The sequence below is a fragment of the Capsicum annuum genome, chromosome 3 (assembly GCF_002878395.1).
Source record: "Capsicum annuum cultivar UCD-10X-F1 chromosome 3, UCD10Xv1.1, whole genome shotgun sequence".
NCBI classification, from domain to species: Eukaryota; Viridiplantae; Streptophyta; class Magnoliopsida; order Solanales; family Solanaceae; genus Capsicum; species Capsicum annuum.
The window spans coordinates 216,463,714-216,535,802 of record NC_061113.1 but is presented as its reverse complement, the minus strand read 5'-3'; the positions used below and the strand labels follow the sequence as shown (position 1 = coordinate 216,535,802).

Sequence of the window (72,089 nt, the reverse complement as noted above, 5' to 3'; positions counted from 1 at the left end):
CGTCACCTACCTTGAACCAAGCTTGCACAACTCCATTATGATGGAACCTTGCCTTTCTATGCAATTTTTTCTTGATCTCAGTCTAAATATACATATAAACACATAATTAATGAAAAGATCTACTACGATGGGGATTATAACTCACCCCAACCCTTAAGGCCAAGTTCATGTTCATTTTCTCTTTGTTCTAGGAATTTTTTATCTTAATTCATAGAAACTACTAATTTCAAGGATAATTTAGTGAATTAATGACATGCAAATGTAATTTAACAATCCTTAACTAAAATTCATTAATTTTATACCTCAATTACTCCCTTACACTAGAAAACCAACTAAAATAAGCCCTTAATCCTCTCTAAACTAAGTAAACTAGAAATTCTAAAGCTAGATTATCAATTTATGGGGATGGAATTCTTACCTTAATGAAGCAAAATGATAGTTAGCTAATGATTTTTGCCTTAAATTTTCTCTCCCTTGCCCCAAAATATGTTTTAGAAATATAAACTGCTCTGAGAGATTTTTAAAATAAAACAATAGTTTTTTCTTTTGCTATAGCAGGTGTTGGCCGCATTGGCTAGGCACTATAGTAAGATTTTATACGCTTTTACCTATAGCAACTGTTGGCCGCATTGGCTAGGCGCTATAGTGAGATTTTTTATGCTTTTGTGCATGTCGCTAAAGTGACATGCACGTCACTATAGAGACATGGGCGAGGTAGAATGCCTTGTTTTTCCCAAAAATCCCATTTTTCATAACATACCTTAATTCTAAGGAATCCTAAATAATACGCTTTACACTAAGATCAATTTTGGGAGTTCTACTTACCCAAATTTGATTCCAAAAGTCTTATAACCTTTTTATCGTCTTATCTAACTATAAATCCAGTCAAACACCACCATACTTATCAAATTCATTCCCAGATTTATATAGACCATAACTCTCTTAGAATTCATGGAAAACTAGCCTAGCCTGAAATTTATAACCTCAAATCTGAAAAGAATTTTAGCATGAAATTTTAAATGAGAGACTTATACGTAACAACACAAAGGTTCGTTATAGTATTATACCAATGGCAAGCCTATGGTATATTTTATATGGTAGATGGACATTGTTTCTAAGGGAGCGTAAATTTTTTCAATCTTGCGTCCCTAATTATCTTAAATTTTATGTGTTTGGGACAATTCCATGTCATTTGTGTGAGGGGAACATGATTTCCAAAAGGTATGATATATTTCTTGTTCCTTTTATGGAGTAAATGAGTGAGGTGGTTAAAAGGGCTTTTGAGTTGAATCATGAGACTAGGTGATTATGGTCAGGTGCTTTAATTGTTTTAAATATTCTTAGTGTGACAAGTAGGAAGAGTTTCCTGAAGGTCTTCTATTTCTTTAGAGTGTAGTTTGATAGCTCAAGGACAAGCAATGGTTTAAGTGTGGGGTGTTGATGATAGGCTATATACACGAGATTTTAGCTATTCTTCGCCTATTATTTACTACACTTTAACTGAGTATGAGCTAATATATGATGAATTTATACTCATTAATCATGTTTTATTATATAGGGCGTGTTTCTGAGATAACGAATGAATTTGAAGCTAAAATAAGTGATTTGGGACTTCGAAATCTGAACAGAAGTCCATGTAAATTAATCAAGATTGAGTTTGGGGTTCAGGGAACAATTAAACATGAATAAAGTGGTGTAAAAATAAACAGATTTGGTTCAAAATGAACTAAATCAGCAGAGAAAAGAAGAAAAGGCAAAATTATTGTGCCTTGGAGCGCACAACTAAATCTCGAAGGCACACAGAGGAAGCCAACATTGATGCCTTTGTGCTCGCCTGTACGTCCAAGTCCCAGGTACGTGCTAGCACACGAAGCTTTACTGGAAAAGTTTTTTTAAGGGGCAATTCGAGAATTTCACAATTGAAGGCCATACTACATGAGTTGAAACTTGTCCTAAATTAGGTTTTCTTGCTTTTGAGTAGAAAAAAATTGGGAGAAGTTTAAGAACAAGGAATTCACTACTTTCCATCACGATTTGATTCAATATGAAAGTTTGAATCAATCGTTGGGTGTAATGGTTTCTAATTCTTGTTCATCTATGTTTTCTTTTTTCTATTATGAAATAGATTTCTCTTAGGGTTTTGGATAGAAATGGTGTATTGATAATGTATATGAGATTTTGATTCTTGATTTTATGTTTGAATTTGTTTGTGGGATTTGAATTAAATTGAGAATTTTTTCACTATTTTATTTAATCACAAGAGAAATATTTTAGTTGATAAATTTCCATTAACTTGTTTATTTTAAATAATATTTTCTTTAAAGTAATTGAAAGAGCTTGTTGCAATTGTTGATTAAACCAAAAAGAAAAATTTTCGAACGATATTTTTCCTTAAGACTAAACTTTAATTGCCATTCTTGCATATCTTTGTTCACATGGCTTCAATTAGTTTATTCTTACAATTTCAGATTTAATCGAAGGAGAAATCTAAATCTTAGGAATTCTTAATTAACTATCGAATTTGTGAGAACCAATAGTGCTTTAGATGTGAATATTAAAGAGAATCATATCCCAAATACTGTCTTACATTTGTTCTGTTTACTACCCTTACTTCTCACACTGATGTTAGTCGTTGCTTTTTTAAATCAGCTGTTTTAATTTGCATTACAAGCTATATAAATTGTGATTCTAACCACAACAAATCAAGTTTTAATTTCTGGAATAATGCATAGTAATATTTTATTTGAATAATTATTTATACCAATCCCTAGCAAGACGATCTATAAATGCTATACTATCTTTGGCAAACAAAACTCTCAGTTTATACTATGTTTTATGCTCCTTATAGGATCATCTATCTTGCAACGAATAAATTACTTATGTATGACCTCAATCTACACTTGGAGGTTAGGCTTCCATCCCAACGACACCCTATCATTATAAGCGTTTGGAGAATTATTCCATACTTTCCAGCCAGGTAACACTTTATTCAATATATTCTATGATTTGTTCTCCTTAAATTTGGTCTCCACAATTCCCATAGTGTCTACCTTATTTCTTTCTAGGAAAATATTCAGCTCTTTCTGCTTCAAGGAATGATTTATCGTTTGAATATTCCAGGTAAAAACTATCACAAAGAGTTAAGACCCATGGGGTCGCCTATTTGAAATGTAGGAAGCTCTATCGGTGCCCTGAAGTCATTGATCATCGATGGTACATTAGTGTGTGTCGCTAGGTAGTGTCTTAGTTTGTATTTCGGTCCCTAGACAATCTCCTAGCTTATGTGCAGGTCAACTTGTAATTCGAAGTGTAGTAGTAGGATTATTTATAGTTCTAGCAATCAAGGTCGGATCTATAGCTTCAGATTATTCCACGGATCCTTTAGCCTTCTAGTCTTGCTATGGTACCTTTGGTTTCTTTCCGATTCTCCTTCTTTTACTCTTGACTTCTTAATACCCTTTATCCTCCTAGACAACCTTTTCCACATTCTAGTAGTTGTCAGTAATATGACCAAACTTCCTACATTCTGTGCAAAACTTTGGTCTCTAATCATAGTAAACTAATTATTGCAAGGTGACATTAGGAGTAGAGATATCAATTGATTCCAACAAAGGGCGAGATACATTAGTTTACACCAAAATTTGAGCTTAAGAGATTTTAATCATTGAAGCAGTAAAACTATATGTGTAGAGAGGCTTGCCTATTGATTTGGATTAAACTCAAAGTATCTTTCCTAATTTCACAACACAAACTATTTATTATGATAGGTATAAGGTCCTGCATGCATTACCCTATCACAATTCTCATCCGATTCAAATTGAAATAAAAAATAACCCTCATCATATAGCAAGATTTGGGGGTTCAAACAAAATTCCATTTTTTGGGATACAAATTTTCTACCAATTTTACAGAAGGAGTGTCTCCAATCACAAATTTGATCAAAGCTGTCTTCCAATACTTCTCCTGGTCCTTTGTATCATCTTCCACACTATTTACAATAACTCTGCCACCTTTTGTACAAGGAGGAACATAATATAGAGCTTACTTTTGAGACCACTTTTTTTCTAGGGTTTTTTTTCTATTCTACTGGTGATGTTACTGTAGAAGAACTAATATAAGAAAATTAAAGTCGGTGGTGAAATAACATTGAAAACCTAGAATTAGATATACATTATAGCACAGATAGGATAAATTATTATACAGAAATTTATAACTCTGCAATTACTACAGGATAAAATAATTAATGAATATAACGACTGTGTCTACATGGTAGTGGTTCCATATGGCTCAAGATGTATCGACTGTTGGGAATTTGAATTGGACAAACTTTTCTCTATTTCTTCTTCTATTGATTAAAATTGGGCTGGAAGAAAGCTCCCAAAAGTAAGAGAGAGATCACAACTCCGCGCATCCTCTGATATGACTAATTTAGTTGCCTAAGGTGTAAGTTAGCAAGCCTTGCTAAAAAAGGTTTTCTGAAATGCCTTTAAAAGATTCTTAATTCTTCCTAAAATTAGCTGGCAACTCTATTTTAAAATAAGACAGGCTTGGTTATGTAAGATTTGGACTAATTAAATATCAAAACTGATCATAATAGAATTCATGAAAGACTTTTTCAGCTTAGCTTTAAAGATATATCTATTCCTTATTTGTATCTCATCACAATAAGATAGGATAAATCAGTTTTGTTACTTTCATTTTATTAATTGTTTCTTTGCTTGTTGTTTTAGTTAACTATTAAATCACATTTAACAAGCCAATAAGTATAATAATTTTTATTTTAGTTATTTCAGTCTGTGTATCTTTGATCTAATTAATAAATTCAGTTTTAACTCTAAATCATCAACTTATGGGTAATAATAATTATCTATAAATATGGATATATACTATTATACGTGTAATTTTTGCTATGATAATAATTCAATCTCTACTTTTGGACATATGATAAAGAGGAGGACACTACGAAAATGCAATAAAACAATTCAGTCTCTACTTTTGGACACGTGGTAAAGAGGAGGATACTATGAAAATGTCACGATCCAAAAACTAGGTCATGATGACACTTGTCGCAGCCTGTCCTTAACAAGTAAGTCGATCACCCAAAATGATAAAAGGGATAAAAACAATAATAAGATAAACCCAAGCGAGACTTCTAGAAAAAAGTCAGGCCAATCACAGAATATACACATAAAACACAGTAGTCTAAAGAAGTAACACAACCAACCCAAAACCTGGTGTCATAATGTAAGAGCAATCTACGCACAAATCCAGAATTGAAAGTACAAAATCTATCTCTAATCCAAATGAAGACATAAGTAAGATAGAGTGAGATCCAAAAATCTGCCCTAAACACTAGAATGGTCCAGTACTTCAAATATGCAATGCCCCGAATCTTGTACCCGAAATACTACACGGTGCTCATGACCCCGAAGGACCACAAGCTAACCCATGACTGATAGCTGTACCTGTATACTGCATAAAATAACATAATAATATGGAAACATTCACTGAAAGGCCATAAGGTTCAATACTGAACATAATTTGAATACTATAACATCTGAGTGGGGTAATGGAATGCCCAAACGAAACTGAAAATACTGAAGTATGAAATATGATAGTCTAGAAAGCCTCTAACATGACTGAACTGTCTGAGTAAGGAGTTGATGGGACATGTCCCCAACTAACTCCAACTAATAAAGTAATCAATGAGATAATAGAGAAATAATCGTGTCCTCAAAAGATGAGGACTCACTTCTAGCTCTGACTGCTGATACTGAAATCTACTGCTGCTCTGGAGCTCGTGTCTCTAAACCTATGGTATAAGACACCATAGCGCGAATGCGTCAGTACGACTGAATGTACTGGTATGCATTTGAGGTAGGCTGAATACATGGGGTTCATATGCATGAACAATAATAATAATAACTGACTAACTATCATGAACGTGAGAATACACACATGAGACATGATAACTGACACTGATACCGTGAATACATGATAACTGAACATGAGTACTGATAACATGACATACTAATAACTAATAACATGAGTGACTTTATCTGACAGCCCTGAGTCCGATGGAACTATCTGAGTTTCGTACTGTATCTGAGTTGACTGTGTCTGGCAGTCCTGAAATCTGAAGAACTATCTGAGTTTTTTTTTATGATAATGATACTGAAACTATGGGAAGTAGTCATCTAACTGACATGCCCCTAATATGCCACTATGGCTGAGTTGGGGTCCAATCTGTAACCCCAATTAGAAGGGTGTCAATACTGTGCCACTAGTAAGGACAAACTGTGGGTGACCCTTATCTGATAGTGTCCTCAAAAGAGAATGGTGGGCCCCTTATCTGACAGTGCTTATCTACCTCATCAACCCTCATCGGACAGTGTTGATGTCTCAACTTATGCTGGCTACATAGTTCTGGAACGCAAGGATGACTTCTAAGGATCACACCCTTACCTGACAGTGTGTGTCCCCATTCTTGAGTTCACTCGGTGCTAATTCCTACTCCCATCTGATTAGACTCTGAACATGATTAACTGAATAGAACAAAACATGGAATGAGTTACTGAATTTCATTGACTGACAGAATACTACTGATATCTGACAGCTGACTGAGTTCATGAGATCATGGAGATTTTCTGAGTCATACGACTTTCTGAAGTCTAAGGATTCATAGCTTGACTGATAGTATCATGAAAACATGACATGTCTCTATGCACACAACTAATATTTTGGGTACAAGTACCCCTAGGACTCGATAGAAGAAAACTAACAAAGCATGATTTGCTTGAGCAAATGACTAACATTACAAGCCATAATACATTCATTGAAGCATTTCATCAAACATGTGATATGCATAAACTTGTACATACATGGGGAGTTCATGATATCATGCTAGTTAGGCAATTTTCCTTCATCTAGGCATTTAATGAAACATATTGTAGGCATAGTACATGTAAACATTATTGTTCAACAATTAAACATCCTGATTCAATTCTAATTTCATCATTCAAGGGTTTAGTCATAGGGTAGCATGAATCTATGTCTATAATAATTAAACCCACATAGAAATTATCACCCAACATGGAGTAGAATTTAATTTCTCATTTATCAACATGAACAAGAACAACCCGTTCATGAAATTCACAAGAAAATCCATAAACTTGAAGTTGGAAAAGGGATTTTTGGACTTCATGGATGAAAAAACTCCATGAATGAACACTATGCATACCTGGGTTAAGGTTCTTAATGTTCTTGAACTTGAAGAATTGGAAGTCCCTTAGTTCTTGAAGAAGATTTGAATTTTTGTTCTTTAGTATTAGAGAGAAACCCTAATATTTGTTGATGTGCAAATAATAATGAGTAAAGTGGTTGAAATCGGATATAATTGGGTATATAGGCGGGTGGTAAATGACCAAAATAACCCATTTAAAATGACTTAAAATAACTGAGCGAATTATCCGATGGTGGGGTGCGATGGTCCGTCGCTGGGTCGACGATCCGTCGGACCTCTCCGTCGGACTGAGACAGAACTGGGACTCACTATCTCGGAGTGACGGTAGGGTGTAACGGTCCATCGAACCTCGCCGTCGTACATTTTTAGAAAGTTGACCCACTGCCTCGATGCGACGGTCATGGTAGACGGTCCGTCGCTTTTCCGACGGTCCGTCGCCTACACCATCGCACCTGGGCGGTTGTTCTGCTCTTTGTATTTTGGCCATAACTTTCTCATATGACACCAGATTTTGATGAAATTGGTATCGATGGAAATCTTAATCAGTTTCCCATGTGATGCAAAGTGAAAATCTTAAAAATACTGCATGTACAAAAATAGATTCGTATTTCAAATCAAGTTGTAATATCTTTGAGATGATTTCAAGCTAGGAAAAAGACACGGGTATTACAAAATATCACCAAAAAAAAGATGATCTCAAACTCTGTATATCGTACTCATGCTAGGATCTATATAAAAAAGGCACAATAGGAGTATGTATGATCCAGTTGTACTTAGTAGGTATCATAGGCTAGCTGAGCAAAGTAGAAAAAAAGTAAAATATACTACGGGCATGTCACCTTCAAATAGAAAAGTCCCAAACCGTATCTCACACTATCTTCGAAAGAGTGGCTTAATGGCCACCTGAACAAGCCCGATATGCAGATAATGAAACTGACTTTTAAATCGGTTTATATCTAAGTCATTTAAAAGTTGAATAATTTCTAAAGAATTGTTGATAGCAACTGTAGACTCAGAGGTCAGGTTGAACCTCGATGTGAGACAGACCGTCGAAATGAAGAATTTCGAGGAGTGTCGAAGCCGAGAAACTTTAAATCAATCGAGCCATCAGGATGCTGAATAACTCGTTGTATTTGAGATTTTTCGGGATATGAACGAATAGGTTGTGTGATAGCATCAAAGTGCCATTCGTTATTATGGATGACTTCTTCCCAGACCAAGGGTTTGGGGACAAAGATATTACGAAAACCGCCACGACATATGAGGTAACATTGAAATATATTTAAAATAAAAAATTAGAGCGGATATGTAGAAAAATGAGTATGCAGCGGTGAGGAAGATGGATGAACGTCAGAAAAATATTAAGATGATCGAACGTAGGTTTATGCTCTTTTGATTTTGCCACGGTGCGTTAGTGCCTTGGTGCCACGGTGCCTTGGTGCCTTGGCGCCATGCTGCCACGGTGCGTTGGTGCCATGGTGCCACGGTGCCTTGGTGCCACAGTGCCACGGTGCCTTGGTGCCACGGTGCCTTGGTGCCGTGGCGCCGTGCTGCAGTGCCTTGGTGCCATGGTGCCACGATGCCACGGTGCCATGGTGCCATGGTGCCACGGTGCCATGGTGCCACGGTGCCATGGTGCCACGGTGCCATGGTGCCACGGTGCCATGGTGCCTTGGTGCCACGGTGCCATGGTGCCATGGTGCCACGGTGCCACGGTGCCTTGGTGCCATGGTGCCTTTGTGCCATGGTGCCTTTGTGCCTTGGTGCCACGGTGCCATGGTGCCACGGTGCCATGGTGCCATGAAACCATTGCAGTGCCTTGGTGCCACGATGCCACGGTGCCACGCTGCCACGCTGCCACGGTGCCTTGGTACCAAGGTGCCTTGGTGCCACGGTGCCATGGTGCCACCGCGCCATGGTGCCGCGGTGCCTTGGTGCCATGGTGCCTTGGTGCCTTGGTGCCACGGTGCCATGGTGCCACCATGGCAGGCCACTATATGTCCGTCGGCGTTCGTCATTGGAGGCGTCTCCAGCATTGCACTCGACGTCATAAAAACCTCTAAGGAACACAAGCAAGATATGTATGCAATGCAATGTGGATGGAATGAATGATGAAAGCTATTACATGACTTTCCATATACACCCACCGATCTTGCAGCTACCAGGAAGGACCCATGGGGGGTTCATAACCCATATGCTGTATCTTATATCTCAATCTCAATCTAATTCTTAACTCTTCCATCCGATTTATGTTTATGAAGAGGATTTTATAAAGGTGTCTCATTTTCTTTCAAAAGTAATATTTTTCAGTGGTACCAGTATCTCATGAATGTATATGTACCAAATAAGGATGTATTTCTTAGAATTAACTCAAATGTTGATATCCAATTCATCCAACATGAAATATATACAATTGAGCCTAGAGATCAACTCAGTATGTCCATAATTCATGATCATCAACTCCAATTAGATACCATCAAAATAAATATTCATACAAGACATTATTAATATCATATCAAATCGTAAATTGGGTATTTTATCATGATAAAAGTAATCAATGCTCAAATATGACCTATATTAGTAAAATAAGCCCCACACCAACATCATAACTAGAATTAAAGACATTTTGATGCACAAATAAGGTAAATAATGTCAAATAAAGCCTCTAGATAGGCATTACTCAATAGTATAAAAAATCTTAAAATATAAACCTCATAGTTATTTCCCCAACCCATAGCATGCTTTACTTATTCATTAACTATCTAACTTAATTTGAAAGAAGTAAAGTAATAACCTACCTCGAAATAATAAAATCCCAATCAAAAGTGCTTCACCACTGATCCTTCCCTTCATTAATGGTTTTATGTAGATTTAGTCATTGATTCATCAAATAAAACTTTTTTAAAGTGATGAAATTCTTCAAGGCTTAAAATATTTTCTAAGTGTTCAATCTTCGTGATTATGGACATATTTAATCACTTGTTAACTAGTTTAAAAACCTCAAATCACTTCTTTGATTCATCAAATTAAGCAACACAAGTAATTTTTCTACTTTTGTTACTTAGTTTTTTTAGTTCATTTTGTTACTTAGTTTTTTTAGTTCATCTCTTTCGTTCTTCTTGTTTTCAACTTTTCTCATTTTAATTCATTGATAAAATTCTTGATTCAAGTCTTTTAAAATTCAATTGTGTTGTCTATATTTCAAGGGTCACAAAGATCCATTCCTCCACACGGATAACCTTGAAATAATTGAGCAAAGCTAGTAACACTATTAATTTGGGAAAAAAAAGACAGAAGGTGAGTTAAGAGTTCGTTTAAAGAGTGACGTGAGACTTTTATTACAAACATATTTTCTAGTTTTGTAGGTACAAAAGGTGATATAGTAGTTAATTTCCTCCATAGCTTCGGATTATTATAGAGATAAAATTAGTGACTATGCGTGTAGCGACATGAACTATGAATATAGTGATGATGAGCCCCATGAGGGCTCATTGAGCGATTGTGAGCAAAGTAATAAAGATCATGAGTATGATTGTTGTTAAATCTTGGGTTTTTTCCCTTAGAATTTTCCCCAGAATTCCATTCTCCAGGCCCAATACGACTCATGGTTATGAGCCGTATGTTGGGGTACAAGTGGTATGGTCTTATCATATACTGACCAGTGTTGGTTGGTGGGATGGATGGGTTACTGTAATGGATACGACTTAGGGGATAAGAGTCGTATGGTTGTTTGTGAGTCGTATTTTGTACTCATATAAGAGACAGTGTTTAAGTCTCTTAGTATTCCATTCTGCCAGGGATACGGATAACACGTACGGATCGTATGATGTGGATACGAATTGGTTGGATGAGTCATATACTGGAAAATATTAGGTCCAAAGGTTGAGGCTAGGATATGAGTGGTGGGTATCACTTGTATAGTAAGGGTACAACTCGTGAGAGTCAGTCGTATACTTGTGATGGGATTTTGTGCAACTTAAGTAAGGGTATTCTAGACATTTTCCCACTTACCCTAATAGGACCCTACGACTTCTAACCTACTTTGAGGAGTATTTACCCTATTATTATTTTCATAAAAACTTAGAAACTATTCCTAAACACTTTATAATTCTCTCAAGAGCTTTTGGGGCAAAAAATCTAGGGTTTCATCTTGAGGACTAATTTAGAGCTTGATTTGGTGATTTCTTTTCATCAATTCCTCAGTATAAGGCATGTTCTCTTCCCTCATTGTTATTTTCAATAAAAGTCATGATTTATTATTGGTTATTCATGATTTCATTATTGTATGCTTTGGGTTTTCAAATATAATTTAGGGGCTTTGTTTATAAACACTTGGATATAGTTTCCCATGGTTTTAATTATGCTCTTATATGCATTAATGGTGATTTTGGATAATTGGAATACATGGAATGGTTATTGGTAATTGGCATTGGTTTTGGATATATACTATGCCCCAATGTATTTGACAAAATACTTATAAAGATATGTTAATTGTATTGACTTCTTTTAAATAGAACTCTTACTTGTTATAAATTTGGTAAAAGGATCTATGTATGGTTTAAATAGTTTGGAAAGGTAAATGGTTAAATATTTATTATTGTGGGATACGAATTCCCTCAAGAGATTTAATATGGTAAATGGAAGGGCACTTGAAAGTCCCTGAAATCTACAAATGGTTGGCTATAGATAAGGCTTGCAAGTATGGTCGATATGACTATACCACCACTAAATGGCCTTGGTTAATAAATGATAAATGAATTGGTTGGTTATTTGGAAATGGTTTTAATTAGGCATTAAAGGGGGAGGTGTAGCTAAACCGTGGTAGGTGGAGGTCCTAGGGGACCAAAACTGGAAATTCATATTTGCCAATATGAGGTGTGGTCTTGGTGACCATATGCATAATATCACATCTTATATTGGGAGCTGTACTAGTCATCCCATGGGATTCTTCCCTGGTTGTGTGGCTACATGCCTGGGGCCCTTTCAGTAAGAGAGCTGAACCCATATTGCCCATGGATGTCTTAGGACGGCAAAGCTGCACAACCCATGTAAAGGTTTTAAATGCATGCTAAACCCGGTTCCCTTTCCAGGGACTTATATGTATGTATGGTTGTATGCACTATGGATGGTTTTACTTTATTTATAACTAGCATTATTTTATTCTTATCCTAAGTTCATGCTAGCGATCACTCTCTAACCCATCTACTGGCGGATGTATACCCACGCTCTGAGAAACCGGCTATTCTACTTCTCCTTTCTAGCATTTGAATTTCGGTATCAGCATTGGACTGAAGTGGTAATCTTTCATTCTTTCACAAGGCTCCATTTTATGTTTGGACATCTTTAGATACTTTTATGTTATTTTGGATATTGGATTTGGCCATGGTTGGGCGCAGTCCCAACTGGATATTTTTACTCTTTTGGATAAAGGCTTTGTGTTACTCTTGGGGGTTGGTACGGGTGGGATCGGTATTGGTGTTAACCTTAGTATTAGAATTAGTATTGGGGATGACATCATTGGATGTTATAATTGGTTGTTCCATCATATTACATTTTAGGATTAATTATTATTAAATATTTTAAAACTTATTTGGTTATGGCCTGGTTTATGGCCTTTGGTTTAGTTTGGTACGGTTGGACTCAGTTAGATTGGTCATGATTGTGACCCTATCCTAGAGTCTTCATGGGATCATTTATGCCATCATGTTATATGCTCTAAATTCAGCGCATCAAAGGCTGTAGAAGGTGGCTGGGTTGCGTAACAAGGGGCGGTCCTTGGTCCTGGTTGGACTTGGGATGCCCATTACGTCTAGGCCCTGGTTTAGGTCATGAAAATTGTGAATTCTATGAAGGAAATGATGGTCCAAGAGATTATGATTGACATGGTGATGAGAATTACTATGTCAGAGACGAATATGAGATAGATGGAGCTTATGGCTCTTACGATGAACATAAAGGGTAGAAGCATCTTATGATAAATTTTATGGTGAAGATGAAGTGTATGGGGGTTTACATATTACACACCATGGTTATAAAGATGATATGAGGTATGATTCTTTCTCCTATATATCTTATGAACTTTTTGAGGATGATAATGATATAAGGGAAAGTCATAGTTATAAATTACCTTTCTCATCTTGTGCTACGTACTACCCTAGTCAAGAGGGTATAGATGTATGGGTAGAACCAATTTGAAGATATCACGTGGACTATAGTCAAAGAATATTCTCTGCTTTTTAGGGTGCAAGAACTTGGACTTGTTATCCTCATTCCAATGTGACTAATTCTCCATATGGTAATGATGTTGGAGGAAGGGTGGAGGATCAATGATCCATAGAAGTAGAGGTAATTTATTATTTCGAGATATGTATGATCGAGAGAGGTGGTTTCTTGAAATACAAGTTACAAGTGAACCACTCCCAATTGAGGACCCTATTACTTTGAGGATAAATAAATAATTTGCTTCCATGCTAATAACTCTTAACAAGATCTCTCAAATGGAGTCCAAGGGTTTGAAATCAAAATAACATACTCCTTGTGGAAATGTGCTTGAAGAGGATCCAATGAGCGAAATGAAGGCTGCTCCTAGCAACCCAGAGGAAACTTAGAGGTGAAGTGATATCCAAACCCTTCCCAAGGAATTCTTAGTACTTGTCATAACACCAATAATATTGAGGAAAAAAAATAGAGAGCAGTAAGGGCATGATATGTGACAACTCTAAAGTAAAAAAAGAAAGGTTGTGAGAAGTGATGTGAGAGGGTTGTCATAACCTTATACTAACTTTTGTAACCTCTCTTCCTTTTCTATTTGTCTTGATTCTTGTGTAGGTATTGTTGAAATCAAGCCTAGTGAGGCACCTTGATTAATGAAGAATCAAGAGGTGCTAAAAAGCTTCCTAGAAGAATAGTTATGCTCCGATGTTGAAAATCAAGGTGAAGATAATCATTTCTATGATCTACAAGGTAACAAAGCTAAACCTTACATTTTGTTGAAAGTAAAAGATCATTTTGTTTCTAGTAGATAATTGAGCATTAGTGATAACTTATTTTTTTGTGAGCTAAATGATTATTTGCCACATAGTGATAATGTATTTATTGAGAGTATTCATATACGAGTTGATCCTATTGATGACCGAATTGATCCTTTTTGTAAGTTCAATTTATGTCCACCTAGTGTTTGACTCTTATGAATTGAATAGTAGTGCATTTTCATGTAAATTTTTTCCATGTTTTGATAATGTGCATGTTGATAAATGGATACACTAGATGATTATATTGATGACCGAATTGATTCTTCTAGTAAGATCAATTTGTGTCTTCCTAGTGTTGATACATATGCTTTGAATGTTAGTTCACTATCAAATGATATTGGTGTTGATCAACTCATGTGTAATGATGAACCACTAAATGAGAAGTTTTTTGATGAACTTAAGGCACCTTAATTTTTTGATCGCATTGATATAGTTGGTCAGGGAGATAGTCATGTGAACTCATTACACCTAAATGATGAATTCTTGAATTTTGATTTTATTCCTTGTTTTTCTCATGAGGAATTTAAGGTGGAATATTTTTAAGGATAATCCCTTATTTGATGTTGACATGAATAATGAAGGTGAAATTCATAGTGGTGTGTCTTGGCATGATGGAAATGCATCCCCTCTTAAAGAAAACCAAGTGATTGCGAATCTACTATAGTATGATGACATACTTTTCGAAGATGGAACTCTCTTTATGAAATATTATAATATGTCTATTAGAAAGGATGGTGTTCAAAAAGAAGGTGATGTATGTGATAGGACTATTCCTTCATCAATGTGTGTTCCCATTCTTGGTCAAGGCCTTAATGTTCTTGAATAAATAAGTGGACCTTCTCATAAGGACACCTTGTACGAAGTTTACTTGTGTGGCACCTTTCTATTCTATTTATTTGCATATGATGTTATTCTTTCCCTTGAGTGGAGTATGTCATGTGAAAGTGAAAGTTCCAAGAGGGAAAATAGGTGTATGTTTGACCCATGTTTATGGATTTTCTTTTCCTTTGACTCAGGTAATGATTTGAGTAGTGACATTTCTGATGAAATACATTGCACAAACGTGTAACACCCCAGAAATCCAAGCCAATATTAGAACCATAATTCAAGATCATGCAAAATCAAATATAGTGATTTGTTAGTTTTATGAGTGATTTGGATGTATATTAAGGCCTCAAATAACTCCTAGATTTTAGACAAGTAAAAATATTCCTTATTGATTGAGTTCTTAGGAAGATTATTGCTATAATCAATGTCCAATGAGAATAAATTTTATATTACTAAGTTTTTTGAGATCAACATCCACCAACGGATAAATAATTGAATTATCTTTACAACGCCACCGGTTTTGCCTTAATCTGATATCGGAGTAAGCAGTTATGCCCGTTTTACCAAAAGGGTGTCTATCTGCTAGGGTGACGGACCATTGCATCTGTGATGGACCGTTGTGACAACTGTCACCCTCAAGCATAAATACCAAAATTTGGTCATTTTGTGATGGTTGGAGTGACGGTTAGTCACGGGAGTGATAGTCCATCGCCCAAACCATCGGTCGAGACAGTTCGGCACTAGCACAACATTTTTAAAGGGTTATTTTGGCTTTTCCTACCTTTTTAACAGCAAAATGATGCCGTTTAAGATATCCTAAGTCTGTAATATAAGATTAAATCACCCTAAATTCTCCATTACATCAAAATTCAATCAACACATAGAGATAAAACAGAGAAAGAAGAATTCTCTATTCTCCAAAAGCAAGTTAGGGTTCTTCAATCTCCAACTCCAATTTCCAAGAGTTTTTTAAGGATTCCCTCTCCATGTATATGGCATTTCATCAATGGGTTCCTTCTACCTATTGAGTCCCAATGATTTCTTCAACTCCCCAATTTAATTTGCCTTTTTTACTTAGGATTCCTTGGCAATTATGAGATCTTCTTGGAATTTCGGTCTATCCTTGTAATTAAACCATGTGTACATGATATTCTCACAAGTTTAGTATCTTTCCATATTCAAAATCATGAATCCATCTCCTTATCGATAAATTATTGAATTTGGCTTAAATTATGAAATTCCTCATTGTCAGATTTTAATAAAACCATGTTTAGTAGTATTATTCAGTGTTGGAGGGTTATGAACACACAATACCTATATGTTTGCACATGTTTTAGATTGTTAAGTTTCAAGTTATTCAAACCATGATTTCCTTATCATATTCTGATTATCATATCCATGTTGAGCAATTATCAGTTGTGAGTTCAGTTAACTTTAATCAGTACTAGTGTCAGTTCAGTTGGAAGTAAAACTTATCACCAAGTGAATTTATGTATGAGGGCTCACCCGCCAATTTAGGACTGAGACCTTAGTAGCAGTCCCTAAGTTCCAGAACTACGTAGCCAGTGTAGCTTATAAGAGGTCACCTGCCAATTTAGGACTGACACTCTCTCAGGGGTCACCCGCTAGTGTAGGACTAATACCTTAGTCCTTTAGGACATCAGTTTAGTGGATCCATACAACCAACATTAGTACCCGTGCTAAGGTATTGACACCCTTCCAACTGGGGTTACAGGTTGGACCTTGATTATATTAGATTGGGGCATGTCGGTTAAATATTAGCTCCCAAAGGCAGTTCAATAATTAGATTATGTCAGTTCAAGTTTGCATGACCAAGTGTTCAGTTTATCAGTTATTTGGTTATTCTATTTTGCAGATTATTTCAGTACATGCTTTACTTGGTTTTGCATTTGATTTACATTTTCTTGCATTCACGATCACTGCTATTATATATACACACACACACATATATACCATCTAGTCCTTATCTCACATACCGGTACATTCAAAGTACTGATCGGATACTCTCTTTGTGCTATGTTGTCTTGTAGCTAGCCGTCAAGGAAAATCCGTTGGGTATGAAGATCTTGAAGAAACATAATGGACACATGGTATCCCGATCAACCACTTTGTCATCCCACCTTAAATATGGGAGCAATTCATTCCCGAATCTTTGGCACACTTTGGAGCATGAAGACTTAGTTTAGTTCCTAGAATTTCTCTTTTATTTTCATATACTCTCTTTATGTTTTTGGCTAGGATTTCCGTTTTATTATCATGTACTCTCTTTATATATTTGAAATCAATGTAATGGTCTAATAATGATAATTAAATGAAGTGGTTTGTTTCTAATTTTGTAACTCCAAACTCGAGCAATGTCATTAATTAAGGCTTGGATCAATTTTCATAATCTCAATTATTTTATGCATAGGCCCACCTCTTGGCACAAAAGAGGTCCCATGCATAGTAGGATGCATTTTTTATTATTGAAAATTTCTTTTATTTGTGCTTTGTTTGCAATATGATGCATGGTTTTTTTTTTTTCTAACATTGTTTGCTTAAGTGCGAGTTACTTTATTTGTGCAAATTATCCACCTATACTAATATATTTATTTCTTTTAAAGGTTTTCCTTCTTCTTTTTATTTATTCCCCCAAAGGTTGATTTATGTTGACTATGAACTGGATGATCACCCATACTTTACAATATCAAAAGCATGAGCAAATGCCAACATGACTGATTCATGTACACTTGATGGCTTAGGACTTGTCACCATCCTAAGAAATGAACCTGAGTCTTCGAGGGAGAGGGATGTAACACTTCATGATGAACATATAGCTCATATGATGTAGCAAATTGCCGACATGCAATATGGAATTGATCAACTTCAAAACCTCACCAAACTATCCATTAGCATGGATACTCCACTTTCTAAACATGGAACAAATACCACTATTCCATCTTCTTTTCCACCTGTTTATTCTCCAGCCTCCCAACACTTCCCACCAAATACTTTATTCCACCAAAACAACCATATTTCTACCAAATCTCCCGTTAAACCACAAGAAAAAAACCCACAACAAATTAACTCACAACAAACAAACCCATTACCCTTCAATACTCCTTATGTTTCTCAAGCTTCTCTTACCCAAACTCCGTTTACCTAAGCTCCACATACCCAAAATATCCCACTTACTCAAACTACCCCAGTCATCTGAAACCACTAAGAAACCCCACATATATCGGTGCTACATGCTGCAATTCCTAACACATAATATGTACCACAAGTATATGTAGCGGGAGCTCAACCTTTCACTATCTCAATGCTGACCGCACAAGAAGTTGATCTTTATGAGGAGATGGAAAATGAAGGTAAAAAACAGATGAGAACGTAGCTAAGAAGATTCATAGTTTAAAGGAAGCATTCAGAAGCATCTAAAACACAAAGGATGCGAAGGGATTGAGTATGAAAATTTATGTGTTCATCCAAATGTCGAGCTGTCGGTTGGGTATAAGGTGCCAAAATTTGATATATTTGGTGGAAAAGGGAATTCTCGAGCTCATTTAAGGCTGTACTATGACAAGCTATTTAGAGTAGGGAAGGATAAGGCCATCATAATGAAATTGTTTATAAGGAGTTTGACAGGAGAAGCTTTAGATTGGTACACGAGCCAAAACCCAAAAAAAATGGCGTAGTTGGAATGCCTTGTCATAAACATTTATAGATAGGTTTAGGTTTGATACTGAAGTCATCCCAGATAGATTTTATTTGATAAAGGTGGATAAAAAATTGATGGAGACCTTCAAAGAATATTCCATACAGTGGAAAGTAGATGCTGCAAAAGTTTAAACTCCGATAGAGGAAAGCAAAATGACCTCTCTTTTTGTGCAGTCTTAAAAAGATGAGACGTATTATGACAAGATGATAACTGTGGTTGTGAAAAAGTTCTCAGAGGTTGTTAGGATAGGAGATTCATTGAAGAATGTATTAAAACTAGGAGAATCACTAATCTGACAGCATTACAAGCAATAAATAAGGTAATGTAGTCTGTTTTAACCGAGGGAGCAAATAAAAAGAAGAAGGACGGAGTTTCGGCTAACATGACCATTCAAGATAAAAGACCAAACCAAATGTTAACATACCAAAATCTATCGCCCTACTACAAATAATATTCCAAAACTCCTCACCCATATTATCAACTTTTGGCTGTTCTATATCCAGTTTACGCCACCCTGCTAATATATTGTCTACCTCGAGCAGCAGCTTATCAAAACCCACCATAATATCAACCTACTTATCCTTCTCAAATCCACTAACAACTACAAAATCATCCTCCAAATTCACCCAGACCTCGTCCAAACTATAAAAAAGGGCCAACCAAAACCTATAAACCTCTAGCTAAACCCTAATCCTAACTGTATGAAAGATTAAGAACTACAGGAATACTCTAGCCGATCCAAGTAGAATGCCCAATCCCCTTCCTAGATGGTATGATGGGACAAAGCATTGTGCTTACCACTTTGGGGTTGCTGGGCATGACACTGAGAATTGCCTTACTCTTAATGATAGGATTGAGATGTTAATCAAAGAAGGAGTTATTCAACTCAAATATGCTCCCCCAAATGTAAACAATAATCCCTTGCCAAATCATGGGGTTGCCCACCTGAACATGATCACTATCGATAAAGAATATAGTTTGGAAGGAACTATTGTATTAGTTGGTGATAAATAAAAAGTGGAAACATTAGCTTCTGTCACACCTATAATTACAGTCAAGTACGAGCGCCGATTGAAGTAGAAGTTGTTGTTCCTAGTCTGATATAATGCTAAGTGTGTATCAAGAGATTCCAACTAACACAAGAACAACAAGATGAACAACAAAGTGCTAGTGAATCAAAAATGGCCACACACGACTTCACTAGGCTTGCAACGCTTGTTTGAACTAGAAAAGTGAGTTTAACAACAAGAACAACAAAGACAATATTGCTAGTGAATCAAAAGAGCCCCACAAGGCTTCACTAGACTTTTATATTCAACAACACAATGTTAACAAGATTTACAAAGAAAGAGATAGAAACTTGACACACAATATTCATTAATCTAAGAACCCTAACAAGAGAAAGGACCCTAAGACTAATAAATATCAATACCAAGTTCTTACTTGGACCAAGAGGAACTCAAAGAACCTCAAGAACCTAGTTTATAGCCAAGATACAACACTAGTATCACTCTACTAGTGAGAATTTGGTTTTGGCCTCTCTAAATGATGAGAAAGAAAACTCAAAGACTTATAAGTTTTTGTTTCTTGAATAATAAGAATGAACTAAAGTAAGACTAGCCTTATTACATGGCTTATATAGTCACTTAGAAAGGAGGGACAAAGACCAAATTACCCTTGGCATTTAAGTGGGTGGGTTGGGGTGTCTTGGTGGGCCTCTTTATATTTTATTAAATATAGGCCCTTAGATGGGCTCACAAGGGCCTCACACATGGCCAAGAATGTGAACAAGGCTTGGAGTCATTGCAACTCACATGCTTGGCTTCGTGTGAAAGGTCTCGAGCTAGGAATTCCCATATCATCCTCTCCATCTTGAAGGGAATTTGTCCTCAAATTCGGATCATTTCCATCCTCCACCGTTACCACCCGAGAGAGATCACACACATTGAAAGTGTTGTACACTTGATATTCCGGGGGTAGATCAATCTTGTAGGCATTGTCGTTGATCCTTTCTAATATTTAGAATGAGCCATCACCCCATGGCATCAACTTAGCATTCCTTTGAGACGAAAATCTATCCTTCCTTAGGTGCACCCACACCCAATCTCCTGGATCAAGAATGAGCTTTCTTCTTCCTTTGTTGGCTCACCTTGCAACTTCTTGGTTTTTCTTCTCCAACCGCAACCTCTCCTTCTCATGTAGCTTTTTCATGGCCTCGACCTGTTTTCTTCCATCTAAGCTTATCACAAGATCACTTGGCAAAGGGGTTAAATCCAAAGGGGTGAGGGGGTTGATGCCGTATACACACTCAAAGGGTGTCATCCCCGTGTTCGAGTGTATAACACGATTATAAGCAAACTCAATCAACGGTAAGTGCTCCTCCCAAGAAGTCATTTTTTCTTTAACCATGGACCATAACATAGACCCTAAGGTCATATTTACTACTTCCATTTGGCCATTGGTTTGTGGGTGGCATGAAGTCAAAAACAACAACTTAGTACCGAGTCTACCCCACATGGACTTCTAAAAGTGGCTTAGAAATTTAGAATCCCTATCACTCACTATGGTCCTCGAAACACCATGAAGTTTTACAACATTATCAACAAACAAAGAGGCTATGCTAGGCGCATCATCACATTTAGAACAAGGAATAAAATGAGCCATCTTGGAAAATCGATCCACCACGACAAAACTACTATCCTGTCCCCTTCTAGTCCTCGGCAATCCCAACACGAAGTCCATTGATATGTCAAGCCAAGGACGCAAAGGGGTGGACAATGGGGTGTACAACCCGTGGGGTTGGAGCCATGACTTGGCTCCTTTGCACTCAACATATTGGCCGCAAATCTGGGCCACATCCTTGTGCATTCTAGGCCAATAAAATTATTCTTCCAAAATTTTGAGGGTCTTCTCGACCCCAAAATGGCCCATTAGACTGCCATTGTGTGCTTTCCTCATAAATAATTCTCTCTACGAACTTGAGGGAACACACAATCATCTACCTTTAAACAAGTATCTATCAAATTTGGTATAGGGATAGGAACCCCTATCCGTAACCCACCTATCCCTTTCCAACTCTTCACTTTCCCTATAGATAGGAGCGAAGTGAGGGTCCTCGGGATATAAAGACTTAAGTCTTTCAAACCCCATCAACTTAGATGACAAAGTAGACATAAGTACATGTTTTCAGGACAAAGCATCAGCAACCACATTGTCTTTACCCTTCTTGTATTGAATAACATAAGGGGAAGTTTCAAGAAATTCAATCCATTTGGCATGCCGCCGGTTAAGCTTGTCTTGTGCCTGTAGATGCTTCAAGGATTCATGATCCATTCGAATCACGAATTCTTTAGGCCACAAATAATGTTGCCAAGTGGACAAGGCTCTAATCAAGGCATACAACTCTAAATCGTACGTAGAGTAGTTTAGAGTTGCTCCTTTGAGCTTTTCGCTAAAGTAGGCAATAGGTTTCAATTCTTGCATTAAAACCGCGCCTATACCAACTTTGCTTGCATCACATTCGACCTCAAAAGTCTTGCTAAAATTTGGAAATTATAGCAAAGGGGCCGAGATGAGCATAGCTTTCAAGTCCTCGAAGCCCTTAGCTTGTTTATCTCCTCACTTGAAAGGCCGATCCTTTTTAATCACTTCGGTCAAGGGGGCGGCAATGGTGATAAATCCTTTGACAAAACGTCTATAAAAACTAGCCAACCCATGGAAGCTTCTCACTTCAGCTACGGTTTTGGGAGTTGGGCAATTCTTAATGGCGTCAATCTTAGATTCATCCACTTCGGCCCCTCTTGAACTAACCACAAACCGAAGAAATACAACCTCATGAACACCAAAAGAACACTTTTCTAGATTAGCATATAACTTTTCCTTTCCGAGGACATCAAACACACATTGTAAATGCTTTACATGCTCATCTAAGGACTTACTATACACCAATACATCATCAAAATAAACAACAACAAACTTTCCGATAAATGTCTTCATCACATGATTCATTAGCCTAATGAAAGTACTTGGAGCGTTTGTTAGGCCGAATGGCATAACCATCCATTCATAGAGACCGAATTTGGTCTTGAAGCGGTTTTTCATTCATCACCCGGTTGCATACGAATTTGGTGATAGCCACTCCTCAAATCAATTTTAGATAACAAACATGAACCACTCAATTCATCAAGCATATCATCTAACATAGGAATAGGGTGACGATATTTTACCGTTATCTTGTTGATGGCTCGACAATAAACGCACATACGCCAAGTCCCATCTTCCTTGGGAACTAGTAGCACCGAAACCGCACAAGGGCTCATACTCGGCTTGATATATCCTTTGTTGAGGAGTTTCTCAACTTGGCATTGCAATTCTTTGGTATCCATCAGGTTGCTCCTATAAGCCAATTTGTTGGGCAATTGTGAACCCGGCACAAAATCTATTTTGTGATCAATTCTCCGAAGTGGGGGCAATCCTTACGGTAATTCCTTTGGGAAGACATCCTCGTAATCCTACAAAACATGAGAAATAGGAGGAGAAATGAAAATGTTAGTGGTGTTAGTGTTAAAAAAATGAACCAAGAGGAGCATCGGAGTGTCCTCGTCATGATCCATAAATAATTCTTTCCTCCTAGCCATCATCACCACACTTCCTTGCCCTTAGAAATTAGGAGCCCCTCGGTTTCCCCTACTCCCTTACTCTTGGGTTCCCCTCTTTTTACCTCACTCTCAGCCTTCTTTCCCCTTTCCCTCAAGTCCCGCATCTTTTGGTATAATTCATTCACTTGGGAAGGCAATAATGGATGAAGAGCGACCTTTCGGCCATCCTTCTCAAGTGTATACCGATTGAACCTTCCATCATGTTTGGTCGACCTATCATATTGCAACGTCCTTCCTAACAACAAGTGACAAGCTTGCATTGGTATCACATCACAAAGCACCTCGTCATGGTAGTTGGCTACCTTAAAATGTATCACACATTGCCTTGTGACCTTTAACTCACCGCATTTTTTCAACCATTGCAACTTGTAAGGACTAGTGTGAGGTGTAGTTGGTAATTTCAAGAAGTTCACCATTGCAACACTAACTACATTCGCACAACTTCCACTATCTATCACCATAGTACACACACTTCCCTTTACAAGACATTTAGTATGGAATAAATTCTCCCATTGGCTAGGGTTATCTATCGCCTTACTAATCATGGCACGCCTCACTACAAAGTTTGGAACCACACACTCCCCTTCTTGCGGATAAGCATCCTCACAATCATCATTATCATATAGCTTATTTTTGGGTTTCTCTCTATCTTGAGGCTCGGCCTCATTCTCTTCTTTTTTAAGACCCACTTCCTCACTAAGGTAATACAATCTCCCTTCCCTTAGGATAACATTACGCCAGTTTCGATATTCATTGGCTTTATGTCCCCAACCTTGGCACTTGAAACATTGGAACCCTTTAGGATTAGGATACTTGTGAGCTACTTGTCGAGGAGGAAATTTATGGACTATTTTAGGCTCGAACAGCCTTGTAGTGGTGGGTTGGTCCTTGTTTTTGGGCCAACCCAAAGATGGTTGAACCGTATCTTTGATCCTCGGCCAACCCGAGGTTGATGGTCCCTTTGCCTTGAATGACGACCTCTTTTTAAGATCTCTTTCAATCCTTAGAGCCGCTTGGAAAATCCCTTTAACAGTATCAAACTTGTGAAGCGTCAAATGAGTGGAGATCTCTTTGTTCAACCCACACTTGAACCGAATGATGTCATGGCCAATTTGTTATCCCCAATGATCAAGCTTCAACATGAGTTGTTGAAACTCGTCATAGTATGCCATAACACTTTGATTCCCTTGTCGCAAATTGTAAAACCTAGAAAGCAACTCATGACGATAACTTTCGGGAAGATACCATTGCCTCATTAGGTACGTCAACCAGAACCATGGTGGTGGTTGTCCCTCTACCAACTCATTGCCGAACCACTTGACGTATTCTCATTAAGTGTTAGCATAGCCTTCAAAATGAGCTATGGCATAACAACTCTTCTTCTTCTTCGAGATATCATTCACTTGAAACACTTTATCACACGACGACTCCCAAGCAAGATACACCTCGAGGTCACTTTCACCCTTAAAGATAGGTAGGCTCAATTTGATGGTATTAATACCTACGTCTCTCTCTAGGTGTTGTTTTCCCCTTTCTCCATACCCTCGGTATCTCCTTGGATCCACACAACCTTTTCTTATCTCTTCCTCCCTCATGTAGGCATCTTTAAAGGCTTCATACCCTTCATAATCCTCTCTACCATATTCCTCAAGGTGAAAGGGACGATTTTGGACATTTGGAACTTGATTCGGAGGAATTGGATTTTGTAGAGGTGGTGGTCTTTGGTTTAGTGGATCTTGGAAGGGGGGTTCAGATTTTGTAGAGGCATTTGACATCTGAGTACCTCTTGCAGAACTTGAGACATTTGGGGATGGGTTGGTCTATTGGAGTCTCAGTTTAGAGGGTTATAAGTGGTTTGACTTGCGGCATTTACTGGAGCTAGTGAAGGATTTGGCAATTGTGGCTATGTTTTGGGAGTAACGGTGGCAGAGGAATTTCTACCATGTCCACTTGACAAAACATGTCCCACTAATAGTTGTCACTTCTCCTCTTATGGCTCCCACTTCCGTACTCAACCTTCAAGAGCTCGGGTCATAGCCTCAAGAGTGACCCTCATATTCTCCATTTCATTAGAATCCACGGTTTGAGATGTGATTCCCTCAATTATCAAGGTATCACCTACACAAACAACAAATAAGTTAGTTTAAAATCCCTCTCCTCACTCACACTCTCTTGGTTCACTCATACTCAAGTTCCACAAGAGTAGTAGATTGGCTAGGAACCCGTGAATCCATAAGGTATGAGTATGCTCTTTCCTAAAATGGATTCTTGTTTGAAACTCAAAGAATTCTCGTCGGACTAGAGCCAAGATTTACAATATATTCAAACGACAAAAGCACACAAACAAACGTTGACACAAACACAAGGCTTCAAGTGACTAATTGACAAGCTAGTAGGAATGTACTAGTTTGTTAATTAGTTCTCAAGTCAATTAGAGGAAACTAGGAATCAATAACTAGGAATCACCGTAACTAAGGTGACGTGGCAGCATGTCAATGGCCGCGGGTTCACATAAATAGTTCATCAACTTGAAGTCTTAGTCCCCTTAGATCGTTTGTAATGGATGACTTGTTATTGGGATGGAAAACATAAAGTGTTGTAACATTTTTCAAACCCCCCCCCCTCTTTTTTTTCAAACTCAAAAGGTGACGTTTGACCTCGCTAGTCCCACAAGACAAGGTTCCTTGTTTTAAGGAAAAGTGGTTGTCAAGTCTTGAAAAGGTGATGTTGGCAAGTCTTCTCACAAACAATTTTCAATTTTGTCTTACAACCTTTTTGGATCTATTTATCTTTATAGAAGTTAAGACATAAGATGAGGAGCAGTTTAGGATGAACACAACATCAACACCTTCAAGAACACAACAACAATAAACCACAATGGTCACTTCCAAGTTTTTTTTTTTTTCACAACACAATTCTCTTTTTCATTAAGCTCAACTTTAGATTTAGACACCCTTTGTGTTGATAAGAAAGAAACCAACACAAGAAACAACTAAACAAGTAAAACTTTTGTAGATCTACAACAAATTTTTTTTACCAAAATGTTCAAGAACACACTTTTTGGTAAGAGCTTTCCAAGATTGTTTTTGTAAGAACAAAATCTAGCCTTGAGCTTTGATACCAAATGATACAATGCTAAGTGTGTATCAAGAGATTCCAACTAACACAAGAACAACAAGATGAACAACAAAGTGCTAGTGAATCAAAAATGGCCACACACGGCTTCACTAGGCTTGCAACACTTGTTTGATCTAGAAAAGTGAGTTTAACAACAAGAACAACAAAGACAATATTGCTAGTGAATCAAAAGAGCCCCACAAGGCTTCACTAGACTTTTATATTCAACAACACAATGTTAACAAGATTTACAAAGAAAGAGATAGAAACTTGACACACAATATTCATTAATCTAAGAACCCTAACAAGAGAAAGGACCCTAAGACTAATAAATATCAATACCAAGTTCTTACTTGGACCAAGAGGAACTCAAAGAACCTCAAGAACCTAGTTTATAGCCAAGATACAACACTAGTATCACTCTACTAGTGAGAATTTGGTTTTGGCCTCTCTAAATGATGAGAAAGAGAACTCAAAAACTTATAATTTTTTGTTTCTTGAATAATAAGAATGAACTAAAGTAAGACTGGCCTTATTACATGGCTTATATAGTCACTTAGAAAGGAGGGACAAAGAACAAATTACCCTTGGCATTTAAGTGGGTGGGTTTGGGGTGTCTTGGTGGGCCTCTTTACATTTTATTAAATATAGGCCCTTAGATGGGCTCACAAGGGCCTCACATATGGCCAAGAATGTGAACAAGGCTTGGAGTCATTGCAACTCACGTGCTTGGCTTCGTGTGAAAGATCTCGAGCTAGGAATTCCTGTATCATAGTCCTATGATCACAACCTTAGTTTCTCAAACACCTTCAAATACTAAAGAAGTTCCTTGGAATCACTCAACTTATGCTAGGGATAAAGTAAAAGGAAAATTGGTTGCAGAAGTTACTACTGTGGGAATGACAGTATCTGGGCGTTGTTATGCCTATGAAGAAGTTGTTCAAGGAGTGCCTAATAAGGTGAATAGTCAGAATAAAGTTGTGACAGAGGCTGAGGTAGAGGATTTTTTGGAGGAAAATTTGACTAAAAAGTGTTGTATTGTGGAACAGCTGAATAAAACTCTGGCCTAAATCTCCTTATTGCTATTATTAATGAATTCTGCAACTCATAGAAGAGCTTTGGTAAAGGTGTTGAATGAAGCTTGTGTGCCAATTGAGATAACTAACGAGAATCTTTCAGATCTAGTAGGACAAGTTCTGGAAGATAATTCAGTCTCTTTTCATGAAGATGAGTTTCCATTCGAGGGCTTGGGGCATAATAGAGCATTGAACATCACTGTAAGGTATAGGGACTATTTTATTTCTAAAGTTCTCATTGAAAAGGCTCAGTTATTAATATTTGTCCTTTTACTACCCTCTGAGCTTTTAGAATTAACATTGGGAAATTTCATGAAAGTAATGTGAGGGTTAAAGGTTTTGATGGGACTCAAAGGGGAGTCATTAGAGAAGATGATTTTCTGCTAAAAATTGGACTTGTGGAGTTTATAGAAGAATTCCAAGTGTTAGACATTTCTGCTCGTTACAATTTGAGACCATGGATTCACAGCCCTGGCACAGTCCCTTCTACCCTGCACCAGATGTTGAAATTCATTTAGCATTATCATGAGATTGTGATTCATGGAGAAAAGAACAGTTCTCTCCGGTAGGAGAACTCAGTCCCAATTATTAAATGAGTGGAACACATGAATGGATCTATTTTTCATGTTAAGGAGATCATGTGTACTGCTTAGGTAGAAATGTTAAAGTTTCCATGGGCACTTATGATGGTGGACTTGGAAATATTGAAGAATGGTTTTATTCCTAGTCAAGGTATTGGTGTGAATTTGGATGGAATAGTATAGCCAAGTCAATTGTTCAGACAGAAGATTACTTTTGGTCTTAGATATGAGCCCACTCCAGATGAAGTCTCATCGGCTAATCTCAAACGAAAATGTGACATTCTTCTGCCAAAGCCTGTTCCGCTCCTGAATCAGTCATTTTACAAGGAATTTGTTTCCTAAGTATCGAAGGAAGTTTCTGAAGAAGACCTCATAGAAAGATTCAAAAACTTGTTCATTACTGAAGAAGAAGCTGAGTGCAATATGATTCTAGAGGATTGCATCGAGACCCTAACTATCTGGGATGCCAAGCCTGGATATGCTTTGAAAAATTAGACTTGTACCCCATTCCCATTTCAATAGTTTCTCTAGGAATCTTTGTAGATGATTGTATTAGCATTATGAAACCACACGATTCAAATTTGAGGCATGAATCATGTTTATTAACTTATGTGTTTTGCCTCTACATTTTAAAGCTTAAATGCCAAATCAAAACTATGTTTTGCTATTTTTATTTTAGATGATCTTATTAATTTATTTCCTCTTTCTTCTTTTTTCAGCAAGCAAACTAGTAAATCTGCCATTACTATGAATGTGACATATAATGAAACAAGCAAAACAATCCCAAATAGCGAACAAGACTCTGCAAAATATGAAGAAGATCCATTGTCTAAAGAATTGACTAAAGAATTTGAACATTTTGAAAATAAGGCAAAACCGAATTTGGATGAAACTAAGATGATAAACTTGAGGAATTTGGAACTCATAAGAGAAACAAAAGATTAACATTCATTTGACTTTGTCCCAGAGTAAAAGAATTAATTGATCTCTTGAAGAAGTATATAGATGTGTTTGCATAGTCCTATGATGATATTTCGGGTGTAAGCACAGACAATGTATCTCACAGGTTGCCAACTAATCCATCATGTCTTTCTGTAAAGCAAAAGCCAAGAAAAATGAAGACTGATTTAAGTTTGAAAGTCAAGGAGAAAGTTTTTAAGCAATTCTAGGCATGAAGTATCCTACTTGGTTGGCCAATATTGTACCCATGCCAAGAAAGATAGAAAAATCAGAGTATGTGTGGATTATCGAGGTCTCAACAAGGCAAGCCCAAAAGATGATTTCCATCTCCCAAATATTCATAAACTCATTGATAATTGTGCAAAGCATGAGTTGCAGTCCTTTGTTGATTGCCTCACAGTTTAGCACCAGATCCTAATGATCAAAGAAGATGCTGAGAAAATAGCATTCATCATACCTTGGGAAGTATATTGTTATCGGGTGATGCCTTTTGGACTCAAGAATGCAACGAAAACTTATATGAGGGCCATGACTACAATTTTTCAAGACATGATCCAGAAGGAGATTGAAGTCTATGTAGATGATGTCATTATCAAGTCAAAAAAGAGAATAGATCATTTGAAAGATTTAAAGAAGTTCTTTGACAGGCTGAGATGGTATGATCTGAAACTGAATCCTACAAAGTGTGCATTTGGTGTACCTGCTGGGAAGTTATTGGGTTTCATCGTGAGTAGGAAAGGCATAGAATTGGATCCTTCAAAAATAAAGGCCATCCAAGAAAGAAGCTAATCCATACCAAGAATAAGATCAAAGTCAACCATATCTAACTCTATTAAGTCTACTAACATGACCTTATGAAGGACAGTGATAGGACACTTTCTATAGATCTGCTTAGCAACAACATACTCACCCACTGGAGTAGGAACCAAGAAGGGTTCAGGGATCCTTTCAAAAATTATCTAAAAATTTACTGCAACTAATGGGGTCACATAAGAGAAACTTGACCCAGGATCTAACAACGCATAAACATCAAGATGAAAGACATAAAGCATACCAGTAACAACATTTGGTGAATCTTCTAGCTCCTAAAGGAATGGCAAAGCATAGAATCGATTGTGGTGCTGACAACCACCCGTACTGGATGATGCGCACTGAGAAGGAACCGAGAAACCTAAAGGAGCTGGTGCAATAGTCTCCTAAGTCTAGAGACGAAGAACTCTGTTTCCCTACTTAGCATATGGACACTCTTTGATTTTGTAATCCACCGTACCACAACTATAGTAACCCTTTGTTCCCTTCAAACACTCACTAGGGTGAGATTTACCACACTTAGCACATGTTTGATAATTGGGCCTCTCACTTACACTATTCTGAGATCTGGACATAGAAGATTTACCCCACTTTTCCTGACAATAGTAAGAGAAGGCCTTTTTCTTGATATTTATATATTTCAAAAATTGGATCATCATACACTTTAGGCCCTTCTGAAAGCCATGAGGCGGGGTCACACGACTAGCGAAAGACTGTGCTTGCTCATGTTCTCATGCTTCACCCAAACCCAGGCTAGGAAGCTTGAATCCATATCATATCATATGGATATAGAAAGTCCGATAAAAAATAACAAAAAGGGACTGGGAAGTCTTTAATAGATGGCTTTCAAGGCCAGGGCTCGATCTTGAACAATTTAGACCAGTGAGTATCTATTTAATTTACTTAATGCACTCATAAGCATTCGTGTCTACCTTTGGGAGTGGGACCACTAGTTGAAGATAGTGCTGACATAGATGAACGATTTTAAAACTGTGAATGGTTTCCCCCTTGAGACCTAGCCTGGACATACTCAAACTGCCCTGTTCTAGCCTTCTTATTATTTCGATCTCTTCCCTTCAACTTCTCTTCATCATCAACCTAGCAAGATCCATGTCTCTAATAAGCATGGAAGTTCTACACTCCCTAACAATTAAACCAGATACTCCAGTAACAAACTTACTCATACTAGCCCTAGGATTAGCCATCATATCAAGGGCATACTTAGATAACTGATTGAACATAAGGCAGTACTCCTTCACTGTTATCTAGCCCTGCCGTGAATTCATAAACTCCTCTATCTTAGCTTCCCTCATCTCACGTGGGAAGAACCTATCTAGAAAAGTATCCTGAAACACCTGCCAACTCATAGTAAAAACATTTTTACCACTACCATTCTTCCAGTCACCTACCCAATCATATGTGACATCCTTGAATCTTTAGGATCCTAACTCTACACTCTCCTCTCCAGAACATGCATAACCTGGGTGATCTTCTTCACCTCATCTAAATAAAGCTATGGGTCCTCACCTGCTTTCGACCCAAGGAACACTAGCGGATGCATCCTAATAAAGTCTCTAATTCTAGCTACTGCTAAATCCCCATTCTACTGAAGTGGGACTGCAGCCTGATTCTGATGCTTGCCCTGAACATTAGCAGTCACTTCTTGGGCCAATACCTAAAAGGCATCCTTAAACTCAGCATGGGATACATTCTCATTTAGAGGATCGGCGAGCTGGGTGGCTGGTTATCATTTCTACGGGCATTAGCTCAATGAGGAGGCACATTCAACTGTCACGTAAAAGCACAAGTTAAAAGCAGATAGAGATACTGTAAGCATGATAGATCATGAAAGAAAGAGATGATTTCCTAAAATCATCCCGTAGCCTATTGCTCATAAATGTGGTGTGCTTAAGACCTATGATCAAGACTCTACGTAACTCGGCTTTTCTGACTCCCTAGGACTCTTAAAAACCATAGGATATCATACCAAGTTTGTAATTACTCGATCCTGGTCCTATGACGTCACACGATGCTCAATACTATGAGTAGCCTTAAGCTAACCCTGTCTACATTCTACTAAGTCTAAATCTCATAAATAAGGGGACATAGACATAAAAGTCATACTGAATGCATAAACTATCTGAAATAACTAAGAGTAATCTGAATATAATATCTAAAAATCAAATACTATAAGTTTGAATCAAATCTAGCAATCTAATAAGCCTCTGCTACTACTAACTAGAGAGTCACTGGGACAAACCCGTCTGACCTGTCTAAAAAGAATACTAAATTATATAAACTAATAAGATGCAAAATCTGAATGAATAAGTACCCAAACTATAGGGACTCACCAACTGTTGGATGTAGAAAAAGATGCTCGAACTGCTCACGCTGCTGATACTGAGCACCTGAACCTACATTATGACATAATGTAGCACATAGATATATATGTGATCAGTACTTTGAGGAAGTACTGAGTATATAGGGGTGAAATGCATAAGCGAAACACCATCGCATCATCATAATTTATAAAACAAAGCATGCTAAATGTAAATGACTCACATAAGCTGAAATATCTAAAATACTGAAATCATGAATAACAAATCATACTTTATAAATATAGTGAGTCATAACATTTAGTTCTAAAAGTTGTACTTAATGTTTGGTCTATAAGTCATACTGTCTAAGTGTAGAAAGAGCTCACTTCTAAATTTGAAATCTGAAAACTAAAATCTGTAACTTTTATCTTTCCGTAAAGTATAATTGAACAAAATTATGAGCCTTTATACTTAGTTTTCTAAAATATTTTCTGTTATTCTTCTCTGTAGGACTAGGATCTTTGGGAGGTACTTTTAACTGACATAAACTATGTGAGCTGTCATGGAGTCCAATGTCTTACCAATGTTGGGGGGAGCTGTTCTACGCTTGCCATCAGAATAGAACCTTAACTTAAGTAATCACTATCTTAGCCCACTATGGGAAAATCATAAACCTATGGCGGCACGTATTTCTGGGGCATGAGACCTTGGAATCATACCCAACTCGGTGTTAAATACTACTCCCATACTTATCACTCAAAACTTTTAGGAAATCCACCTTAAAATAGCACAAGAGTTTATAACGAAAACCAATTATGTTTTTCTTTCTTTAAATTTCAAAATATATGAACAATGTGGATTCCTTATCTTAGCTTAGGATCAAAAGATCAAATCTTTACTGAAAATTTGTGAATAAACTGATCATAGGATGCTTAAAGCATCATCTTTCTTGAAACATCAACATATAAACTTGGGCTTAATAACTCATACATCATACTAATGTCAAAACATCATAATATTCATGCCTAATCATGAAAACAATGATAATTCATCTCAAAATCTATAATTTTTTGCAATAGGCATGAAAGTATGAAAATAGACATGCAATTCAACTTCTAAAACATTGGAAATCTCATAATCTTGCAATTAGCAATAGTGGGTATGAACCCTAATTTAAAAGTTCATGTATAGACATTCAAAATCATATAATTTTATAGTTCAATCTAGTTTTGGGCAAAAGGATGAAAGAGGATCCTTGTTCATAAACCCCATATACCTTGATTGATGATTAGATGAAGAAACTTTGAATTTTGGATTTCTACTTGAGTTCTTGAAGATGAGTTCTTGATTATATTGTCTTGAGAATCCTCAATTTAAAGCTTTCTTGGAGAAACAATGGTGGATTTTGATTTATTGGAGAAGAATCTTTGGAGCTCTAGGGTTTTGCTTTTGAAGAGAATGATGAATAATGAGCATAAAAGGCTTTAAGCATGATTAATTTTATGTTTAAGATGGAGTGGGAGCTTGGGAATTGACCAAAATAACCCCTTTCAGCTTCTAAACGGAACTGGAAAAGCAATATTTTCTAAACTGGTAGGCCACTACAACGCGCCATTATCACGGTCGCTTACTGGAATTAGGACAGTTGGGAACTGAGGGTTCTCCCTGATGTGCCACCATCGCGGTGCCCCTTTGGAATGCCATTTTGGCCATTAGCGCGATGCGCCACTATCATGTTGGGCTACTAAATTTTGACAACAATAAATTGGGATCCTCCGTGAGGTGCCACTATCACGTATGTCCATTGAAATTTGATGATTGGGATTTTAGTTGTCTTTGCGATGCGGTGAGTGCCCAGGTGACACACTTCTCCACTAAAAATGCTCTAACTTGTCAACTGAGTGTCGGATTAAGGCGAATTTGGTATCGATGGAAAGCTTATTCAATTTCCCATACAATAGAATGTCTAAATCTGGAAAATACTGCATGAAATAAAAGATATTCATTTTTGAAGCAAATCTTTAAAATTGTAAGGGTGAATTTAAGCTAGGAAAAAGTGCGGGGTATTACATTATCTCCCCCTTGGGAACATTTATTCTCGAATGTGTATAGTTAAGATGAAAATACTGGGGAATATGAGGATATAAGATATCATACGCAACTGAAATAAATTGAATGTCTGAATCTAAAGCATACTGAGCTTCTAAACTAATCTGTGAGTGTATGAATTTTCATGAAAATAACTATATAGCTGAATCTGAAACTAGGAAAGAACTGAATGAAGGAAAACTATTACCTTCGGCCTGATCAGAGTTCCTGGAGAAGAGATGTGGATACTTGGTACACATGTCTGCTTCTTCTTCCCAAGTAGCACCCTCAACAGACTAGTTTTGCCACAGAACTTTGACCAACGGAACTTGATGATCTAGGATCTCTATTAGGACTTCTTTGTAAGAAAGGCTATTCTGAATATCTATACTTTCTAGAGAAACTATAACAGTTGAATCATCCATGCACTTCTTCAACAAGGACACATGAAACACTTGATGAACTGAGGTTAAATCTGCAGGTAGCTCAAGCTCATACACTACCTTACCAACACGACTTAAAATCTGGAAGGGGCCTACATATTGGGGACTAAGCTTCCCCTTCTTGCCAAATCTCTTCACCCCCTTCATGTGTGAAACTTTCAAATACACAAGATCATCAACCTCAAACTCAAGGTCTCTTATTCTTACATCTGCATAAGATTTTTGACAACTCTGGGCTGCTCTCAATCTCTCTCGAATCAACTGAACTTTCTCCATGGCCTCAAACACAATGTTCGGCCCAATCAAAGTGGCCTCATCTACTTCAAACCAACCAACTGGTGATCTACGTATTCGCTTATAAAGAGCCTCAAATGAAGCCATCTGAATACTAGTATAATAACTGTTGTTATAAGCGAACACAACAACAAAAAATTCTTATCCCAACTACCTTTGAAATTAAGGAAACATGCCCTCAACATATCCTCTAGAGTCTGAATGGTCCTCTCTGCCTGACCATCTATTTGCGGATAAAAAGATGAGCTAAGATGGACTTGGGTCCCAAGACCCTTTTGAAAAGATCTTCAAAACTGAGAGGTAAACCGAGTACTCCAATCGGATATGATAGATAAAGGGACTCCATGAAATCTAACCAACTCTCTGATGTACAACTTAGCATAATCTTCAGCTCTATAGGACGTGTGAATTAGGAAGAAATAGGCTAACTTAGTAAATCTATCTACAATAACCCAAATCGAATTATGCTGATGACACGAATGGGTTAAATAAGTCACAAAGTCCATATTCACCTCTTCCCACTTCCAAGTGGGAATATTAAACTCTTGCAATGCACCACCAGGTATTTGGTGCTCTACCTTAACCTGTTGATAATTTGCACACTTAGCTACAAACTCTACTGTATCTCTTTTCATACCACTCCACCAATAGATTCTCACAAGTCGCAGTACATCTTGGTGGCTCCAAAATAGATGAAATAACGTGCACCATGCTCTTCCACCATAATCCACTGCCTCAATTCATCAACACATGGCACACACAACTTACTCTGGTATCTCAACACACCGTCTCCCCCTTGAGATAAAACCTTTATCTTTTGGTCTTTAACTGAATCCTTCAGTTTGACCAAAAGAATCCTTATCTTGCTTCTCCTTCACTTTCAAAACTATAAAAGATTCGAAACTACTCTGAACCCAAATATTTTCTTCAGCTGAATAAACCAACTTAACACCCAATCTAGCTAATTGATGCACTTACCGAACTAACTCTTTCTTATCATTCTCCACATGGGCAACACAACCCATAGACAGTCTACTAAGGGTATCTGCCACTACATTGGCCTTGCCCGAATAATACAATATACTCATATCATAATTCTTCAACAATTCTAACCACCTCCTCTGACGAAGATTTAACTCCCTCTGAGTAAACACATATTGCAAACTTTTGTGATCCATGAACACATCAACATGCATCCCATACAAATAATGTCTCCAGATTTTCAAAGCAAACCCAACAGCAGCAAACTCAAGATCATGGGTTGGGTAATTCTTTTCATGAGGCTTAAGCTGTCTAGAGGCATAGGCTATGACCTTATCTCTCTGTATCAAAACACAACCCAAACCAACTCTATAGGTATCACAATAAATAACAAAACCATGTACCATCAGGTAATGCTAAAATTAGGGCTAAAGTGAGTCGAGTCTTTAACTCTCGAAAACTCTTCTCATAGGAATCTGACCTTTGAAACTTAACTTTTTTTTGAGTCAATCTAGACATAAGAGACACAATGGATGAGAAACCCTCAATAACACGTCGGTAATAACCAGCTAAACCCAGGAAATTCCTAATGTCTGATGGAGAAATAGGTCTAGGCTAAATTCTTACAGCTTTTATCTTTTGAGGATCAACTCTAATACCCTCACTAGAAATAATATGACCTAGGAAAGAAACTGACCTTAGCGAAAATTCTCATTTGCTGAACTTGGCGAACTACTGGTGATCTCTAAGAGTCTGCAGCGTAATTCTAAGATGGTCTGCATGATTATCCTTACTACGAGAGTAGACAAGGATATCATCGATAAAGACTATAAAAAACATGTTCAGATACTATTTAAACACTCTATTCATCAAGTCTATGAAGGCTAATGGGGAATTGGATAGCCCGAAAGATATGACTAAAAATTCAAAATGACCATAACAAGTTCTGATAGTTGTCTTTGGAATATCACATTCCCTTACTTTAAGCTAATGATAGCTAGATCTAAGGTCTATCTTTGAGAAATAACTTGCACCTTGGATTTGTCAAATAAGTCATAAATTCTAGGAAGAGGATGTTTGTATTTAACTGTAACTTTATTTAGCTAACGAAAGTCAATGTACATATCCAAATAACCATCTTTATTTCGAACGAATAGGATGGAGTGCCCCATGGAGAAACACTAGGCCTTATGAAACCTTTATCTAAAAGATCTTTGAGTTGTTCTTTCAACTCCTTAAGATCGGTAGGAGCCATATGATATGGAGGTATTGAGATGGGCTGAGTATCTGGTAGAAGGTCAATCCCAAATTATATTTCCCGTACCCTTGGTAAATCTTTGGGGAAAAATATTAGGAAACTCATTAACTACACTGACTGATAGAATTGTCGAAGTCTCAGTCTTAGTATCTTTGACTCGAGCTAGATGATAGGTACACCCTTTTGAGATTAAATTTTAGGCTTTAACATAATATATGAAATGGATTTTAGGAGACACTGAATTACCTTTCCACTCAAGACTGGGTCATCTAAAAACTGAAACTTCACCACTCGGGTACGATAATCTATAGAGGCATAACAGGAATAAAGCTAATCCATACCAAGAATAAGATCAAAGTCAACCATATCTAACTCTATTAAGTCTACTAACATGAATTTATGAAGAAAAATGATAGGACACTTTCTATAGATCTATTTAGCAACAACTGACTCACCCACTGGGGTAGAAACTAAGAAGGGTTTAGGGATCCTTTCAGAACTTATCTCAAAATTTACTGCAACTAATGGAGTCACATAAAAGAAAATCAACCCAGGGTCTAACAACACATAAAAATCAAGATAAAAGACACAAAGCATACCAGTAACAACATTTGGTAAATCTTTCTGCTCCTGATGGGATGGTAAAACATAGAATCGATTCTAGTGCTGACCGCCACTGGTACTGGATGATGCACCCTGAGAAGGAACTGGGAAACCTAAAGGAGCTGGTGCGCTAGTAGCCTGAGTCTGGGGACAAACATCTTTGTTTCCCTGGCATAGATGAATGATTCTGAAACTGCAAACAGTTTCCCCCTTTAGACCTAGCCTGGCCACACTCAAACTGTCCTGTTCTAGCCTTCTTATTAGTTCTATCTCTTCCCTTTAACTTTTTTGCCTTAATCTACTAAGCATGAATTATCAACCTAGCAAGATCCATATCTCCAATAAGCATGAAAGTCCTACACTTCTTGACTACCAAACCAGATACTCCAGTAACAAACTTACTCATACTAGCCCGAGGATTAGCCATCATATCAGGAGCATACTTAGACAACTGATTGAACTTAAGGCAGTATTTCTTCACTGTCATGGAGTCCTGCCTCAAATTCACAAAAACCTCTATCTTAGATTCTCTCATCTCATGTGGGAAAAACCTGTCTAGAAAAGTATCCTGAAATACCTGCAAACTCATAGGAACAACATTCTTACCTCTACCATTCTTCTACATCACTACCTAATTAAACACTACATCCTTCAATTTGTAGAATGCTAACTTTACACTCTCCTCTTCAAAAACATACATAATCAGGGTGATCTTTTTCACCTCATCTAAATAAAGCTGTGGGTCCTCACCTGCTTTTGACCCAAAGAGCTCTGGCGGATTCATCCTCATAAAGTCTCTGAATCTAGCTGATGCTAAATCCTCATTCTACTGAAGTAGGACTGGAGCCTAATTTTGATGGTTTCCCCAAACATTAACAGTCACTGCCTGGGCCAACGCCTGAAAGAAAACCCTAAACTCAGCATGGGATATATTTTCATTTAGAGGATCGACGGGCTGGGGTGGCTGGTTATTTTTTCTGCAGGCGTTAGCTTGATGAGGAGACATATTCAACTATCACGTAAAAGTATGAGTTTAAAGTAGCTAGAGATACTGTACACATGATAGATCATGAAAGAAAGAGATGATTTCCTAAAAACTTCCTGTAGCCTCTTGCTCATAAATATAGTGCGCTTCACACCCATGATCAAGACTCTACGTAACATGGCTTGTCTGACTTCCTAGGACTCTTAAATACCTTAGGCTCTAATCATAAGTTTGTAACGCCCCAAGATCTGGTCCCATGATGTCACATGGTACTTAAGACTACGAGTATCCTTAAGCTAATCCTTTCTGCCTTTTACTAAGTCTAAATCTCATAAATAAGGGGATATAGACATGAAAGTTATACTGAATGCAAAAACTGTCTGAAATAACTGAGAGTAATCTGAATATAATATCTGAAAATCAAATACTATAAGTTTGAATCAAATTTAGCAGTCTGATAAGCCTTTGCTAATACTAAATAGAGTGTCACTGGGACAAACCCCCAACTAACTCAAACTATCTAACAAGAATACTAAATCATATAAACTGATAAGCTGCAAAATCTGAATAAATAAGTCCCCAAACTATGAGGACTCACTAGCTGGTGGATGTAGATGGAGATGCTTGAACTACTCACGCAGCTGATACAGAGCACCTGAACCTATATTATGAGATAATATAGCACATAGACATGTATGCGAATCAGTACTTTGAGGATGCAATGAGTATATGATGGTGAAATGCATAAGTAAAACATCATCTCATCATCATAATTTATAAAATAATGCATACTAAATATAAATGACTTACATAAACTAGAATATCTAAAATACTGAAATCATGAATAGAAATCATACTTTATAAATCTAGTGAGTCATAACATTTAGTTCTAAAAGTTATACTTAATGTTCTGTCTATAAGTCATACTGTCTAAGTGCAGAAAGAGCTCACTTCTGAACCTTAAATCTGAAAGCTGAAATCTGTGAATTTTATCCTTCTGTAAAGTATAATCTGAATAAAATTATGAGCCTTTATACTTAGTTTTCTAAAAGCTTTTTTGTTATTCTTCTCTATAGGACTTAGGAACTTTGGGAGGTACTTCTAACCGACATAAACCATGCGAGCTGTCATGGAGTCCAATATCTTACCCACATTGGGGAGAGCTGTTCTACGCTTGCCATCAGAATAGAACCTTAACTTAAGTGGTCACTATCTTAGCCCACTATGGGCAAATAATAAACCTACGGTAGCACGTAGTTATGGGGCATGAGATCTTAGAATCATACCTAACTCAGTGCTAAATACTACTCCTATACTTATCGCTCAGAACTTTTAGGAAATCCACCTTAAAATAGCATAAGAGTTTATAATGAAAATCAATTATGCTTCTCTTTCTTTCAATTTCAAACTATATGAACAATGTGGATTCCTTATCTTAGCTTAGGATCAAAAGATCAAAGTTTTACTAAAAATATGTGAATAAACTGATCATAGGATGCTTAAAGCATCATCTTTCTTGAAACATCAACCTATAAACTTGGGCTTAATAACCCATACATTAAACTCATGTCAAAACATCATAATATTCATGCTTAATCATGAAAACAATGATAATTCATCTTAAAATCTGTAAATTTTTGCAATAGGCATGAAAGTATGAAAATAGACATGCAATTCAACTTCTAATAATCTTGCAATTAGCAATACTGGGTATGAACCCTAATTTAAAAATTCATGTATAGACATTCAAAATTATATAAATTTGTAGTTAAAACTAGTTTTAGGCATACGGATGAAAGAGGATCCTTGTTCATAAACTCCACATACCTTGATTGATGATTAGATGAAGAAACATTGAATTTTGGATTCCTACTTAAGTTCTTGAAGATGAGTTCTTGATTATTTTGTCTTGGGAATCCTAAATTTAAAGCTTTCTTAGAGAAACAATGGTGGATTTTGATTTCTTGGAGAAGAAGCTTAGGAACTCTAGGGTTTTGATTTTGAAGAGAATGATGAGTAATGAGCATAAAGGGCTTTAAACATGATTAATCTTATGTTTCGGACGGATTAGGGGCTTGGGAATTGACCAAAATACCCTCTTTCAAGTTCTAAACGAAACTGGAAATGCAACATTTTTCAAATTGGTAGGCCACCGCTACGTGCCACTATCGCGGTGGCTTACTGGAATTAGGATAATTGGGAACTGTGGGTTCTCCGTGATGCGCCACCATCGTGGTGCCCCTTTGAAATGCCATTTTGACCATTAGCACGACACACTACTATCGTATTGGGCTACTGGATTTTGAAAAATGAGAAATTGAGTTCCTCTGCGATGTGCCACTATCGCGGAGGTCCACTAGAATTTGACGATTGGGATTTTAACCATCTTCGTGACACGGTGAGTGCCCAGGTGGCACACTGCTCCACTAAAAATGCTCTAACTTCTCAACTGAGTGTCGAAATAAGACAAATTTGGTATTGATGGAATGCTTATTCAATTTTTCACACAATAAAAAGTCTAAAATTGAAAAATACTGCATGAAATAAAAGGTATTTATTTTTAAAGCAAATCTTTGACATCGTAGGGACAGATTTAAGCAAGAAAAAAGTGCGGGGTATTACAATATATATATATATATATATATATATATATAGTACTGAACCTCCTCAAAATAACAACAATGAGTAGTTAAACAATTTGATGATAGTGGTGGCCGGGGGGGGGGGGGGGGTCCAGATTTTCCTATAAGACCAAAGTTCTAATCTTGGTGGAAGAGTTCATTTATTTTGTCTTATTTCTCTTTAGGCAAGCTGTGTTGTCTTCCCATAAGACCAAAGTTCTAATCTTGGTGGAACACTACAAGAAAATGATAAAATTATAACGAAATATTTGAAACAGAATAATTTTATCACAAATTATGACAGAATTTTGATGAATTTGTGACGAATCATTCTTGCATAAACATAAAATTTTTAAAATATTTTATTTTCACATAAAAATTCAAAGAGTAACAGATTTGTGATAAATTTTCAATATAATTTTGTGACGGATATATTTTTTATCACAAGTTGAAATTTATAAGAAAGAATAATAATTTTTTTTATCACAAATCCATTACTAAATTTGTAAATTTATTTTAAAAAAGTAACTAATGTAATAAAAAATTATGACAGATTTATTCCATCACAATAAACTATAAAAAATTTAAATAATTTTTAAAATATTTTTTACAGATTTATCTTTGTAACAAAAGCAGTATTAAAAAAATATTTTATTTCCCCTCTAAATTTTTTTATAGTTTTTCATTTTTCCGCAAAATTTTTACATCTTTTCATTTTCCCTCAAAATATTGGAGGTGCATAATATTTGCTCCATTTTGGCAAAGTGGGTGTTCAAGATCTGATCACCATCACTCTCTTTTTGACGCCCATTTTACTTCATTTTGACAAAGTGGGTGTTCAAGATTATTCAAGATTCTGTTGTTATTCTTATCTTCTTAAGGTAAAATTTTCTCAAATTTTGTTTCACTTCTTGAACCCACTTTGTTGTTCTTAGTTTCATTTTTGACATATATATAAGATGAAACCTTTCTTTAGCTCTGCACAATTAATTATTTAAACTATAAGTCTTTTATTTGAAGTTTGTTTTAACCTTTGATTCTATTGTCATCTTGCTCATAGATTTGAATTATCTGAATAATTTATAATTTTTGAGTGTTTTGTAGATTTTGTTCAAATTTGTTTCCATTCTTCTTCAATTAAGATTTTAAAGTGAATAATTTTAGGGCATCACACATACTGATCAAACACGAGGGATCTAAGTGTAAATCTTCATGAAAATATCCAGAAGGTCGAATTATCTCTAACACCTCAAGAGATGCCGCCGTTTCTTAGCTCAAATCCTTTTGCGGTGACATCATCTCTGGCAAGTCTAAATTCGCTGATTTTGCTTCTCGCTTGTCTGATTGTACCTCCGCCAAACACAGTGGCAATCTCGATACGTTTCAATTACTCACTATTATGTGTATAGTAGGCATAAGATCTAAGATTTAAAGGACTTTCTAGTTGTAGAAAATGCCTTATTTGCTTTTAAATACGTGTTAGGATTAGGGATCTGATTGACTTGAATAAAATACAACGGCTGATAGGATGCATATGGATAGAAATCCTAACTGATTGAGATTCAGATGTAGTAGAGTGGTGCCACGATTATTGAAAGATGATTATGCTGAGGTTGATAGGGTTTAACTAGTAATTAGCTAGATTTTGATCTGCTTGAAGAAAAGTGTTTTTAAATTATTAACTCGTCTGTAATTCATTTGAGTTGCTATCGATTTGGTTACTTTGAAAGGCCTTTATATAGACACTAGGAAAGATCTTGACAAAGTAAAGTATTGAAGTTTAAGAAACTAGATACTAGTGATTGAGTAAGCTTATATTTGTGTCTATATGGAGACAATTTACAGCACAAAGGAGTGTTGAATAATTCGGAATTTTTAAATTCTATTATTGAATTGGATTTTAAATTAAATGGTTGTTTTACCTTATTCTTGTTGAATTTATATCAAGTGAACATGTTTATCCATATTGCTTGAATTGCATATCTAATCTCCCCTCCCACCTCTTTTGTGCACCTACCTATTGGTTAATTCTTTACCTCTCTATGTCAAATCTTTTTATAGCATCTTTTCTAAAATTGCCGTTAAATGAGCTCACTAGAGCACTAATTTTTGTTTCTTTATTTGCTTACTAGTCTCATCTTGCCTGTGCTAAGCCCGGGCTCAAACTACATTAACATTTATATTTATGAAGATTTTTTTATTTTTGCTACTCTGCTTGTTGTTTGTTTTTGTAGCATTATGTTAGTTAGAAGTAGGTATTTCTAAATATTTCTAAAATACTAAATCACATATGTTGTGGTCCTTTTATCATTTTAGAAGTCTTTTTAAAATTGATTTTGAGTAGCTTTTAAGCATTTTAGTTCATTCTTTAGTGTTTTATTCATTTGGTCATATTTAGGAATGCCCATTTTACTTCATAGAATAAATAATTCTTTTTTTCAAGATCAATGATGGCCAAAGGTTTAAAGTAATATCTATCAACAATAGTGTATTTGGATGCAAGCTTATTTCTTAAAGTGGCTAATGGAGTGCACATAAGTTTGTTCGGACACCACAGGTATAGAAAAAGATTTGTTTATGACCCTGCTTCACACGGGCGGAACTGAAGCTATACATATACATTTCCTGTTTATAGTCTTATTACCTTAGCTAAATAGTTAAACCTTGTATACACTTGATTTATGGTCAAGTTTGGGTGGCTTGATTTGTCAATTCATTGCCCCCACACACTTGAAACCACCAAAGTTCTCTTAAAGAACATTATTCCTATTACTATACGACATTATACTTGAACTAAACAAACAACATTTTGATTTATTTTTCAAATAACACACAAGAGTTAATTTAGTCAAAATTGAACTACTAGGAGACCATTACTAACTATTAAAAATAATAATAGTGTAGTATAAGTGCATGTGTTCCAATTTGTTTCCCTTTATTTATTCCTCACACTTAATATTGTTACTATATTGAAGAACCAACCCCCTTCTACTTTTTTTTTTTGTATTAATATTTTCAACAGGATAGGTTGTACAAGAACTTATTAGATCACTCTATAAATACAAAGAAGAAATTATCTAGGAGAAGTGGAGGAAATTAAGTAAGATTGTAATTAAGTGACACATATATGTCAGAAGTGGACATTGCATTACAGATCAATTTCTTTATTCTCATTTAATTTTTGTACACTTCTTCACCATTTTAATACTTTTTTTCTTGTTCCTAAACTATCTATAAGGGACAATTTCTTGGAAAAAGTAAATCTATGGGCACGAATCTAGATCTTTTGAAATTATACTGAATATTTGATGATACATATGTGTATCATTCAAGAAAATCATCCTTTTTTACCTAAACAATTACTATATCCCCATGTCATGTTTGGTGGCTTTAATTGTTTGATCAAATCTTACTTCTTGATTTATTTAATTGCTGGCTTTAATTTTTTGTTATATATATCACTTGGGCTATCCTTGTAACAGTGAGTTTTTCGAGTTAATATTTGTGTTGATATTTATCAATTTGAATGGTTAGTTCAATTGTTCGAATAAAAGCTTTGATGTAGGACCAAGCTGAGACTCATTTATCCAAGCTGAGATTTAATTCTCACTGTAAGCGACACCTTTGATACCTGAAACTATGGGATTCACTGTAATCTGTGCTTGTTTAAGTGGGATATTACGACTAGCATTTTCACTGTTCTAGTTTCATCTCACATCAAACAGAAAACTCATGCTTGTAATATGATTTGATTGTGGGATTGATCCTTGCCTCTTTTATGAAGTGTTTTATCAAGTAATCATGCATCTTTGTGCAAATTTTACCTAAGTAAAGTTGCAGTTTTATTTGTATAGTTGTTTCTGCAGCTTTTTGTCAAGTAAAAATAAATCTTTTCAATAGTTTTATGTGGATTTTATATAGATTTTTACCTAAAAAGAGTGCAGTTCTTTTTTTTTTTTTTTTCAATTGAAAGTATAGTATTTTCAATAATTTTGTGCGTGTTTTGATCAAATAGAAGTAAAATTTATTTGTGGCTGGTATTTTGCTAATTTTCAGGATAAATGAATGGTGTTGTGGCTGCTGCTTTTTCAAACTCATCAGATGATTCAGAAGTACTCCAAGAATTTGATATAAATCGTCTTTATTTTGATGTTATAGGTGGAGAGAAAAAGAGACATTCCTATGGGTTGGGCTTGCAAGCTTCTACTTTGTATCAAAATCAAAATTCTACCACTTTACATCATTTACCTACGGTATTTGATCATGTTGTTGAAGAGCATATCAAACTTCTTGAAAAAGAGGTGTTGCATATGAGAAAAAAATTATTCAAGATCGTGTAGAGGTTGAGATGCAACCACACCTAGATTAAGAGGTTTTCGTGTTTGAAGCAACAAAGTGATGATCAATTTAAGTTTATGGAGGAGTGTTGGTCTCGCATGATGAGCGAGATAACGCTATCTTCTCACTAGCTCATCTAGTGTTCCTTGCTACTCTCACTAATAGGAAATCCCCAAATGCTCACGTGTTTGGCATTATTAGACTTGATTTCTCCAAGTTTTATTAGACTTCTGTTTGTGGATCTCTCTGTAAGTCTTATACCTTTGTAGTCTTTCATATTGAAGTTGTATTTTGGATGTGTTAATTTCATTATTTTGAATTATAAATTTAATATTATATTTTTTATATTTTTGTTATTATATATATATATCAAATACTATTATGTAAATATAATTTATTAAATTTAAAAGTTTAATTTAAATTTGTGATGGAATTTATTTGTCACAAGGTATCAGAATTTTGTCACTAATATAATTGAAAGGAAGTCACTTTATGACAAACATTTCGTCACAATTTACTTGTAACAGAAATATTCTGTCACAATTATTGTTTTTGCAAGGGTAAATTTGTGACGAAAATTATTTAGTCTCTATTTTATAACGAAATATTCCGACAAAATTATGTCTCAAATTTGTGATGAATCTATATTGTGACGGATGGATTTATGACAATTTCATTACAAAATAATTGTGACGGAAGTTTAGTTCGTCACATTGAATTTATGACCAAAAATTTTGGGATGTCCCTGATTCCATCATAAATTCGTCACAATCAATAATTTGTCACGGATTTGTGATGGTTTTTGCTGTCACAATTTTTCTATTTTCTTATACTGGAAGGATTTATTTATTTTGTCTATTTCGCTTCAGACAAGCTGTGTTGTCTACAAATGTTACCCCATATTGACATCACCTATTAGTTTGTGGGTTTCTATAAATGTTAAATTAATATATAGTAGTAATTCTAATAATAAATTGATTTAAAAAAAAAAGAATATTGTATATTTAGTAAAATTTTTAATAAAAAATATTTAATTTAGACTAAAATTATTGAATTTTAGGTCTCTCATATATGATCCGATTCATTTATATAAAATTCGTCCCGCTAATTTGTCAACACTAAAAATATGCTTATTTTTTTTTCGAATATCCTGAAGAGAAGTCCTGCATCTGGCACTTCGTAGTTAGGCAGGAAGTACTAAAATTTAGGAGTTGAATACGAAGTTTAATTTTACCTTATATAAATTATTTTCCTATTTAACATAATTAAAAGTCTGTAGTTTTCAAATATAATTTTCTTCTTTAACATGAAGAAACACACGTGCACGCACAACCCTGAACTACTAATTACATAGATAGTCAACCCTTATGTGAACATGTATTAAAATCTTATACAAATATGTTCATGCCTAAATAGGCAAAATAAATAAGATTAGATCCTTTATCTCACGCCTAAAAAAGAAAAAACATTAAGTAAAAATCCATCATTAATTGAAAAATATTACTATTAGTAACTCCAACACTTACCAAGGATTCACATACTTATAAATATAACCATTCTCCACTAATGATATGTCAATCATTTCCTTATTAATCCTCAAGAGTTATCCATAGTAATTAATCATGAGGCCAAACGTGTTATTGTTATTTACCTTTGCATCTCTTGCCTTGCATTCTAGTAAGTCTTCATTTATTAAACTCGTTAATTAATATGTTATTTAAGGACACGTTTGATTTATGAACTTTGGCGTACGCTTAGTGTTCCTCCAAAGCGTCCGATTTTGAATTTTTGTCTCTCAAATATCTATTCTTGAATTTTGTCTTTCGAAGTGTGTGATCTTGAATTTTTATCCTCCCAAACTTAGTTCTAACATCGCCTATAAGGCAAGATTTATAATCAATTGAGAAGGCTCACCGTTTTAAAATGTCCTGAATGTCTACCGTATGAGCAAGAGTTAGAGCCTCTGTCTTATTGGCAACATATTTAACTTCTAACTTTTCCCTATAAGGAAGATCCTCTAGTCAATTGTGCATGTTCGTTGACTTGAAATGTCATAAATGTATGCCTTGTGGGAAAGAATTAGAACGCTTGCCATATGGGCAACATATCTAAAATCTATTTTTTGCAAATAAGGCAGAACTTCTGGTTTGAATTGTGCAAATTTATTGTCCGAAATGCTATGAACGTCTCTCTAGTGGCAAGAATTAGAATATCTGCCGTATAGACAAAATTTATTAAATGAGGCCAAAAAATCAAACACCACCCCTTATGAACTATTTTAAAATTAAAAAAAATTATAACGGACACAATATGAGAAACAGTCTATTTTAGGGTCATTTCTAAATCTAACCCCCTTGTTTTTAATTAGAATAATGTTCATATGATTTTGGTTGTTAAAAAGGTGTTGAAGGAATTGGAGTGAACTATGGACTCCTGGGAAATAATCTGCCGCCGCCCGCCCAAGTGATTAATTTCATTAAGTCCAAAAACATTCAAAACATCAGAATTTTTGATCCTAACAGAGACATATTAAAGGCATTAGAGGGTTCTGGCCTTTCTGTAATTCTTGGTACTCGAAATGAAGACCTGGAAAGACTTGCAAGTGATCCAACTTTTGCAACAAATTGGGTACTCACTAACGTCATTCCACATGCTTCAACTGTTAATATTGCATACATATCAGCAGGTAATGAAGTTATACCAGGACCGTTAGCAACTTTTGTACTAGGAGCCTTGCAAAATCTGGACTCCGCACTGAAATCGAACAATCTTAATATATCCGTTTCGACAACAATCTCGTTACAAGTTTTAGCAAACTCGTATCCCCCTTCGAATGGAGCATTCTCCGAGGATGCCATTCAATTCATGCAGCCAATTACACAATTTTTAACTGCAAGGAAATTTCCGTTATTGTCTAACGTCTATCCTTATTTTGCCTATTCTGGAAATCCCGATCAAATTCAGTTAAGCTATGCACTTTTCCGGAATACGTCTCCAACTGTGAGTGATGGTACATTCCAATACAACAACCTATATGATGCAATGGTGGACACTCTATATGCTGCATTAGAGAAAGTTGGGCAACCTACGGTAGAAGTTGTGGTTACAGAGACAGGGTGGCCGAGTGCTGGCGATGTCTATGCAACTATAGACAATGCTCAAATATATGCAAACAATTTGATTGCACATGTTTCTTCTGGTCAAGGAACTCCTAGGAGGCCTGGAAAAGTTTTGAAGACATACATTTTTGCTCTCTTCAATGAGAATCAAAAGCCCGCTGGCGCCGAGCAAAATTTTGGTTTATTCTATCCCGATATGACTGAGGTTTACCATGTCAACTTAATACCCTAGAATAATTGATTTTTATATATAGCATGCATATAACCCTCAACCTCCATTGATTACTCCACGGGAAATTTAGATAATTTTCCAATAGTACTAGTACTTTGAGTTTCTTGATTTTCTTATGTTGATATGTCCGTTTAAAAAGTAATGAAAAATGATGTGTATGCACTTCGGACATATTATGTGATGATACTCCTAATAAAAGGTGTTACTGTCACTGCTTCCTAATGTTTTTAATTCATGCTTTGACACCTCTGTTTGGACTTGCTAATTGATCTCATTGAGAAGAAATTTTGATCCATAACTTTCAAAAACAATTCGCAAGGAGAGAAAAAATAGGGCTGGGAAAATGAGGTGGGGTGGAGTGGAGGGTTGCTGGGAAAACCCACATAAACCCGTGAAGATTTCAACCCGTCGCTCGCCGCCCCACTTAATATTTCAATTCTTCAATTCATTTCTAACTGCTATCTTCATCTAAGACTTCTCCTTTTGATTTTCAAAAAACGGAACAACCCTTAGTAGAGACATCCATTCATTAGTTGTAAATAGTTTGATTTAGTCGTTTATTTCAAGAAATATACAAAATTTCAGAAAAAAAAGACATTGTGTATGACCAGAACTAAACTTTTTAAAATCGTTCCAATTATTCAATTTCTTTTCGATAGTTTCCATTTAATTGGTTAATATCAATACATTATTTTTGAAATATAGAAAAAAAAGTGATACTTGTGTACTAGAAAGGCAGAAACTTGAGGCCTAAAATTTATTTAATAATTTTTTTTTTTGGTAATATAGACATTCGAAACATCTGATGTATCAATCATTTTGATGACTGTCATTATCTACCTAAGCTTTCACAAATAGAGGTATTCACATATCTGCTCATCCAAATTTAATATGTTTTTAAGAAATATTCAAGGTTATTTTGAAATTATTTTTGTCTAAGCTTTTCAATTTTTTGCCTCTAAGTAGCTATGAAGACATGATTAGGTTGAAGTTCTAGAGAAAAGAATATTTGAAGTCGTAGTTTATAAAAAGTATTTGGAAGTTGAAGTTATATTTGAACATGAATTCTCGTGACAAAATAAAAATTTGTGGGGAGAAACTTAAAATATAGAATTTGAAAAGTATTTCTCAAATATGTTTTTCCTAAAATTTTAAATTCTATTCATCAAGTTTATTTGAAAAAAGAAATAATTTTGATAAGCAAATGCTTGTTTGAAATGAAACAACATATTTATGGACAATATACCCAAATAGTTTCATATATATTAAATTCTTTCAAATTTTATTTTGAAGTGGAATATAAAAATCAAACAAGGATGATAAAATTTGGGAGGCCTTTTAATACTTGCCGGTCGTACTCAAACTGGGACCTGCACCAAAAGGGCACAGTAGGGGTGAGTACGGTCCACTTGTACTTAGTAGTCATCATAGGCCTATTGAGCAAAGTAGAACATCAAATAAGTAAAATAACACTATAAGCATGTGACCTACAAGAAGAAAAGTTCCAAACAGTAGCTTAACCGCCTCCATTAATAGCTCATATATATATATATATATATATATATATATATATATATAGAGAGAGAGAGAGAGAGAGAGAGAGAGAGAGAGAGAGAGAGAGAGAGAGAGAGAGAGAGAGAGAGAGAGAGAAAGAGAGAAACGAAAACAATACAAATATACCCGAAGAATTTACTGAAATTGAACACGAGTCAAGAAAAATAAAGAAATTATGAAAGATATGCAAATGCAATGAAATATGGATGATATGAATAGTGAAAGCTATTGCATGACTTTCTGTATACAACCACCGAGTTCTTAGATCCCAGGTAGGACCTATGAACATTTCGCAAGCCATATACTATATCTTATATCTCAAATCTCAACCCACTTTTCTGGCTTGTGTTCACGGAGAGGATTTCCATAAAAGTATCTCATTTTCTTTCAAAAAGTAGTGTTCCATAATGGTACAAGAATCTCATGAATGTATATGTATGGAATAGGGATGTAATGATCATAGTCAATCAATATGAAAATATTCAATCTACCCTACACGAATATATATATATATATATATATAATAAGTGTGTGTGTTGTGTGAAACCAGAAATCAATTCAATATATACATAACTCATGATTATCAACTCTATTTAGGAATCATCAAAACAAACATGCATATAAACCCCTAATTCAGGTATTTCTATCATGATAAATGCAACTAATGCTCAAGTAAGACCTATATTAACCGTTTAATTCGTCGCACGAGCATTATATCCAAAATAAAGGCATTTAAATGCACAAATAAGACCAATAACATAAAATAAAGCCCTCACACATGCGATGTTGCACCTTGTTTTTGTCCTCCACGACTAAGTTTAATTCTTAGTTTCTTTATTTTTAAATAAAATTACAATATTTATTTTATCCGGATAAAAATTTTTCAAAGTATATAGCTAGGTAATTTTTTCACTTAAGTAACAATTATATATTTTCGTATACGTATATACGAAATCGTATAATTTTATTACTTAAATAATTATTTTATGAAAAATCAAATTTTAATCAGAGGTTATCTTAAAAATTAATTTAAAAAAGTAAAATATTTTGTTCTTAGAAAATAATTTATTTGGAAAATATTTATTTGACTTTATTAAACCAAGAGGTTTGGGATTGAATCGGTTATTAATTTATTCTGAACTTTGTTTCAGCTTAGCCAATTCGTTAAATTTGGTCTTAATTGAAATCAATTTGGCCATTGTTGCAATGCAATTGGCCAAATGATTTTCAATTAGGTTAAAATTTAGACGCAATTGATTAAAATCCTAACAATTAGGTTACTTGAAAAATAACCTAATTTTTACCTTGTTACCTAAATTCTACCCTAGCCTAATTCCACTCTTAACGGCCCTTCAATATCTAAAATCGGGAAAAGCATCCCATTCTTAAAATAACAGCAACAACAGGCCCAAAAACAACATTATTCTACAGCCCAACCCAACTGGAACACCCCATTACCCAACCCATTTCTCCACCTCTCTTCTTTACCCATACACCGATAAACCCAACAATAATATTGATGAAACAATGATAGTAATATCAACACCGAATAACACCCAATCTACCGAATAATGTCAAATCCGATGGTTTTCACTTCTCTCTTGCCAATCATCTCTCGTTGCCCATGTTTTCACCATCGTCTCCATCAATATGACCTCAATTTATTTTCTCTTCCTAGTTTTTTTTTGAAAAGCATATATAAAAAAAGGGACTTTTTTTCTCCACTATAGGCTTCAAAAAAGGGATGTATATGGAATTCAATGGTCTCTGAAGTATTCTCTCTTTGCTTCAGTAGACAAATAGTTGTTCACCTTGAAGAGCTCAAATTGTCAAATTCAAAGTCTCAATCTTTCAAATTTCTTAGGAAAAGGTGATTTCCTCCTCCTCAATACTCTAAATCCGTCACTCCTACCTTTTTCTAGATACTTTAGGAAGAAATATAAATTCGCTATCTAAAAGTCCACCCAAAATGTTCCAAGCCTCCATGTCTCCCAAGAAAGTCCTCAACCATTATTTATTAACTTTCTTTTTAAACGCATTTCTATTTGAACTATGTATGACATGTTTTCTCCTTAGTGAGATACGTAGGTAGCCTTTTGGTTCGGCCGCTATCCTTTAAAATCTTTATCTCCTATTTTGTTGATAAAGTCACATGAATCCAAAGTCAGCAGATGAAGACACTCAAAGATTTAGACTTGGAAAACTTCTTATTAAAGACTCATTTATCCAAAAAAGAAAATCAACAGACAAAGTCTTACTGGTTAATTCCTTTCGAGTCGATACCCACTCGTGGATCAATTTACCTAAAATGAATGCAACTTTACGTGTTTACTTTATGTCAGATATCTTGCATTATTTACCACTAACAAGATCTAACATATTTGCCTTTGGAGTTATTTTTAGTTTATTAGGTAATCAAGTAATTAGAAATTAATCTGTGTTGACAGAAAGTTGGTTGAACATCAATACTTCTGAGGAAAATAAAAATTTTCTTTACCAGTCATTTTCTCTATCTGTAAAGCCTACAGGCAATGGTCTCAAGGATGAAATAAGAAACTTGTTTGAGGAATGTGATGCTATTATAGAGGATTTCCCTAAGAAGACCTAAATCAAGAAATATGAACCAGGGGAGAAGCTGTCGAACTGGACTTCGACTCGAATCATGACTCCCTAGTTGTTGCGGTAGATGAAAGGATAAAATTTTACTTTTATAAAATCGGTGGTAGTCCCAATGAGTCTTGAGACCCACCCTTTAAGTTTATTTACCTTATTTACACATTTTATGCTTTCCAAAAGGCTCAGACCTGTACTAGTGCGAATTATAGCCAACATTTGTAATTTTCTAAAATTCAATGAAAGCCTCTCTTATTGTGAAAATGTTTGCCATCTATTTTTTATTGCATTATCTAATCACTATAATCTAACTTATGTTGTTTATAAATTCAGTAAAAATAATTTAAAACCTGCCAATGTCATGTCATGTCAAGATCTGAATGAACAAATTAAGGAAATTGATGATGAATGGAAATAATGTGATAAAGAAATAATGTCCCAAGACCAGTTAATAGGAAAATTAAAAGATTTGAGGATCGGGAAAGGCCCAACCTAGAGAAGACTGAGGTAATTAATACAAGTGATGAGGGTGAAGTCGAAGAAACCAGAATCAGTGTACATCTAATGGATGAATAAAAAAAGATCTTATCAGGTTGTATAAAAAATACTTTGATATATTTGCTTGGTCCTATGACGATATGTCAGGATTGAGTACAGATATCATATCACAAAAGTTGCCAATTGATCCAGGGTTCAATCTTGTGAAGCAAAATTCTCAAAAATTCAAGCCAGATCTGAGTCTGACAACCAAGGAAGAAGTCACTAAACAAATTCATACCAATGTGGTTGAAGTCAAGAAATGCCCAATATGGCTAGCCAATATTGTTCCAGTACCAAAGAAGGATGGAAAGATCAGGATTTGAGTTGATTATAGAGATTTTAACAAGGCCAGTCCTAAAGACAACTTTCCATTACCCAACTTCCATATTCCTAAAGACAACTTTCCATTACCCAATTTCCATATTCTCATTGACAACTGTACAAGGCATAAAATGCAGTCATTCGTAGATTATTTTGCTGGGTATAATCAAATACTGATGGATGAAAATGATGTAGAGAAAAAGGCTTTCATCATACCTTGGGGTATTTATCACTATAGGTTGATGCCCTTTAGTATCGAGAATACCGGTGGTATGTATATGAGAGACATGAAAACCATATTTCATGATATGATCCATAAGGAAATTGAAGTGTATATGGATGACGTGATCACCAAGTCCCGCAAGAGTTTAGACCACTTAGCCTCTTTGAGAAGGTTCTTTGATCAATTGCAGAAGTACCATTTGAAGTTGAATCCTGCCACGTATGCTTTTAGGGTGCCAACTAGGAAATTGTTTGGTTTCATAGTCAGTAGAAGGGGCATTGAGCTTGACCCCTCAAATTAAGGCGATTTAAGAATTATCTCCTCCAAAGAAGAAGAATGAAATCATAAGTTTCGTAGAAAAGTTGAATTACATTAGCAGGTTCATAGCCCAGTCAAAAATTATTTGGGAACCTATCCTCATGATGTTAAGGAAAGATGTGCCAAATTAATGGACCAAAAAATTCCAGAAAGCTTTGATAAGATCAAGGATTATCTATCCAGTCCACCGGTGCTAGTTCCACCAAGAGAAGGAAGTCCCCTGCTGCTGTATTAATCAGTCTCAAATAATGCATTTGGGTGTGTCTTAGAGAAACATGATGAAACCAAAAAGAAGGAATGGGTAATTTATTACTTGAGTAAGAAGTTCACTCCATATGAGGCTCATTACACTCTATTAGAAAAGTTGTGTTGTGCACTGACCTGGGTGGCCTAGAAGCTGAGGCATTACATCACGTCCTATGCAACATATCTTATTTACAGAATGGATCCTTTGAAGTACTATTCCAAAAGGCCATGCTTACGAAAAAATTGGCCAAATGGCAAATGCTATTGACTAAGTTTGACATTGCATACGCAACTTAAAAAATAATCAAGGGGAAAGCCCTAGTGGATCACCTAGCAGAGAATCCCATTGATGAATAATATGATCCACTATAAACTTATTTCCCAGATAAAGTGGTATTGTTCGTAGGAGAAGACATTGCTGAAGTATACCCAGGTTGGAGATTGCTCTTTGATGGGGCGGTTAATTTTAAAGGTTCAGGAATTAGAGCGGTCATGATATCAAAAATTGGTCAACATTACTTGTTTACCGCCAAACTATGCTTTCTATGCACTAACAATATGGCTGAATATAAAGCTTGCATTCTTTGTCTTAGATTGGCTATTGATATGAGTGTTAGAGAGTTACTAGTAATTGGAGATTCTGATCTATTAGTTCACCAAGTTCGAGGTGAATGGGCCATAAAGAACCCTAAAATCACCCTAGATGTAGAATTGGTACAAGAGTTATAAAGGAGATTCAAGGAGGTGGAGTTCCAACATATTTCAAGGATACAAAATGAGTTTGCTGATGCTTTGGCCACTATATCCTCAATGTTCAACTCTGAATCAGGGTTACATAAATTATCTAGAAATAAGTTTAAAGAAGCAACCTGTACATTATGCAAAAGTTGAGGCAGAACCAGATGCCAATCCATAGTACTTTGATATCCAGAGGTATCTAGGAGCTGGGGCATACCCTGAAGATGCAAACTCTAGTCAGAAGAAAATGATCTGTTGGATGGCCAATAATTTCTTTATGATATGGCATTACTTTAAGAAATCCATGATGAATGTGTGGACCTCATATAAATGGGTTCACTCTAGCCAAGAAGACTCTAAGAGACGAATATTTTTGTATAACCATGGAAAGCGACTGTAGCAAGTTTGTACAAAAGTTTCATAAGTGTCAGATATACAAGGATCTAATTCGGGTGCCCCACATAAACTTAATGTTATGAGCTCACCCTGGACATTTATAGCTTGGGTCATGGATGCCATCAGCCCGATTGAAACACCAAATTCTAATGGACACATATTCATCTTGGTTGCTATCGATTACTTGATTGGGTGGAAGCTGCTTCACACAAAGCTGTAACCAAGAAGGTAGTAGCAAATTTTTTAAAAAATAATATGATTTGCCAATTCAGGATACCCGAGTCAATCGTCACAGATAATGGGGCCACTTGAATATTCATTTGATGAAAGAGATATGTGAATAGTTTACGATCACTTAACCAATTCAACTGCATATCTTTCTCAAATAAATAGAGCAGTAGAAGCTACCAACAAGAACATCAAGAAGATCTTGAGAAAGATGGTCGATAGTCACTGATCATAGCACGAGATATTACCTTATGCCTTGCCGGGATATTGCACGATAGAACTTTGACTGGGGCAACTCCTTAATTGTTAGTTTACGGGACAGAGGCAGTAATACCTGCTGAAGTTGAAATACCATCTTTAAGAATCATCCAAGAAGTAGGGTTGAATAATGAAAAATAGGTACGTGTACACCACAAGAAACTTATGGTGATCGATGAAAAGAGGATGAGTTCTTATTCCATGGACAATTATATCAACAACGAATGATTCGTGATTTCAACAAAAGAGTAAGAGCTCACATGTTCGAAGTTGGAAAATTGGTTACGTTGTGTGTTGAATTACAATGTTATATTTATTATATTGTGTAGTTGGTTCTAATTATGTTTAAGTGTTAATTCTCTCGTTGTTGTTTCTCTTTGAAATATAGAATAATTATGTAGTATTAATCTGGTGAACTTTTATTTTCTTAGGAAATAGATGTTGTATTAAAGGTTATGTTGAAGTGATTGTGTGACTTTGTTAATTATTAACTTTTTGAAATTAGAATATGCTTCCTCTTTACTTGATACTATTTCCTTTAATCTCTTTAATCTATACGTGTATGTGTTAAGCGGCAGCTGTTTTATTTTTGCAAAATAGTTTGGATTTTAATAACACATGCATGATTCCCTTTTCATCTAAATTAGTAGAAGGACGTGTTTGATTTTGTTAACATTTTTCATGTGTCCTCCACTCTTTATTTTCTCCCAAATTTGGGATAGATTGTTGGAACTATGTCAAAAGAAGTTGGCGTTATTATCAAGATTCATGTTCATAGACCTATCTAGCAGCTGAAATACAAATCTTTATGTGTTTGTGATTCAAATTTCATATGAAATTGACTTGTTTGATTTTTAAACTATTTAAGACACATGTGAGTCCATGCTATGTTAAATTTGACTCCACTTATTTAAGCATGACCTATATAATTTCTTTTTTGATTTTTGGATTCATCATATTGATCTAGCCGTTAGTTTAGAAAGGTATACCTATGAATGATATCATGCCCTTTTCGTCAGGCCTTTTCCATAAGTTTCCTTATGTATTTGTTGAAACCAATGGTCAAACTTGATTTTATCGTCATTTAGTTTTCTTCCACCCTCATGATTGATCAAAGTAGTTTTGTTTGAAACATTCCAAAAAATAAACTGAATAATTTATAGTGCATATCTTGTCATAGATCTTCTTTGTTTCAAGCTGGGCGTTTGGAGATGTTCTTTTCTTATCTTATGAGTTCATTTCTGAAATTTGGTTAAGTTATACCTAGGATGACTTAGATATGTTGGTTGTCATGGGTAGTTGTATGTTTAAATCTCCATAAGCATCAATTGGTTCTACTCTCCCAATATAATGTACATTGTAACTAGCTATTGGGGGAATATATTGGTCTGCCATAATCAATTCCTTCTTAATCCATGCAGATGTGCTTAACCTTGTGTATTTTATACTTTTAGTTGTTTTCTCTGGTGAAAATCTAAAAATATGTCTTTTTTTTTTTTTTTTTTTGGTTCCAGTTATACACTTGATATGTGTATAGGTGTTTTTATATGATTTATTGCTCAAGTCTAAACGTGATATGCGTGAATTTTGGCCAAACTGTCGTATGATTTTGCCAAAATATCTCTCCTTATTTGAGAGTTTATTTTTATATGAACTTGTAGTATCTTCCTTAGATACTATTGTCTAATGGTTGGAGTACTAATCTCTTTAGCTCTAAAAATCCAAGATAAGGTTTCATTGTATTTGCATTTCTTGCTTGAGTGCAACTGCCTATTTTCTTCCACTTTGGTTAAATATAAGATTCATTCAAGTGGAAATACGACGTCTATGCTTTGTATAATTATATTTCAGTCAATTATTTTGTGTGTTCTTTTTTTAGGGCTTTAAAGGGATCAAATGTATTTGTCTTACTCTTAAATGGTAAAGGTGTGCTGTCTGGGTCTGTTTATTTTCTCGATTCATTACCTTTTACTATTTATCTACTAATCCTTATCTTTTCCACGCATGACCCCCTCACTGAGTCCCTCGAACTCCAATCTCTCCCATTTCGTTGGGTTAAATCCAACCTCCATCGAGTTAAGCATTATCAAAATTCCAAAAGGTGGACTGATATACAAGAAACAACACTGGTCTACAATTATATACAATTGGTATATATTGGAAGCAACAACTGCACACTATTACACAGTGCATAGTGAAAAATGGAGGGGAAATAAGCAAGTTTTCACACTGGTATACAATGTATACACGGAGATATATAGAAAAATGCATAGGGGGAAAGACTACGATATACAACTGATATATAGTGATGAAAACGGACTTAAAATCCTTAGAATTGAAGTTCAAAATTTGGACAGACCTCAAATGGGCCAAAATGGTTTTCTATCTCCATTTTTTCTTTATTGTTTAAATCTTTCTATCCACTTTATCTTTTTCTTTTTTTAAAAAAATAATTATAATTAATAAGTGAGTAAAAAATGAATTGTATGGTAATCTTCTTAAAAACAAGCTTTTAGACCTAAGATGACATTTTCTTGTTCATCTGTAAATTAAATTCATTTAGGCTAAAGAGAATTTTCCTAAACGTAAAAAGAAATAGTTTTTTTCTTGAATTGGTTAGCTAAAAAATAGACTATTGAACGAAATATAGCTATTTTCAAAAGTCGCTCGATTAAGTTTTGAATTTTTAGAAATTGACATTTTTGCAAAGTTATCCATTTTAAGTTAGTCATTATATTTTGGTCAACCATTTAAAACAGACGTTTCTATGTGCCTTAAAACCCTTCTTAGGATGTTAATTGAATCTTTACCCATTTTCTCTAATTTTAAAAGTTTATTTCTATTTTTGAACCTTTGAAATTCTTGTAAGTTTTCTATAAAAATTAACTGGTGACTCTGTAATTTTTCTTTAGTTATTTTGATATTTTCTTTAAGTGTTGAAATAATTTGAGAAGTCCAAAACCATTTTCTTTTAAATAATTTATCTTCCCTTTGATAAATCCGAAAATGGATAAAACAGGCGACAAACCATATCAGATATATCAAGCCAACAATGAAATAATATACACCCCCACACGGGCATACAACAGTAATGATAATCTAAAATAAAAAACCCCATAGTCATTTTCTCCAACACATAACACGCTTTACTTATTTATCAACTATCCAACTTAATTTTGAAAAAGTTAAGCCATAATCTACCTCAAAATGATGAAATCCTAACCTAAAGTACTTAAAATCAGAGTTTTTTTTTATGAAAAACCTCAAAATCAACTACAATATTCAGATATAGCATCTACGCATTACAAGAAAGCTAATGGTACCCATATTGTCCATATTCGGGTAGGATCCAAAACAAGTTCAAAGAACAAATTTGAAAACAAAAGAGGTAAAATTGAAATTTTATTTTAGAAATACTTTTTCCAAGGTCATAGGAGTCTACAGGAGAAAATCCATGCGAAAATCAAATTAAATATGAGGTCCAAATCAAAGAAATATCCTTTTTAAGATTTATCGGAGAAACCTTAAAATTTTATTTTGAAATCATGATTACAAGGTATTTATGAAGGTTCATTCAATCAGAAATAATGGAAATATATTTTGGGAGCTTACCCAAGCAGAATGGTGATAAAACCCTAAGAAATCACCCAAAATCCAAAGTTTGAGGTCCAAAAATGATGAAATTTGCAATTTTGAGCTATTTATATTGTGCCTCATGATCGCAGAGGTCTGATATACCTAGGGATAATCTTGCACCTCTTCCCAAACATCATTACGCCGTTCATGGATGACGTACAAAGGAATACTTGATCACCAATCTCAAACTTCAAGGCAGAAGAATACGGTTTGCATAACTTCTTTGCCTACTCTAGGTTGCCTGAGGCCTATGCTAAGTCGCCTAAAACTTGTCTGGAGACTCAAGAAGCAAGTCGGTACTATGGGGTTTAACCTATAAATTCACAAACCAACCAATAGGAGATTGAAAATGCCTACTATCCAAAGCCTCGAATGCTGCCATCTCAATACTTAAAAAGTAGCTATTATTATAAGAAAACTCTACTATGGCCAAATGTTTCTCCCACTGATCTCCGAAGTTCATAACATATACGCGGAGCATATCCTGCAAAACCTGAATAGTCTGCTCTGACCGATTATCGATTTGGTGATGGAAATCTATGCTATGGTCAACCTATGTACCCAACTCCCTTTGAAAATTCTGCAAGAAGCTAGAAGTGAACATTGTTCCTCTGTATGAGATAATAGACACGGGTAAACTATGGAGATGAACTATCTCAAGAACATAGATATAGACCAATCTTCCGACACTAAAGAAAATATGAATAGGAATAAAATAGGTTGATTTGGTTAATCGATCCATGATGACATAAATACTATTAAAATGAAGAGAGATATGAGGCAACCCACTCATGAATTCCATAGTGATCCGCTCCCACTTCTACTCAAGAATGGATAATCTCTAAAGTAAACCACTTAGACTCTGGTGCTCGAATTTTACCTACTTACAACATAAGCAATGAGCTATAAAGTCTGCCACATCCTTCTTCATACTACCCCACCAGTAAAGTTGTTTCAAATCATGATACATCTTGGTCACCCCAGGATGGATAAAATATCTTAAATATGTACCCCCACTAAAATCAATCTCCACTCATCCACCAACTCTCAACACACAAACTCAACCCTCAATACGTAAAACACCATCAAAATTGAGAGATGTCTCCCTAGTCATGCCACTCAATAGTTTATCTAGAATCACCCTCAAACTATCATCATCAAACTAGTTAGCACGAATCTCCTCTATTAAGGAAGAACTAGCCTCAACAAAGTCTAAACATATTCGGGTGTAAGAATATCAAGTCTAACGATCTGGTTAGCTAAAGAACGGAACCCCAAGTCTAAAGGTCACTCCTTGATTAAGAGATAAGATGAATTCCCTATACTAGTTGACTTTCAGCTCAAGGCATCCGCAATAATATTAGCATTGCCCGGATGATATAGAATAATGACATCATAATCCTTAAACAACTCAAGCCAACACACTGCCTCATATTAAGATCTTGCTGACCCAAGAAATACAAAAGGCTATGATGGTCTGAGAAAATCTCACAAGGAACCCTATACATGTAATGATGCTACAACTTTAACACAAACACTACAAATCTAAATCTCGGTAGAAAAAGTAGGTTTAGACTAATCACAAATTACCATTGTCATGGATGAATCAACCATAATACTATCTTTGTCACCACATTACCCAAGAAAGAAATAAAATCCAACGAAAACTCATAGTTTGAAAAATTGGCGTACAACGTCTTATTATGCAACCTCTGAAGTACAATCCTCAAATGCTTTACATGGTCGACCTCACACTTAGAACAAGCCAAGATGTCATATATAAATACAATCACAATGGAAATGAGATACTCTCAAAAAATACAATCACAATAGAGACGAGATACTCCCAAAATACCCTATTCATCAACTTTATGAATGTTGCAGGGGCATTGGTCAATCCAAAAGATATGACCAAGAATTCATAATCACCATATCGAGTCTAAAAAGTCTCTTTGGAACATCCAAAACTCTAATATTCAACTGGTGATATTCAAATGTAAAATCAATCTTGAAAATCATCGAATCACCCTGAAGCTAGTCAAAAACTTTATCAAAGCAAGTAAGAGGATACTTGTTCTTCACCATCACTTTGTTTAATTGTCAATAATCAAAACACATGTATATAACTATTTTTTTCTTCATAAACAAGACTAGAGCACCACAAGAAGATACACTAGGTCTGATGAACCCCTTACCCAATAAATCTTACAATTGCTCATTCAATTCCTTCAACTTAGTTCGGACCTTTCTATAGAGAGGAATAGAAATAGGCTTGGTTCTCGACTCCACATCAATAGAAAGATAAAAATTATGATCCGAGTGTTTACTAGGAAAATCAATAGAAAACACATACATGAACTCATGAACAACCAAAATAGAATCTATAAAAGTGTAATACCCCATATTTCTATAGCTCATTTTAAATCTCAATACATGAGTTATTTTATAAAAGTTATTCAAAACACTCAATATTTTTTAGTTTAGATATTACCAATGTGTAGGAAATTCAGTCAGCTTTCCAACGATATAAACTTCGCCCAAATTCGATACCCCGGCGAAGAGTTAGAGCTATTTTTGTAAAGTAGTGTAACATTTAGTACACCAACGCATCACGGAGAAGTTCCTAATGGAAATTGTTAGAAACTAGTGAGCGAATGTGATAGGGCCACATCACGGAGAACTTACAGGTCTCGACTAGTGGGAGACAATGATTCCACCGTGTCGCACCAGATGCAAAAATGACACTCGTCAACTTCCAGTGAGGCCCCGCGATCCTGGAGTGTCGCGCCAAGGCTAAAAATTAGGATTTCCAGCTTTCAGTTATGAGTTTTTAAATTCTTTTAGGGGTATTTGGGTCTTTTTCCATGACCCGAATTAGCCTAAAACACGAAATTTAACCCCAAAACAACCAAAGTAGTCATCATTATTTCAATTCCTCTCAATAAATTTTGAAATCCTTTTTCTCAAGAAAAAAAACACTAGCTCTCAAATACAAGATCAAATCACAAGAACTCACCATCTTCTCTCAAATTCATTAACCCAAGTATGTTAGGTGTTCATCCTTGGGTTTCCTCCCACCCTTGGAGTTCAATAACCCTTTTTAAATTCTCAAGTTAATAGTTTCTTGGAATTCATGTATCAATTGGGTTGTTTTCATAGTCATGTGGTTTGTATGGATTTCAATTCAAGATTTAACTGTAGTTTTCAGGAGTAAAAGAGATTATGTATGTAATTGTTGTAATCCCCGTATCAAAACCCTTGAATTGTGAATTGATGAATGTAGTCATGATGCATTGACATGTTATTCATGCCCAAGTACAAGATTATGCCTCCTAGATGTTTGACAGAATGCTTAATTGAGTTAATTGTGTGTTTGTGACCTATTGGTGACCCTAGTGTTGAACTCATGCCATTACTAAATGTTTAAAATTACTATCATGCTCAAGTTATGTCTTGCAAATGCTTGATGGAATGCCTATGTGAATTGAATGGTGAAATTATGACATGTTAGCATGTATCCCTATTTATGTACAAGTTTATGACTCTCAAGTGCTGGATGAAATGTCTCAAATGATTGCATTATGAATAGTTTACTATTGCCATATTTCAAGTATTATTATGTTCTCTTAGTATTGATGCAATCGAGTCTTAGGGGTATTTAATACCCGCTAATTTAGTAGTTTACTTAGAATTATAGAAGCTTCAAGATATTCTCAGTAATTTCATGAATAGTAGAATTCAGTTACTTATAGAACTTAGTGAAATTCGTCCAATCCAGTCAGTCAATTCAATCAGTAACAACTCAGTCAAGCCTAGTATAGTCTAGTGATACATTCAATGTCCTTTCAGTTGGGAGTAGGATTTAGCACCAATCTAATCCATGGATGGAGGCATTCCTACCAGTATAAGGTTTGACCCTTAGTACCAGTCCGTATGTTATAGAATTACGTAGCCAATGTAGGGTAAGACGTATTCCTACCAGAGTAAGGTTTACGCAACCAGACATACAAATTATGGGTCTTTCTGCCAGATTAGGGTTCACCCAGCCCTATTAGTATCCCTTGGCAAGGTGCTAACACTCTTCCAACTGGGGTTATAGGATGGACCCCAACCCAGCTTATATCGGGGTTTGTCAGTTAGATGAACACTCTCATAGTTACAGTTTTAGTTCAAGACTTAGTGTAGAACTCAGTTCAATTCTACAGAATTAGGACTGTCAGAAATAGTCACCCAGTTATCTATATTCTAGTTATCAGAAATTTGAGATATCAATCACTCAGTTATGAGAACTCATTATTCAGTTTCAGTATAATCCCGGATGCAGTGTATGTGCATAGTACTATGCACTCAGTGTTTACAGTAGTCTAAGTTATTCATGTACTCTCATTCAGTAATGTTCATACCATTCAGTCAGTTACATCTCATGTATATAAACCCAGTTATATTAGACTACCTCACTTAGCATACCAGTACATTCAAAGTATTGATGCACACCTTTTTTTTGTGCTATGATTACTTATATCATAGGTTCAAACGTATATGCTCTTGAGCGTACAAAGCAGTTAAGATCATTAGCAGTGACTACAGTGGTGAGTCCTCCTATTTTGAGGACTGAGTTACTCTCTTCAGCATTCTAGTAGATTTATTTATTTTAGTTGTTGGAGTTATTTGGGGATCTGTCCCATCACTCCCCATTCAGACACTTAGAGGCTTTCAGAATATATTATTTTAGACAGTTGTTTAGTTTTCTTTTCAGTAGTTTAGTATTTAATTTTCAATATTTGTAAACCTTATGGCATTGTAGTTATACTTCTATATTATTATAGTATTACTATTCAGTGCTCACAGTAGGTACTAGTCTTGGGTTATCTTGAGGTCCCTCGGGACCGTAAGCACCATATGACACCTAGGGTGTACTCTTAATGCATTAAGAACTTGGTATAAGAGCCTAAGGTTCAACAGAGTCCTAGGGAGTCTAAAATCTGCATCAATTAGAGTCTTATGCATGGGTGTGTAGCGCGCCACACTTAGGGACATGAGGATATAAGATTTTTTAGGAAAAGTTTCCCCTTCTTTCAGTATTCATGTCGTGCGGGTGAGCATAAAATCAAGCCAAACTCTCAGTCTAATTCATTTCTTCCTTTCATTACAGAACATGCTCCCTAAAAAGATTAATGAATGAAGAACCAGAAATCAGTCAGCACCTCAGCCCATTCAGGTAGATCCCCTGGATGAACATGTCTCTCATGCAGAGTTTAAAGATGCATTCACTGCTCTAGCTAATTTAGTAGCAGCTCAGAATAAATGGCTAGCTGTTGTTCTGGCCAACTCGGTGGCCAATACTACTGCAGCCAGAATTTAAGATTTCACCCAAATGAATCCTCCATCTTTTATAGGGTCTAAGTCTGAAGAGGACCCACAGGAATTCCTTGATATGGTTCAGAAGACAATAAATATTATGGGGGTAACAACTAGTGAGAGTACTGAGTTAGCCACATATTAGTTACAGGATGTGGCTTACTCATGGTTCAATCAATGAAAGGCAGAGATGACTGCAGATGCAGGGCCCATAGAATGGGAGAAGTTTGCCACTTCTTTTTTGGATAGTTTCTTCCCACTGGAGTTAAGTGAAGCAAATGTTTTGGAGTTTATTAATCAAAAGTAGAGTAGTATGATGGTGAAAGAGTATTCTCTCAAGTTTACTCAATTAGCTAGATACCATCCTCACGTGGTAGTAGACAACAGATCTAAGATGAGTAAGTTTTTGTCAAGGGTGTCCGACAAGGTGGTCAAAGAGTGTAGGACTACAATACTGATTAAAGAGATGGACTTAGCCAGATTAATGGTCCATGCTCAACAGATAGAGGAGCAAAACATCAAGGAGAAAGAGAGGGAGAGCAAGAGGGATAGAATGGGTAGCTTCAACTTCGCCCATCCTAAGTCAAAAGATGATAACCGTTCTCAGTTTCGCTGAAAATCTTTAGTACTAGCCCCATCCTCAGCTAGTGCCCCAAAACCCAAATTCAGAAATGGTAATAGAGATAGGGCACCAGGCTCTAAATCTCAGGGTAGTGTTAGTAGTGCCCGAACAAATCCTCTATGCCAGAAGTATGGTAGAATCCCTCAGGGTATCTGCAGAGTTGAAAGCGATGTATGTTTCGAATGTGTAAAGCCAAGCCACAAAATCAAAGAGTGTCCTCAGGTGGGTTCTCAGAGTCAGCATAATTTCCCCCAACTCAGTTCGGTCACCCAAATTAGTAAGGTGCCACTTCTAATACCACCAGTGGTTAGCGTCCAAATAGATTATATGCCCTTTAGCCCCAATAAGATCAAGAATTTTTTTTTGACATAGTTACTGGTACGTTATAGGTTTTTTATTTACATATTTATGCTTTAATAGACCCTGGAGATTCTTTTTTTTATAACCCCTTATATAGCCATCAATTTCGGAGTCAGTCCTGAAACCTTAGCAGAGCCCATTTCTGTGTCCACCCCAGTATGTGCGTCTATTATAGCTAGACAGGTATACAGGAACTATCCAATCACAATATCTCAGAAAGTCACTTCAGCAGATCTAGTAGAATTAGAGATGAAAGATTTCAATGTTATTCTCAGCATAGATTGGCTCCATTCATGCTATGCCTATGTTGATTGTAGAAATAGAATTGTTGATTTTCAGTTTCCAAATGAACCAGTCCTAAAGTGGAGGGGTAGTACTACAGCTCTCAGGGGTCAATTTATTTCGTACCTTAGAGCTAGAAAAATGATATCAAAAGGGTGTATTTACCATCTTGTCCAACTCAAAGACTCTACCTCATAAACTCCAACTCTTGAGTTAGTTTCAGTAGTGAGGGAATTTCCAGATGTGTTCCCTGAAGATCTTCCCAAAATTTCTCCCGAAAGAAAATTGACTTTGGAATAGACCTTCATCCAGACACTCAACCTATATCTATTCCTCCATACAGAATGGCTCCAGCTGAACTCAGAGAGTGAAAGGAATAGTTGAAGGATCTCATAGATAAGGGATTAATTAGACCCAGCATTTCCTTATGGGGCGCACAAGTCCTATTCATGCAAAAGAAAGACGGTTCTCTTCAAATTTATATTGACTACCATCAGTTGAACAAAAGTCATCATTAAGAATAAATATCTATTTTCTAGAATCGATGACTTATTTAATCAACTTTACGGTTCCACCTATTTTTCAAAGATAGACCTTAGATCAGGCTATCATCAACTTAAAGTTAGAGAATGTGACATTCCAAAAATAGTTTTTCGAACCGATATGGTCTCTTCGAGTTTCTAGTCATGTCCTTTAGTCTTACTAATGCCTAGCATCCTTCATGGACTTGATAAATCAAGTGTTCAAGTAGTACTTGGACATGTTCATCATAGTCTTCATTGATGATATTCTTATTTACTCCCGTAGCAAAAATAATCATGCAGACCACCTCAGAATAGTATTGCAAACCCTCAAAACTCATCAGTTATCTGCCAAATTTAGCAAATATGAATTTTGGCTAAGATCAGTAGCTTTTCTTGGCCATATTATTTTCGGTGAAGGCATTAGAGTTGATCCTCAAAAGAATGAGGAGGTGAGAAACTGGCTTAGATCCATTTCTCTATCAGATATCAGGAGTTTCTTAGGTTTGGCTGGCTATTACTATCGGTTTATTGAAGGGTTTTCGTCTATTGCATCCCCCATGTCCAGATTGACTCAGAAGAAATTCAAGTTTCAGTGGTCCAATTTTTGCGTGAAGAGTTTTCAGGAGTTGAAGACTCGACTCACCTCAGCCCCAGTTTTGACTCTACCAGATGTTCAGATGGGTTTGTTGTGTACTGTGATGCATCCAGATTAGGTTTGGGTTGTGTCCTCATGCAGAAAGTTAAGGTCGTAGTGATACAACATTGACCAAGAACACACAAAACACGTACTCAAAATAGTCCACAAGTTTAAGAAAACTGAGGACCCTTTGAGTGACCCCTCTCAGATTCAAGATCTACAACAAGAACACAATGTAATGAGGTGATTAACACTTATTTTCAACGGACAAAAAACTAGATTAACAACATGAGAATGAAGAACGTGAAGAAGAATAACAATATTATAAAGAAAAACAAACACACAACTATAAGAAACAAAGGGATAGATAGATAGACTAAACAAAGATGCAATCTTAAGAACCCAAGAGCCTATTCCACTCTTGGACCCTTAACACCACACACAATGATTCACCTATCTCTTACATTGAAACAAGAGGGACCTCGATCGTCCAAGCATCCAACGTTTCCAAGCTTGAATCCAACACGAGTGATTCCACAGTTAAGTTGATTTCCTTAGTTACTATGTTTCGGCCAAGAGGCCATTCTCTCAAGAGAGGGTGTTTCAATGTTACAACTTTCAATCTTCAATCAAAACTAATGACTAAAACCCTACATCATTCTATTTATAGTGTATTACAAATAATAGGTAAAATGACCAAAAGGTCCCTTTAATGAAATGTGATCAATGGTGCCCTTGGAGTGCAAGTTTAGGGTCGGTTTTGGTATGATAAGGATTTCTCCACACTTCACTTGGGACACTTTATTAGACGGGTCCAATGCATTCTCACATACGTGCATTCTCGTGGTCATACCCGTATTATCCTCCCTTTCTTGAAAAAAGATTCGACCTCAAATCCGCTCCTTGCAAAATCAAAGAAGGACAAATAAGTAAAACATCCTCAAGACATGAGGGTTAGGATTAGGAAAATACACACATCACATGCCATGCCAAGGTAGGACAAACTTAGAGTATACCTACGGGTTCTTTGTGTTGAACATGAAAACCTTAGTATAAATGGCACAAAGTAAGAGGTCACCATAAAAAAAAAGAGACAAGGAAGAACCTTGCCTTCCTTCATTAACACCCACAATCAAACATTGCTTATCGTCTTGACCAAGCATCAAGTAGAAAGTGTAGAAATTCCCACATTCCAGGAGGGTGCCGAGGTTAAATGGGAGAAGTAGCCAAGGGTCTAAGCCAAGGTTAGCCCTTCCTTCCCCTAGAATGTCACTCCTACAACCACGTATGACATTTGCCTTTAAAAGAAGACTAATATTCAAGAATAGAGAGACACGGCCTAGAAGTCCTACCTCAAAAAGACATGCCATCATTTATAACATTTTCATACACATTATCTCTATGAACAAAACTACTAGAAACGATTTTACCCCACAAGATGTTCAAAGATTCATACACACTGTCAACATCAACTCTATAAACACCATCACGAACTTGAAATTTTTTAAGCACGCCACATTCACATCCTCACTAGTTGTTAGCAACTCACATACTAACGTAGACTCACCTTAGTTCGTACAAGGGTCAACTAGTGTGTGAGTACTCTTGTCAATTGGTAACAGAACCTTGTTTAAGTTATAAGGACTAACACTAGATGGACATAAATCATTCTTACAAGAAGAATCAATTTCGTCATCTAAACGATCAACTAGTGCTTGCGTACTTACAACAAGAGTTTGGTCCTCACATAACCTAATATCACCAAGAGTATCACCATAGGGAGACTCAAACACCTCTACTCTATGTAAATCTACAACTACATCTAATTGGCCACTACTAGCCACGTCACAACATTCTAAGTTCATAGAAGTATAGGGAATAGTGTTTTTACCTCATAGCTCACATGAGCTACGACCTTCCTCTTGACGTGTGTCCAGGAAGTCCACTTGCTCCCTTTGACCGACCATATGATCCAACCTTTCATTTGCCATAGCTAGGTCTCGGGACATAGTGTCAAGGTAGGCCAAAATGACATTGGTGGCATTGTTGTCCATGGGTTGAGATGTGGAAGCCGCGAGTTCCCTTGTAATTGTACCTAAAAAAAGAAAGAAAAGAACACAACTACAAAATAAAACACAAGTTAGTTCGAAACAACCACCCCATACTCTCGTACACTTGATCGTCTCACACTTGGTTTCACAAGTGTTGAAAACTGGCTTGTACTTCGCGAGTGATTGAGGGTTGAGTCTACTCTTACCCGGAATAGATTTTCGTTTAAGTTGACTCAAAGAAAATTTGTTTATATAATTGAAACAAAAAAATACAATGAGTTTACAAAAGAGAAAAGCACACAACAACGCTTAACACAAATGAACGAACACAAAGACTAACTAACAATCCAGTAGATGAGTAATAGTTTTCTAATTAGTATTGGAACCAACAAAAGTAAAATTCAGGAGCAACAAAATAAAAGTAAGAGATCAAAAGTTTGAGCCAAAATTGTTGTGTGAACAGTAACAAGGATAATGTGGCAACATACAAATGGTTGCGGTTTCTAACAATTTTTATTGTCCAATTTAAAGTCTTTGGTCAATTTACAATTTAGGAATTGGAATTTGGTTAATGGAGGGAGATACAAGTCTTGGACCCCTTTTTAAATTTAAACAAAAAAAGTCTTGACTTGACTTGCACTTTTCCTCAAAACATGGGTCCTTGTTTTGTGGAAAATGGTTGAGATGTGATTGACTAGTTGGTGAGTGATGCCTAGTCTTTCAAGACTAACAAAGTTCTCACACCTTTTTGGATTTAAATTTCACTTTATTTTAACAAGCTATGAACGTTGTAACGAACTTCAAGAACAACATCAACAATCACCAAGAACAACCAACAACAATCTCCAAGACACCAATAATTTTCACACGGCCAACTTTCAATTTTCACAATACAATATCTTCAACACTTGGCTAAGACAACTACAACTTCAACAAAATGGTTCTTATGAAACCAATGAACAACAATATCACATATCCAAGCTTATAACAACAACAATATGAAGACCACAAGGCCAAAATAGTCCACCACAATAATTCGGCCAAGCATTATGTTCACAATGACAACTCCAACAATGTAAGATCAAACTTAGATTTAGACTCAAGAGTGTTACAGATGAAGAAAACTACCACTAGAAATAACAAAACAAGTAAAAAATCTTGGCCAAGACACAACAATAACACAATTTCAGCCAAGAACACAAAATGGACAGATTTGCTTCTTTTATATTTTTCAGTTTTCTAACACTATTTTTTTGAATTTTCTATCAAGCAAGCCCAAGATTGATCTTGTAGGAACAAGATAAAGCCATGCTATGATACCAAATGATATGATACAACAATGGAAGATATAAAATCAGCCCAAAATGGCTAAAATTGAGAGCCCCTTTTGAGACCTTGTCTCGGCCAACCACAACAACACAAGAATGACACAATAACAACACTCTATTGAGGTGTATTGACACCTATTTTTCAGTGAAAAACAAACTAACAAAAAGATTACAAGATGGAAAGAACAATAAGTTGAACAACAACAACAAGAATACCCACACGGCTTACACTAAAACAAAAGGAACAAAACAAGATTACAATAAAGGAAAGGGATAAATAGATATACCACAAGAAGGTATAATCTTAAGAACCAAGAATGGATACTCTTGGACCCTTAACACTACACACAACAATAAACCTATCTCTTACATGACACAAGATTGGATTGCACCTCTCTAGCATCAACATTTCCAAGCAACCAACAACAAAAGAGAATCAACCCTATTGTTGTATACTAGTTTTTCTTGTGTTATTTGATACCAAATGATACAAGAAAACCAAGGAACACATAGAATTGGCGCAAAGCAGTCCAACCACACTCCAAAAATAGTCC

General features: G+C 35.8%; 1 protein-coding gene across 1 annotated transcript; it reads left to right on the top strand.

Moving 5' to 3' along the window:
* The first annotated feature begins 47,573 nt into the window (after positions 1-47,573).
* LOC107865092 (putative glucan endo-1,3-beta-glucosidase GVI) lies at positions 47,574-49,302 on the top strand. Its single transcript, XM_016711446.1, has 2 exons — positions 47,574-47,628; positions 48,353-49,302. Exons 1-2 carry the CDS (start codon positions 47,574-47,576, stop codon positions 49,300-49,302), a joined length of 1,005 nt encoding a protein of 334 aa, XP_016566932.1.
* Positions 49,303-72,089: the final 22,787 nt, after the last annotated feature.

Coding starts and splice junctions, on each gene's coding strand:
- LOC107865092 (XM_016711446.1), top strand. CDS start 47,574: ATGAGGCCAAACGTGTTATTGTTATTTACCTTTGCATCTCTTGCCTTG. Junction 47,629..48,352: donor ATCTCTTGCCTTGCATTCTA/GTAAGTCTTCAT, acceptor GTTGTTAAAAAG/GTGTTGAAGGAATTGGAGTG.